General features: G+C 36.0%; 3 protein-coding genes and 1 pseudogene across 3 annotated transcripts; 3 read left to right on the top strand and 1 right to left on the bottom strand.

Moving 5' to 3' along the window:
* Positions 1 to 4,017: 4,017 nt before the first annotated feature.
* On the top strand, positions 4,018 to 5,005 carry LOC117911151 (small heat shock protein, chloroplastic-like). The gene is made up of 2 exons (XM_034825366.1): positions 4,018 to 4,320; positions 4,441 to 5,005. Exons 1-2 carry the CDS (start codon positions 4,095 to 4,097, stop codon positions 4,896 to 4,898), a joined length of 684 nt encoding a protein of 227 aa, XP_034681257.1. The 5' UTR covers positions 4,018 to 4,094; the 3' UTR covers positions 4,899 to 5,005.
* Positions 5,006 to 22,108: 17,103 nt separating this feature from the next.
* LOC117920786 (mucin-7-like) lies at positions 22,109 to 22,678 on the bottom strand. The gene is made up of 2 exons (XM_034838422.1): positions 22,395 to 22,678; positions 22,109 to 22,268 (listed from the first exon to the last, which is right to left on the bottom strand). The coding sequence occupies exons 1-2, from the start codon at positions 22,676 to 22,678 to the stop codon at positions 22,109 to 22,111; spliced, it is 444 nt and encodes a 147-aa protein (XP_034694313.1).
* Positions 22,679 to 50,467: 27,789 nt separating this feature from the next.
* LOC117920779 lies at positions 50,468 to 61,801 on the top strand (annotated as a pseudogene).
* Positions 61,802 to 69,116: 7,315 nt separating this feature from the next.
* Positions 69,117 to 70,412, top strand: LOC117920771 (stemmadenine O-acetyltransferase-like). Its single transcript, XM_034838397.1, has one exon. It carries the CDS (start codon positions 69,117 to 69,119, stop codon positions 70,410 to 70,412), a length of 1,296 nt encoding a protein of 431 aa, XP_034694288.1.
* Positions 70,413 to 72,089: the final 1,677 nt, after the last annotated feature.

Raw genomic sequence — 72,089 nt, 5'->3', positions numbered from 1 at the left:
AGACTTTTGTTTATTTTTACTAGATTGAATAAAAAAATACTATAAACAATTATATAAGAAGTACAAATAGATATTTTAAAAATATTTTTTTAAAAAAAATATAAATTTTATAAGTATATATTTATTATTAAGTTACATAATATTATTTTACAACAATAATATGATAATATGTTTAAGTTTAAAATATATTTAATATTAAAATTAGGATACATTTTAATTTAAATGTATTTAATTATATCAAATAAATAATAAAATATGTATATATTTTTTAATATTTATATATATTTTTATATTTTATTAAATATATAGATTATTGTGGACCCCGCATTTCGGCTCATGCGCTTCCACTCGATGGTGAGCTCGATTTTTATTTCAAAAAATGATTTTTATTGATTAAGAAAATGACTTGGAGTCGCCACTTATTTTTGTTTTGTTTTTAAAGGGTAAACAAAATAAGAAATAAAAACCCTAAGTGTGATTCCTTATTTTGGAAAAGGTGATATGTGAAAAACCGGATCGGGTTTGGGGGTCAGGTTACTTATCGGGAAGGTACGACAAAGACCGTAACACCCCTCTAAGTCCCTAAAGTTGGGTCTCTACTAATAAAATGAAGCAATCATGACAACTGATGAGGGAATCAATGAATACTCAAAGTGATCATGCACATGTGAGAATCTAAACATGCACATAGAAAGACCAGAAAGGGAGTGGATGCGTACCTGGCCGATAAGCCACAATGTGCTATCAAGAGATAGGGTTAGTGCCTAACAAAATTTTAAACGAATAGAAAATGAATAGTGGAATTTTTAAGATTGAAAATTAGGACGTTGAATTTTTGAAGAGTTGGAACTTAAATAAATAAATAGATAGGGGATAAGGATTCTGATTACTGAAAATAACGTTTAGGCGAACAATGGAATTTCTGAAAGTTAAATTAGGACATGGGCCTTTCGAAATATTGGACTTTAAATAGATATGGGATAATGATTCTAATTGATGAGAATAAAATTTAAACGAATTGTAGGATCTTTAGGATTGAAAAATTAAATTAAGACATGAGATTTTTGAAGAATTAGACTAGATGATAATAATTCTAATTGATGAACATAGGATTTAAACGAATATTTGAAGAATTAAATTAAGACATGAGATTTTTTTTTTTTTTTTGAAGGATTAGGCTTTGAATAACTAAATAAACATGGGATAATAGTTCGATTTATGAAAATAAGATTTAAACAAATATTTGAAGAATTAAATTAAAACATGGGATTTTTGAAGGATTAGACTAGATAGATAGATGAATATAGGATAATAATTTTAATTGATGAACATAAGATTTAAACAAATATTTGAAGAATTAAATTAAAACATGGGATTTTTGAAGGGTTAGACTAGATAGATAGATGAATATAGGATGATAATTCTAATTGATGAAAATAGAATTTAGACAAATTGTAGTATTTTTGGGATTGAAAGATTAAATTACGACATAGGATTTTTGAAAAATTAATTACGGACCTTTGTTTTGAAAAATAGAATGTAAAGTTTAGAATGTAGCAAATTTATCGAGACCAACATAAGTTAATTTATACGAAAATTTTCATATATGGTGATTAGACATAACTAAAGGAGGGAAGATAAGATATGGGTTATTTTAAATTTTGAAAAGGATATTCAACCTTAATACTTTGTCTTTTAATTGCTTTTAAGTTGAGTAAACTAAATTGATAGAAATAGAATAAGATAACAAATAAAAGAGAATGATTGAATTAATTAATTATAGAAATTATAGATTTTTAAGAGAATTATTTAGGATTTGTGCAACCTAATGGGCTAAATTGATGTGGGCATGGGCCAATGAGGGTGGCTAGCATAGGGGGCATGGGGCCCTTCATCAACATGCTTGGGTTGGGCTCCAACTCAAGCCCAAACCTGTCACCAAGAGCTTGGGTTTGGGCTCCAACTTAAGCCCAAGTTCAAGGCCAATATGGGCAAGCCCAAGGCATCATCTCCTTCAAAGCTTGCCCTTATGCCTGGATATCATCCTCAGAGGGAGCTCCCACCGCCGACGGCAGTCCTGTAGCATCCAAGAGATGCCGCCGCCATGGCGGCTGGTGCGAATACCCGCATGGTTGGAGTGGGTAATGGTGGCTGGTGAGGAGCAGGGGCCTGGTCGACGCAGTGCACGCAAAAAAAAAAAAAAAAAAGGGATGGGGCGACTTGCATGCATGGGACACACGTGTGTGTAGACGGGCGACTTTGGGGGTTCCTGTGGAGGCGAGCTGAACGCGGGCATGGTGGGCAGCCAGGTATACCAGGTTCCGCGCATGTGGGTGAGGGATGAGTATGGCGACTAGAGAGAGAAAAGGTGATGGGGAAGATGGGTGAGGGTGACGGCCATGCATGGAATGTGGGATGGTGATGAAATGGAGCTAGTATGTTGGTGCGTGACATTGTGGGTATTGGGGGTGGATGACGAGCATGGTAATGGCCATGAGGAGGTGGTTAAAACAGAGCTTCATTGTTCTCCAAACAAACCAAAAAAATATGAAGAGATAGCAGCATCCAAACCATAGTTATGAATCATGAAACGGAACATATGATCGGATGATATTTACTCGAAACTATTAAGAGAAAAATAAGGAGATCATATACATCAAATGAGTTCAAAGAGCCATGGTAAATATCATACCTCTCCCTTCTCCTTCTTTGGGCTTCTCCTTTCTCTCTGGATCCCCCTCCACCTCTCTCAGACGTCTCGCTCTCCTCTTGCCCTCAGCTGCATCCCCCTCTTTCTTGTGTCCTCCTCCTCCAAAAACTCTCAGCCACCTTCCTATTCCCCCACATCAGATAGCATGGGAGACCCCAACCACTCTCCTGGGCAGCCATGCCTCTGGCTGGTTGTCCACGTCTCAAGCCATGCATGGGAAGGTCTCCCCACTCTCTTCTTCTACAGATGTCATGCAAAAAGAGAAGGAGAAGAAAAAAAACTTCCTCGAGCCCCCCTCACTTCCAAAAGGGTCTACAATTATATAAAAAAGAGGGAAATTTATGTTTTTATATTTTTGGTATTAAATTAATTCAAATGCAAAAATAAAATAATTAAAATTAATTTATTTAATAAAATAATCTTTAGTGTTTATATATACACATTTTCATCCTAGGCCACCACAATAGGTAACCTAATTTTTTAATCCAAACTCAAATTTTCAAATAAGGAGTCATAAATTTTTTCTAAAAACTAAAATTAGTGGAGGTAAGTATTTTTCAAAATCAATATTTTTCACAAATTCTTGGGGACACACATAAAAAACGTGGGTCCACACCAGTATTTTATTTTTAACCGTTCTACATGTTTGCATAATTATTTCCTAAAAGAACCCTTAGAAAACAAATAAAAACAAATAAAAGATATTTTTTTAAAACATATTGTTTTTTATTTTTTAAAAATTAAAAAATAGAAAATAGTTTCCATTTTGCCAAGAGTGTTTTTTTTTTTTTTTGAAAAATAGGAAACTATTCTAAAAAATAGCTCTTAAATAGGTCCAATATATTTTTTTTTTTGGCTTTGGATTTGGATTTCTATTTTCTAAAAAAAATCCCATACAAGATATTATTAATTTAATAAAATTTTAAAAAATATGTAGTCTTAAAAAATTCCAATATCATTTTTTTTTATCAATTTTATAAAATCATAAAATATTTGGTCTCTTGGAAAACATTTTTAGGTCAATGGTATGATTTTAAGTAATAATATTATCCAAAGGACAAAAGAAGACAAAAATGATTTTAAAAAAATGGAAAATAATGGGGAATCCCCGATTCAGTCGTGGGCATCCTGCGTATTGTGGAAATTTCGCTTAGAGTCAGGAAAACGACGCCGTTTCAAAGTTCTCAAATGCCCATTAGAAACCTTATCCATGGAATGGTCTTCCAGAGTTCTCCAGAAACCCTGTCTGGTGACTTCTACACATTGTCTCCAGAAATGTCTACTCTCTCCTTTAAATTCCTCACAAACCCTCCATTCCATCAATCGAAAGCCTTCTTTTCAATCAAAACCCTAGAAATCCCACTTCGATTTTTGCACCAAAAACATGTCTCAGTCTCTTTCGAACCTCTGCAACATCTGTCTGCCTTTCCCATGTGAGAGAACCACAGCCGCTGTTACTTTTTCAAGGTTTCCCCAAGCAAATAGGGTTTGCTATAAGTGCAGTGGCATCAAGGCCATGGCAACTGAGGGAAGAGACAATCTTGACCACTTGCGGAGGGCAGGCAAACATAATCCCCAAAAGAAGAGAGCCCCTCAAGTTGCACCCATTGGTAAACTTTCTTGTTTTATTTATTTATTTATAAGCAATTCGTCTCATAACTTGTATTTTCTAATTGATCATATATGGTAATGGGTATTCATATTGTACTGATTGTGTATGGATGTTGCAGGGTTGTGGGATAGGTTTCCAACAGCAAGGACTGTACAGCAGATGATGGAGACGATGGAGAGGATGATGGAGGACCCTCTTGCCTACAGTGGTGGGTGGCCCAGTGAGAGTGGTGGTTACAGTAGGGGAAGGACTCCATGGGAGATTAAAGAAGATGAGGGAGAGTACAAGATAAGGTTTGACATGCCAGGTATGACCAAGGATGATGTGAAGTTGTGGGTTGAGGAGAAAATGCTGGTCATCAAGGCTGAGAAGATGAGTGGGACTGAAGGAAATGGGGATGAAGATGATGAGGGAGCATGGTCTGCAAAGAGCTATGGCAGATACAATAGCAGGGTTGCATTGCCTGAGAATGTCCAATTTGAGAAGATTAAAGCAGAGGTCAAAGATGGAGTTTTGTATATAACCATTCCAAAGGCCAGTGACAACCCCAAGATTTTGGATATCAATGTGGAATAAGGCCTTATGATACATAAAATGTATCTACCTTTATAATTTTAAAATGAAAGAATGGTCCCAAAATCTCTTATTTTTGAAAGATTTGGTTAGACAATGTTTATCAGAAATACCTTCAAATTAATTTTGAATAATTCGTATAGATGAGCAAACAGAAGTCTATGAACCACATTTAAATAGCTGGTCTATACCATGGCAAGACTTAATGCTTTGTCTGGGATTTCTGAAATTGGTCTTTTACCATGGCCCTTTCCCTGTAAAATCAGGAAAAAAGAAGAAGAGGAAAATGGGCGTTTATGCTCAAAGTTGCTTCCCTATGCTCCTTTTTGGCAAATATACTTGTTCCCATTTGGGCCTTAAAACATATATGGCTGACCCAGGTGGGCATATGCAACTTGCAGTGGCATGGACATGATTCATGATTGTTTTATGGATGAACCAGAGGAAGATAGCTCTCTTTGGGTTAATTTACTTTGAAGGATAGTTTTTAACTTTTTATCCGAATGTTCTCCATCTAATTTAAATTCTATAGATTTGATAATCTTCTGTTGGAGTTTACATGGATGTATTTTTGCTAGGCAAAATGACAACATGGAGTATGAGGCAGAGTGTTTGAGATGTTGACTAGATATTGAATTATTTTGGTGGATAGATGACTAGGATGATTATGTTGGATGACTAAGAGTGTGTTTAGCAGTGATTTTAGGAAATGTTTCTAGAATTTTTAAGACTTGAAAATTTTTATTTTGTAAGTATTAGAAAAATTAGAAACAATTTCTAAAATCACTATTAAACACACTCTAAGATGATTATGCCAATTATTGAATGGGATTTTGATATTAACAAGAGTTTGCTTATGTGCATGCTCAATTCCTTTTATTGTAGGCTATCATAAATCCATCCATGCTCCATTCGTGATCAATGAGAGTTGCCTAAATGATGAAATCTATAAGCTTATTTGTGTATTGACAATTTCGAGTCAAAATTCTCATTATGTTCTCCTACCTCAATTTCTTTAAATCTTTCCTGGGACTCTTATCATTTCCAAAGTTTTTGTAATTGAAGATTGCTAAAGAAGATAAGTGATTTTGAGGTGATGGATGATATCATATATAAATCAACCAGGTTTTAAACTTTTAGTCTCTGTTGAAAATTAGAGTTGAAGCTTAAAGGTTTTTAGTTTTAAGGTTAAAACATTTGGATCAATTATTGATTAATTAAAGTAAAGTGCAACGGTTTCTATTGTACCAAGAATTTCATAATCTCATTTGATTGATTAGGATTCAATCATATTTGCGATATTTTTTTTTTTTGTTTAGATCTCAGCTGTGTGATGGGTTTTAAAACCCTAGTATTTAAGCCTTTTTCTAGGGGAGGGAAACATGGTTGTAAGAGCAAGGTGGCCTTTTTTAAGCTTCAAGTTATTTACCTATTTTCAAAGTGTTTAGTTTGAAGAATTTTTTATGGTTTGTTGAGTTGTAAATCATCTTTTGAGTTACAAAATTTCTTCTCAAAATGGGTTGATTCAATGTGGGTTTCATCTCTACTCTCATATTCATCCAAGATATATGTCACTGATGAATAGAGATAACTACACTAAGAGTATGAACAATAATCATTTCTATAATATGAGCAAAAGTCACTTTTTAACCTGTATAATATTATTGAGAGAACTCCATAGTAGATATATGCCATCGACAAATAGAGGCAATTGCAATAAGGGTATGACCATGAGTCATTTTTGTAACAGAAGCAAAAGCCTCCTTTTAATTCATACCATATTGTTGAGAGCACTTCTTAACAATCAATCAAGTTTTCTATTACTCAATCAAACCATCAGACTTAGTTTTGATTTTATATAACCAATGAGAACCAATTGTACTCTTACATGGTGATAAATGCACCAGATCTTAAGTTTCAGTCTTATGTAAAGTAGAAAGTTCCTCAATCATAGCCTGCTATCAAAGATGATTAAGAACAACTTTTCTATAAGATAGACTCTTATAAAGATTGTGAATAAAAGTTAAAATGAATGTAAAAGAATTCAAATAAGAGGAATAAACAAAATCTGGTAATTAAGTAGACTTACAAAGCCATTGAGAAGTATGTGTGGGAGAAGGATCCACAATCTCAAAAGGTGTTGAAGTAGCCATAGAAGGAGAGGATGGAGCACGACGATCAAGAATCAAAGTATCAATATCTGTAGGAAAACTATTTGTATCATCCAAGAAAGGATCAATGTGAACAAATTCAAACTTAAAGACATTATGAAACTAAATAGGAATAGAAAATAAAGGTATATGCTTAAGGAATAAAACATGAAGAGATACATATAATTTATTGCTAACCAAGTCAAAGCAATGATATCTCTTTTGATCTTTGTCATACCATAGAAAAATATAAATAGTAGAATGAGAGTATAACTTACTATGCTCTACACAAGAATGAAGGGCAAAACAAGTACAACCAAAGACTCTTAAGGAAGAGTAATTATGAGCATAACCATATAACTTTTAAAACAGTGATAGATCAAAAGTGCATGGCGATGAGATTTTATTAATTAAGTGAATTATAGCAAGAATTGCTTCCCCTTAAAATTCACCAGGAACATGCAAACAATAAAAAAAGCGAGCACTTTTAACAATGTCTCTATGTTTCCTCGTAACTACACCATTCTACTTTGAAGTGCCAACACAAAAAGCATGTTAAATAGTTCCACGTGAAGCAAGTAATTCATAGAATGCATTGGAAGTATGCTCCTTAGCCAAATCTAGGTTTGAAAGACATTATAAATATGTAAAAAATAAATATGATGTTTCATAAGATAAGCCCAATAATAACAAGTATAGTCACCAATGAAAGAAACATAATATCGAGACCCTCTTTTTATAGAAATTAGAGAAGGTCCTTACATATTAGAATGAACTAAATCAATCATTACTTATTGATTGGATAAGTATAACACTAATCTCAGTCTTCATAGTTTTACATACTAATGTTTTCGTAAACAAATGTTCAAATAAGTAAACAACTTGAATAAGTAATAAATAAATAAGTAAAGAATTTTTTTTATATTAAATAAATAATTGCTTGAAAGGGATAAAATAGTCCCCATATATTTGTGAATTTATCTATTCTCATCTTTTTGTTTGAAGAGTAGTTCATTTTTTTTATATAAATGTCTTTAATTATTTATGGTATTTACAATATGTTTTAAAAGAAATGATTATTTTTACAAGAAAACAATAAGGACATTTTTATCAAAATGAGGCCAAAAAAAGGATGAAGGGTTAGATTTTCAAAATTGAATTTTCAAACCTTTTTAATCAAATAACCATTTATTAAAATGGTTTGACTAAAAGCTAGGTGATAGGAACCGGTTCTTGAAAATATTTTATTTATTGAATTAAAATTATCTTTCAAACAAATGTGTTATTTTCTTAGATGAAAGTAAATAATATGACAAATACAATTATTTCTCTCTTACTCCTTTTTCTTGTCAAAATTATTGAAAAATTTATGTCAAAATTATCTTATAATAAAGAATATTGCAATTTTCTTAATAAAATAAGAATAATAAATTGATTAGCTAAAATAATGACTATCTATATTAAAATGAATTTCTATGTCAAAAAATAAGTTGATCACCAAAATTATCTTATTTATTTCGTTGTAAGCCAAAATGAATCCACCAAGTTAGTAAAATGCTTCATTGGATGTACAAAATCATATCGTCTTCGATTTATTTTAAAATAAATTTTATAAATAAATAAATAACTAAATGAATAAAAATAAAAATAACAAGATCTTCTTTTTAACTATGATTATCATTAAGTATTCCAATATGAATATCTGTCCTCCGATTTTTCACTTATATATACACGATCAATCTCCTTTTGTTTATTTTTTCAACAAAATTATATTCTCTCTTTATATATAACCAATGTTTTCAAAACTCGATTGGTCATTAATTCAAAAAAGTTACTGATTCACAGTTAAATGGTTGAATTGGTGATTGATATGTGAATCGGTAATATCATAAATATATAATTTATATTTTATTAAAATTAAAATTAATTTTAAAAAATAAAAATAAAAATAATAATTTTTTTAATAATATTTATTTTTAAAATTTGATATTCCAAATTAAATTATAATGATAAATATAAATATTTTAATATATTAAATAAAATATGTAAATATTTTAATATAAAGATATATCTAAGACAAAAAAAAAAAAATAATATTTAAGCTTATCTATGTATTTTATTATTTTAAAATTTAAAAAATATTATATTAATTAATTATAGTATGTTCATACTTATTATTAATAATAATTATAAAAATACACTTGAATGTAAATAACTAAATAGTTGTATTTCTTTAAATATCTTATATTATAAAATTTTGGAAAAAGCATTAACATATAAACGTTACAATGCTATATAATAAAAGCTTTGCCTACCACAATGGCTTCTTACTCCTTTTGTGAATGACAAGTGATTGTTCAAGCCCCCACCATGGAGTCTGTTTATTTTCAAAATCCCCCAAGTCCCACATCAGAATGTTAAAAAACCATTGCGTTATATATACAATACATATCCAAGTACTAATGTAAGCCAATTGGGGGGACGGTCTGACCATCGGTTGGACCAGCCGATTCGCGGTTTTTACCACCATGGAGTCTGCTTATTTTCAAAATCCCCCAAGTCCCACATCGGAATCTTAAAAAACCATTGCGTTATATACAATACATATCCAGTACTATTATATGTTTAAGTACTAAGGTAAGTTAGTTGGTGGAGCAGTCTGACCGTCAGTTGGACCGGCCGGTCTCATTTTTAATACATTGTGTATAACATCAAGAAGATGATAAATGAACAAATACACAAATAAACAAATATATCAATATATAAATGAGTACATAATTACATAAGTAACAAGATTACCACTTCAACAGTAATCAAATTTATTAATAAACTTCAGAAATACAGACCGTAACTCTCTCAACCTCTTTTTGCCAAAAACTCGATACATTATTTATTTATCTTTCGTTACACTTTGCCCATGTTATCATTTTTTTTCTCTGTAGAAGTCACATATAAACCATAAATTTATAAAGTCTTATTGGTTAATCCTAAATCAACGGTTTCGTAATCCTGGTAAAAAATGTAATGTACCAAAACATAAACTCTACAAATATTGACTTTCCTAAAAATAAAAAATAAATAATTTGAGTCAAATATCAACATACACAATTAATGAGAATAATATAAATTAATACTGTCAAGTTTAAACTCTCTTTGAACTTGACACGAGAAATCGTCTTTGTTTTTTTCATAACTTCATTCCTTTTGCAATTAATCTTATCCTTGTTCCAATGAGTACTCTTAGCTTAAAATAAAGTCTTGATCATCTTGGTGGGTTCAATTCCTACTGGATGCACGCCAATGGGACCCTCCAATAAGTCTATTGGAATTGGCTTTGTATCAATGGAATCTCATCATCCATACATAACAAATTGGTGTGGTATATTCATATCATAACATATGAACAGTAAGAACTAGCATTCTTATTGAGACTAGAACTCATAGGGAAGAAAATAGATTTATGGATGGAATCAAATATGCAGTATTTACAGACAAAAGTATTCGGTTATTGGGGAAAAATCAATATACTTCTAATGTCGAATCAGGATCAACTAGGACAGAAATAAAGCATTGGGTCGAACTCTTCTTTGGTGTCAAGGTAATAGCTATGAATAGTCATCGACTCCCGGGAAAGGGTAGAAGAATGGGACAACAGATTTGTTAACATTAACAAAAGATTATTCATGACATGACTCTACCTTTATAGCTCAATCTAAAATTACCTTTCTAAGCAAGATGTATAAAATTTTCACATTTTTTTTCCTTTCATACCTATCAAAAGTACCTTTATTAATATTGATAGTACTTTTATATATATATAGAAAAAACATAACTTAGAAGTGTCCAAAGCCCCTTAAGAAATTAAACTCCTCCTCAACTTAAGAACATGCTTAACATTAGTCAATGTCCTCACAACATCATCAAACATCTTCACTTTCACTATACCAATCCTAATGACTTTGGAGCTTGAATCATTGTCATTTGACTGGTACTAGCATCACGTTCTTTAAAGGTATCAAACTAGTTACTGCTTTTATCAGGCACATATGAAAAGAATATCTAAAGTCTAAAATCTAAAGGTCAACCAAATTTTCATCAATTATATATATAAAAAAAAGAACATCAACTTTCTTATCAAAATCTTCATTAACAATATTATTAAAATTTGAAGTCTCTTCAGATTTAAGTTGTTTCATTGCTTTTAGGTACTTTGTCAATTGTTTATAGTACATTATGATATATATATATGTCCCTTTTTGTGGTAGTAGTAACACTCTGTATCTCTCCAGAAGTGTGATTGCAAATGATCTTCTCCTCTATCATAATATCTCCCTTGCAATTTACTCTTACTACAATATGATTCAAAATTCATTACAAGAGCTTGTCCATTATAAGATGAAGTACTTTACTGCTTAATATTTTTAGTAAGGATGCCTTTACGATCTAGTAAGGTCATTCATATAAAAACAATTTTTATAAGGAATTTTGAATTATAAGAGCTAAAGTTGCTTTTTGAAATTTTTTTTTAAGATTTTAAAATTCATTAAAATAATTTGTGAAAATCTTTAAAAATTAAGTATTAGCTTATTCAATAAGGAGCATTCAAATTTTCAGAATTTTTATAAAATGAAAGTTTCCTTATTATACTCGAATTTTCAATTTGGAGAATAAATATTTAAAAAATTTCATAGAAGATAATTTATCATTAAAAGTAGCACATATCTCTTGCCATTGTTATATATTCATTTTAGTTTGAAAAGAATATTTGGTGAGGTAGGTCAACTAAACAAGTTGTCCTTAAAACTATTATGAACACCAAGGTCTATATGATCTTAGAGGCATTCTTAGCCCTAGATCACTTAAGGTGCATGCTACTAGTCCTAAAACTCTCTAAATTTAATTGCAATGGAAAAACATGGCAATAAAAGCCATAAATAATGTAGATTTAGAGAGAATAGAGATCATACATGTGATTTGGATGTTCCCATATCAATTACAATTTGATGAAGTCATATAGAGTAAATTGTAAACCTCGCCAACTAAGTAGCCTTCCCCCTAATCACTCTTTCTTTCTCCAGGATTTAGGCATAAGAGAGGGGGTGATATTCTCTCTAGAAGGGAATGTTAGGTTTTTTTTCTTTGAAATCTCGAAGTAAAGAGTAAAAACTAAATTCTGAAACCCTTAATGGTTTACATAGGCTTTTTTGTGGGCTTAAGTGACTTGAACTCAACTTAGTTATGGATCACGTAATCTAGCCCACTTGGGTCCTAATTAATTAATTAATTAACCCTATTGGGCTCTAACTAATTAATTAACCTAGTCCAAAAAAAGCATTCATATGATCTAGTATAGCCTTTCATTTTTACCAAAATGCATTTAAACACATATATGAATTAGAAACCCAAAATACCCTCAAAATTGTGCCACCATACATTAAGAGCTTGAACAAGATCCATTGAGACTCAGAAAAATATTATCTCTCTATCTTAGTGGTCCTTGCTTGAACTTGTATTCCTTGATAGCATGGTTTATTAAAATTAACTAAGTTCTCTATTCACATGTATACATAAAGGCATTATGGTAAAAATGCAAGGTTGCACAAGAGCTTATGAACAGTCTCCTTAGACTAGGCTAATTGATTATTTGAAGTTCAATAAGGCTTAATCCCCTTATTGAGCTAGATTAAGTGACTTAAGTTAGTATAGACTCAAGTCACTTAAGCCAATTTTAAACCTATATTAAACCCCTTAGGGATTAAGGCTTTAGTTTAGTCTTCCTATTTACTCTAGAGAGAAGAGAGCTCTAGCTATCAACCTTACATAAGATTCCTCCCTTCTTGTACTAAGATTTAGGAAAGAAGATCTATGACGACCATCTTGCCTTTAACACTTCTTTTCACTATCAAAGTCTAATTTGTAAACATCCAAAACTTAATTATAATCTCAATTCTCTCTAGATTTATATTATTTATGGCTTTTGTTGTCCTGATTTTCCATTGTGATTAGATCGTGAGAGCCCTAGGACTTGTAGCATGCACCCTTAAGCGATCTAGTGTCGAGAATGGAGTGATCCAAAGATTCTTGATAATTAGTACTCCTTTTGAAATGGATTTTTAGCTTTGGATAAAAGTTTGAAGCAAATTGGTTTAACAACTAATCAATTAATAAATTTATACAGAGAAATAATGAACAATATCTAGAAAAACCAAACAATGTACATATATATGGACTGGATAGAGCAAGATTGCCCGTTTTCATGCATTTGATCACTTCTTAGAATTCTGATTTTCATTCAAATGAACTCATATTCATTCCTAGATTACTACTAAATTTAGACAAATATGATTTAATGAAAAACAATGGATCAATTATGTATAAAGTATCCATTATATTCTTATAGAATCAGGTGTGAAATCACAACTAGCCTTATATTCATTATATTTTTTTTATATAGTATTTGATATATTTATAGGTGGCAAGACCAAATCACAACTTGTTGGCTCATCTAAACAAATCCTAGGAAAATTTGAAGTACTTACAAACAATTCTAACTACTATTTATTACAATCCTCGCCACAATTTAGTGCTGGTAACTCCAATTCAATACTAGTTAATATAGAGATTGGTCTTTACTTCAACATATAATATCGAAATAACCAATTCGATAAAGCTTGATAACATGCGATACTACGATTATTATATCTTTATCTATCAAATTGAATTTCGTATATCAAATGAGTTTGCTATCCCTTCCAATAAGTTTTTAAATATATCAAATTGGGATTTGATAGCAATCGATATAAGAGATCTTCATCACCAGCTATCAAATTGATATTCGATAGGGATATTGTAGCTCTCTAAATCACCAATGAGTTCTTCTTCTTATCGATGTCAACATGCATCATGTATTAAATAGGATTTTGATATCTTAAAATCTATATCTAATATTATGGAGGATAAAAGAAAATATATATAATTATTGGATCCTTAAATACCCCATATTTCATGCTCCGTGTATTTGTACCTTAAAGTGCAAGCCATGCTCCACCAAGGACCTTTAACCCTTCCTAGCATCTCTACCATTCAATATAAGTTTCACATGCACATTTGCATTTTATAACTTTTAATTTTATAAGAGAATACTAACATCTAAAATAATTTGTATATAGTATATTTGACCAAAAGGAATATTTACAAAATAGGAATCTGAGATACCTTATAATAATTTCCACCTTAAATCAAATTCCATGGAGTTAATATTTCATTTCTTTGTCATACATGTCCTTATTGTTCACCTCACATACCCACATGCAATCACAGGTACACATGACTCTTCTAATATGTCACAAATAGTCAACTATACTCGACCTCAAAACTTGTCTTAACTTGTTTCTTATTTCATGCCACAACTTCTTCATGCGCTATACAATCCCCTATGCGCCATATTCACCCCATACACCACGGTCCTCTTATGTGCCATAAGTTCAAACACTTCATAGGAACCTTTCAAAATCCAATAAAAGTATGGAATAAACCACACTCCAAATGACAAAGTTCATGCTCCACTAATCGCATTACATTGAGAGAATGACTAACTCCACTTCCAGTCAAAATTTCTTTGCAATTCTCGTGTACTCCATTCTCCTTGAATCTTTTGCAAATCTTGACCTAGTCTCTATGATCAATTGTGTATTGGAAAAAAAAAAGTCTCATACCACTTGTTATGATAGTAAAAGCTTAAATGCTCTTAGTTAGTGCAAAACTAAAAAATAAAATAATTAAAATCAACTCACACACAATGGTTTATTGAATTTTAACATGATTAGACTAACATTGCCTACATTTACAAATGGAAGAGAATTATTATATTAGACCAGGCAGTTGGGATTGTTTTCACCGATTTATTAAATGAGTTATGTTGGTCAGCATAAATTGTAAGAGCTCGTTTCCATAACCTAAGATCAACTTCAAGCTCCATTTTCCAATGTTTTTCTTTTTAAGCTCTTTTTACAGGTTGATAAATAAATGGGAAGCTACTGCTTATTGCCTTTTGGCGTCGGAGTGACGTGATATTATTGTGATTAATTGAGATTCATGGTTTTACATGTATTACTTTATGTGTATTTGATAATTAATCATGAAATTCTGTGTATGAACTTTGAATAAAAATCTAGAAAATGGAAAATTGGATTACATTTGGGCTAAAATTCAAAGAACCATTAAGCCCCGTGCTTCTAGGATTCAAATTGTGGAAGCTTGTAGGCTTCCTTTCTAGGCTTCCAACTGTATGTAATCAAAGATCTTTTCAAATATATCAATTTTGAACTCAAGACGTACACATGCTAAATATCATCTAGATATTTTGTGTTGGCATAGATTTTGAATCATTGCATGATCCATAAGGAAAACAACACATTAATTGGGTTGGTATAGATTTTGAATCATTACATGCATGAATCATTAATTGTTGTATAGCATATGCTTCACATAGTCCACATGTGTATTAATTAAACAGTACTTCGATAAAATTTATATGATGTTACCCGGATTATGCAAGATCATCTAGATTGCCTAAATAATCTTTTAGGACACAACTTTTTAGGCTTCTTTTCAGATTGCCTAAATAACAAAGATATCCAGTTATATATATATATATATATATATATATATATATATATAATTGTAAAGGAAAAAATTTATACTTCAATTAAAGTTGGTGTTGGCGTGTTTCATATTACTTTGAATGGAGTCAAAGATATTTTTCGCAAGGCATAAAGTCAAAAGAACTTATGCATTTGTTGGAGAATCAAAAGTAGCTTCATCTAGCTTTACGAAATAGGCTACTGTAGAATTTTCCTTTAGCCTATTGGAATTCTATACATCTACGCACCCATCACAGTTGGAGTGTCTTTTTCATTTTAACTACCTAACATGACATACCATCTACGCTTAGATCTGCAATCAGACCAGATGTGGTTGTGAAGGGTCCAATATCTACTCAAGTATCTGTATTTAAGAGTGGTAATCACTTCAAATTGATGGATGGTAGTTTTTCATTAATTATTTCACTCGTTCATGTACAGAGTATATATAGAGGGTAATCACCATTCTAAGAATGGGAAAGAATGATACAAGGAAGGAATGATATAAGTAAAGAACAAGTAATATCCTAATATCTCAACATTCCTAATATCTAAACATTCGTAATATCTCAACACTCTCCCTCAAGTTGGTGCATAGATGTCACACATGCCCAACTTGTCTAAAAACTTTGAGAACACTCGACTTGAGACTGCAACTTTGGTGAGGATATCGACCAATTGATCTTCTGATCGAATCTTAGGAAATTCCACAATCTTATCATCTAACTTCTCCTTAATGAAGAATCTGTCCACCTCAACATGCTTTGTACGATCATGTTGTACTAGATTATGAGCAATATCACATGTGATTTATTGTCACAAAACAATTGGATTGGTTGCCTAGATAGGTAACCTAAATCCTGTAAAAGGAGTCTTATCCATAATGCCTCACAAAGTCCTAGAGCCATACTCCTAAATTCCGCTTTTGCACTTGAACGAGCGATGACATTCTGCTTCTTACTTTTCCATGTCACAAGATTACTACCTACAAAGGTAAAGTAACCAGATGTAGATCGCCTATCATCCACTGCACCGGTCCAATCAGCATCAGTATATACTTCTATACTCTGATGATCAAATTTTTTAGTGAACAAAATTCCCTTCCCAAGAGCATTCTTCAAATACCTCAAAATATGCATGACTACATTCATATGTTGCTCTCTAGGATTATGCATGTATTGACTTACTATACTCAATGCATAAGCAAGATCTAGTCTTGTATGAGCTAAGTACATTAATCTCCCCACAAGTCTCTGGTATCTTCCTTTATCGGTTGATACGTGATTAGGCTCAACGCACAATTTCAGACCTTCTTCTATTGGTGTATCAATAGGTTGACATCCCGACATTCTAGTCTCTTGTAAAATATCTAAGGCATACTTTCTTTGAGACAAAAAAATTCCTTCACTTGATCGAGAAACTTCAATCCCAAGAAAGTATTTCAGAGGACCTAGATCTTTCATTTTGAATTCTCTAGATAGATAATTTTGTAGAGCTTTTCTTTCTTCAGAATCATTTCGTGTAACTACCATGTCATCCACATATACAATGAGTGTCGTAATCTTACCATGTTGCTTTTTCAGGAACAAAGTGTGATATGAATTACTTTGACGATAGCCAAAAGCTCTCATTGAATTTGTGAATCTTCCAAACCATGCTCTCGGGGATTGCTTCAACCCATACAATAACTTCTTCAATTTACACACCTTCTGACATTGCTTTTCTGACACTACGCATCCTGGTGGAAGATCCATATATACTTCTTCAGATAACTCGCCATGCAGAAAGGTATTTTTCACATCGAACTATTATAATGGCCAATCCAGTTTTGCAGCTAAAGACGGTAATACTCGAACTGTGTTGATCTTAGCTATAGGTGCAAATGTCTCTATGTAGTCAATTCCATAAGTTTGAGTGTATCCTTTTGCTACCAATGTTGCTTTAAATCGTTCAATACTACCATTTGCCTTGTACTTCACAGTATAGATCCAACGACACCCAATTGGCTTCTTTCCTGGTGGACATTCTACGAGTTCCCATGTTTCATTCTTCTGCAATGATTTCATTCCTTCATTCATGGTTGTTTTTCACCTTGGATCAGCTAAGGTTTCCTACACACTGTTAGGAATAGCTACAATAGATAATTGATTTACAAATTACTTATTTGATTCAGATAAACGCTGGTTAGACACATAGTTGCTCATGGGATATTTGACTTTGGTAGACAATTCAGGTTCATATGTGGGTTTAGGAATACCTCTATTATTCCTACGTACAAGGATGGACCCTCCATTATTGGAGAATTACTTTGGGAATATTATCCGGTTTGCGATAACAACACTAAGCATGGATGGTATGAAAGAAGGGAAGTGCCATGCCCTTGTGAACCAAATGAGAGAAGCAATAGTAAAAATTGATGGAGATTACATAAAAAAAACCTTTGAAAGGGCGTAGAGCACTTGAATTTCTTGAAAGAGCAAACTGAAAGATTCACCAAAAGAGAGATAAAGTCATTTTGGTTTACCAGCTTGTGTAGGTTCCCTCTATATGAAGCTGATTTTGGATGGGGGAAGCCTGTATGGGTTGGATAAGGCAGCCTACCTTTCAAGAATCTAGTTGTTTTCATGGACAGTGGAAGTAATGGTAGAATAGAAGCATGGATTAACCTAGTGGAGGAAAACATGGGTAAATTCCAAGAAGACAAGGAGTTTCTCTCATTTGTTTCTCCAACTTAATTCAAAAGGCTTTTCTGTGGTTCATTCACGTACGGTTAGTTGTTGATGCAAGTGTAGTGGAAGTTGTCTATGATCCATTAATTATGAAAGAAATTAACAGTTACTATTGTATTGTTATAGTAAATGATTTTGGTTAAATTATACATATAACATTATACAATATGTTTACCTATTTAATAAATGAATTATATTATATTATATTATATATGAACTTAAACTATTAATCATTTTAATCTATTAAACTCGTTAACGTGATTATGAATCATTTAACTTATTTATGAATTTATATTTTAAAATAGTTTTTAGTTAATTAATTTTTCAATGTAATTTTTTTTAACATTGTAATTAATTTAATATTATTTTAATTTTACACTTATTTAATGTTTTACTTATAAAATATTTTTAATCTCTATCATATATAAAATTTTACTTAATCATTTTATTATTTAACCCGAATTTTCATTATGTTGTGTAACTCATTTAACTCATTTAATAATCGAGTACTAACTCCTATTTAATATTTAAATTGAGTTAAGTCTTTTATATATATATATATATATATATATATATATATATAATATCTCAATCAAATATATTTATAACTCAATTGATTTATTTATTTAAAAGAAAATTTAAAATAAATCAAATATGAGTTAAATCGTTCAAAGATATAATTAAATTAATAAAGAGATTATTAGATGGATCAATTTAGAGCAAATTCATATAATTAAAATTAATCTAAAAATTACATATTTATTAAACGAGTTATGTTGGTCAGTACAAATTTGACCCAAACCTATTTATACTCAAAGAAAACCCAAAAAAAAAAAAAAAATGTTGGACTCGTGTCATATTGGCAAATCGTATCAAACTTAATAACCCCTAAATAATGGTTGAGAAGCAGAGAAGGGACTCTCATCATAGGACTCTCATAATTCTCATAATTTAGGAGAATTATGCTTTAGTAGGTACCAAGTTTATACAAACTTGTTATAAAGTCCTTATAATGTATAGGGACAAAAATGCCCTTTTTTTGCTTAAGCATGTGTAGGGATGGCAACGGGGCGAGTTCGGGATGGGTTGCCCCCATCCCAACCCCGCCCCATTTATTCAAAATAAATCTCATCCTCGTCCCATTTAAAAAATTAAATGAGGCGGGACGGATATGATAAATTCTCATACCCGCCCTGGCCTGCCCCATTTAACTCTTTTTTTGAATTTTAATTTTTTTAAAACTACTTTTAAAATTTTTAATTACATTAAAATAAATATATTTTATAAATAATTAAATTATTATATTTTTTATAACTTATTTTATTAAAAATATTTTATTATTATCTATATATTAAAAATAGTAAAATAAAAATTAAATTAACTTAATTTTAAAATTTAAATTAAATTAATTTTATATATAACCGAGCCAGGGTAGGGTGGGACAGGTGATTCGTGCCTAGCTGGTGTATGCTTTGTTGCTTGGTGTTCAATCAACTGGTGTGCTTTGATTTCAGTCCTCAGACGGGAGTAATCAACAAAATTTATAAACCTATTTCATCATATTTTAGGGTAGCATTAGCTAGCATAACATAGTGGCTCTAGGATCGTCCACAGAGATGGGTTTTCAAATTACAACTATATTAGTTCAAAAATTGAATTGGTGATTTTTCTTTTCAAGGTTAGCTTTAAAAGAAAACATATGTGTGAAAATGTTGATTTTAAGTGAAACAAAAAATAAAGTAATTGAAATTGCTTACAAAGAAAAGTGTTTCTTGAAGTTTTAAATCACTAGGCTCAAGTTCCTTATACAAAAAGGGAGATTCCGGTCACTTGAATCTTTTCCTCGCATTGAGGATTTAACATATAGTTATTTCCCGAACCGGTGTGGTACAGATGCTTCCCCTTAATGGTTTCAAGCATTAAATCCCTATCACTGAATAATCTTTCAATGGTTCATACCTCTCACCTGGTATTGGCCATTCAAAGGATCCTTAACCTTGGATTACCCATCAAAAGCTCGCAAGAGATAACTAATGGATGTCTCCTGGGAGTCCAAAAGCTTACCAAGTGTTGGCTATTCTAAATAATCCTTCCTTTAAACCACCTCCCAGAGGTTCGCAAGAGATAAACTAGTGTAACTCAATGGACGGAGTCCGCTTGCCTTACCAAGTGTTAGCCTAGGTGATTTTAAGGGATTTTAAGTTAACTAAAAAGATAAAAACCATTAATGGGTCACACTTTCTCTTCATTAAAAACTGAAACAACGAAACTTCCACTTTTGTATCCGGAACTTTACCTAGCATCCTTCACTCCAAGGAACAAAAAGCCTAGCCACTCATCCTCTGGGAAAACATCCTTAGAGTTTGATTTGCTAGAAATAAAAATAAAAGAGAAAACAAAGTGAGAAGGTAAGGCAGAGCAGAGCTTTGTGTATTACTTCTGAAAAACTATACAAAAGTTTGTCTCTGAGAAAAACTCCCAAGATATCTTAAAAGAAAATTACAATAGATCTTATATAGAGAGGCTATTCACCCCTCTTGCTAACTTCCCAACCAAGAAAACTTGTCATTGGTGGGTTACAAGGAGAAAATAGGGATTTACACACAAATATCTAAAGATAAATATCAAACGGAGTCGGTGCGCAAATATCTCAGATTACAGGTGGATTTCTCAAGTTCAAATGCAACTTGCGAAATTTTAGCAAGTTGGAATTGTCCATTTCGCAAGTTGGAATTGTGGTTTCACAAGTTGTGAAATTGTCCTGCAACTAATCAGCTCTCTGTCCTGCAGTGATTCCTTTCCTCTTCTTATTTCACAAGTTGGATTCCACAACTTGCGAAATTGCTCGATGATTAATTTCTTATGTGATTTTCTTCTTTGCATCCTCGTTTGGCTTTGACAAAGGGTTATGAAGCTCCAAAACTTAGTTTCTTCATGAATTTGAGCTTCAACTGGCTTTGCCATGAACTATACAAAGATCTCCCTCATTCTTGGATTGCTTTAGTGATAAAAAAGCTATGAAAAACACCAAAACTTAACACAATTTGATAAGAAACGATTGCAAGGGTCCTTAACATGCCAATTGAGTTAAAAGGTAATAACTACTACTCAAAAGTGTTTAAAATAGTTGATTACAAGCTATAAAATAGCACTTTTTGAGTAGTAATCAACGGGGCAATACCCAAAGCATAATACAAACTCTAAGTCAAGTAAAAATACAAAAATTCAATTTCTCCCATTTCATTTTGAGAATTTTTCTTGATAACCATGAAGAGTATTCAATTTTTTTAAAAAAAAAATTAAACAAAAAGTAACTAAATTACCATTTAAAACTTAGCATTATAAACAATACTTCCTTCCTCAACCCCCCCCCCCCCCCCAAACCATGCTGAACATTGCCCTTAATGTTTGAAGAGCAATTGAAAATAAATGGAGGAAGTGGTACCTCCTGAGTGGAATAGAGTCTGAATTGTATAGGAGAAACCACATGATTAAAAAAAAAAAACATAATGAGGAGAGGAAATAAATAAAAATATGCTAAGTATACTAAAAAATGATGGATATGTATTACTTTAAGAAAGTACAATATGAAATATGCACATGTAATACATCCAATCCTAGTATATAAAACTTAAAAAACATGGGATTAACAGTTCTACTGTAATAAGTAAATACAAAAAATAGATAGATGATCAGGTAGTGGTGGAAGGATCATGTGAAGACGATGGCTCTACTGTGGTCTCTTGAGTGCTCTGGATAGGAGTCTCGTCCTCTACTGTAGTAGTCTCTTCATGAGGCATAGTTTGCTCTGCTAGAGTAGCCTCCTCAGATGGAGCTATAAGCTTTGATGGGCTAGGCATATCATGCTCAAGTGGTGGCAGAATACCCAAATGCTATTGTATCTGCCTAATGATGGCAGTATGCTGGGTTCGCATGGCAATAAGCTAATCCTGATGTGCACGTATGGCTGCCATCTACTGGAAGAGAACACCTTGAGTGGTGCTCAATGTTTGTAATGTATGACATGGGCCTCTAAACTCTAAACTGGATATGCTGATAGATGACTCAGATGGAGGAGGTGCTGATGTAGCTGGTACAATTGGTGGGGCTTCAGAAGTGGTAGGAGGAGTAGAGGATGTAGCCTCAGGCATGGGCACTATAGAAGGTGCTACAAGGGCAAGTGGTACGATCTCTATAGGCATCTCAGCCTGCTGTGCCTGTGGTGGTTGCTCATCCTGTAGTGGCTCTGGAGGTGCTGGCATATCTGAGGCTCCTTGAGGTGCAACATAAGCCGTCAAATGATTCTATTTGTCAAGAGTGAATGGCTCTCGGCAAATGCGGTGGCGCTCAAGCTGAGGCTCAGAAGAATAGCCCAAATGCTCTAATTTCTAACAGAGCAGCCTGGGAAAAAGTAATGGAATGACATCTGCTCTCTAAAGCTTCCTCCTGCGGACCTTCTTTTCAAAGTAGAGAAGAGAGGTCATAATCAAATGATGAGGGCCAAAGTAGTAACCCTCATATATCCAGAATAAAGCCTCCAATATAGCTCATCTCCTCTGCACCATATGCTGAAGTGGAAATATATTGGAGCGCAACACCACATCTACAAGGAGCATCCCAGGTAGAAGCTTCTTCCTAAGAAGAAATGAGCGTGTAGAGGTCCCCCTGGACAATATACGGACCATGTCCCTCTGAGAAAAATAAGACTACTCTCTGAAATATGTTGGACTCACATGCTCATATGGAAGATGTAAGGCCTCTACAATGTGTCTAGCTCCAATGATACCTTGGTGTCCATCAATAGTGAAGTGGATGACAGTAGGATCTCGGACGCGACGAGTGATCATAGACTGATAGAAGTCTAATGCTACTCTAGGATATAAGAAGTCCCTAGGAGTCATCAGGTGTTCCAAATGGTATCTCTGCAGTAGGTGGAATGAATCTCTAAGCTCCGGCTGTTGTCTGAAAGTCTCTATATCAAAACATAGCTCGGAGTGGAATGGTCTGGCTCTATAATCCAAATTTCCTTCAATAGGTGGCTGTGTAACCATAAGTCATCTGATAATTGTTTCTAGAGCCATCCTAGAAGGAATCTGGGACTCTATAGCAGGCGGCTGAGGCTGTGGAGGTGCAGATGACTCTCCTAGGCCTGAAACTTTGGCTTTCTTTATAGAAGGGCGTTTAACCGATCTCTTAGAGCGCGGAGTGCTTTCCTCAGGTGTAGTGGGTGGTCTCCTCGTCTCATACCTGCGCTAAGGAGGGTTAGATGGAACTCCACCCCCAGAAGATGGAATGGCAGGGGCCTGTGGTGCCTTAGATGTGGAATCCCATGCAAATGAAGCTCTTGGCCTTGGATTGCTAGCTGATGGAGACGCGGCTTGGGCTCCTCTTGTCTTGGCCATGGCTGAAATGGAGATGAATTGCTTGGCTTGTGTTCCTTTGGGTGCGTGTTAGGTGCTCGGAGGTGCTTCCTCTTCAGATGCACGACCTCAGGGCTTCCAATGGAGGAAATGCTCTGGACTTTTGAGTTTCTCAACTTGATAGGGCTTTTCGCAACTTGGAGTGGTTGTGCGAAATGAAAATGGAAGACATCAGAGGTTTAAATAGGAATTTAAACAATGGTTGGCATTTTCGCAAGTTGCCTGGAATTCGCAAGTTGCCCAATTTCACAACTTGATTCACAAGTTGATTCGCAGGCTGCAAAAATGGATTTTGAACTTGCGAAATGGCACACGTGTTCCTGGAGGTGCTTTCGCAAGTTGAATAGTGGACTTGCGAATTTGTGCTTTTAGGATTTCTCAAGTTGGTCCCCATTTTCCCAAGTTGGAATTTCAACTTGCGAAATTTTTGAAAGTTGAAATATTGCTATGTTTTTTCAGGCTTTTTCTCATTCTTTAGTTCTTTGAGGCTTTCTTCCAATTTTTTTGAAGTTCCTCCTAATTTTGATCATCTAAAAAGTCTAAGTTAGATCAAAATAAAATAAATTAAAGCTAAAATTAAAATTAAAATTAATAATAAAGCTTTTAAATCAACAAAATTGAAACAAAAAACATGGACTTTGGTTAGTCTTCAGAAAGACTAAGTCCATCTACCCCTTTTTGGTTAAGATTGTTGTGGCTCAAGGAGACTGACTTCCTCTTTGTTTTGATTGAAAGGCTCCATGAATGGCTTGAGACGGTGGCCATTGACTTTGAAAGTGTTTGTGCTGTTGGAATTGAGTAGTTCCACTACTCCATTGGAATGCACTTGGTAAATAATGAAAGGGCCTATCCACCTTGATTTTAGCTTTCCTGGAAAGATGTGGAGCCTAAAGTCATAGAGTAAGACTCTTTGTCACTTTTGAAATTCTTTGTTAGAGATTAACTGATCATGCCACCTCTTCATCCTATGTTTTGCAACTTTGGAATTGATGTAGGCATCATTTCTCAATTTCTCCATCTCATTAAGGTCTAAGCACCTCTTCATCCCCGCTCTGTTCAAGTCCATGTTTACCTTCTTAATTGCCCACCAAGCCTTGTATTTAACTTCACAGGGAGATGGCATGCTTTTCCATAGACTAGGCAATAAGGAGACATGTCAAGAATAGTCTTGTAAGTTGTTCTGTATGCTCATAGTGAATCATGGAGCTTAACAGACCAATCTCTTCTGCTCGTGTTCACCACCTTCATCAATATATTCTTGATTTCCCTGTTTGCTAACTCAACTTGACCAGAAGTCTAAGGGTGGTAAGGTGTAGCTACCTTGTGCTTCACCCCATACTTCACTAAGAGAGTTTCAAAAGGCTTGTTGCAAAAATGAGTACCTCCATCACTGATTATGGCCTTGGGCACCCCAAATCTTGTGAAGATGTTCTCTTTGAGAAACTTGAGAACAACTTTGTGGTCATTGTGTTTACACGGGATTGCCTCAACCCATTTAGAAACATAGTCTACCCCCACCAAAATGTAAGAGTTACCAAAAGACATAGGGAAAGGTCCCATGAAGTCAATGCCCCAAACATCGAAAAGATCAACTATTAAAATGGGGTTCATAGGCATTTGGTTCCTACGTGTTAACTTCCCAAGCCTTTGGCATCTATCACAGCTCCTGCACATGGTGTGAGCATCCTTGAAAAGTGATGGCCAACTGAAACCTGATTGCAACACCTTCATGGCTGTTTTTTGAGAGGTAAAGTGGCCTCCACATGCGCTTTCGTGGCAATGACTGAAGATCCCATGTTGCTCTTGTTCAGGGACACACTTCCTTATTATTTGATCTGCACAATACTTGAAAAGAAAAGGTTCTTCCCAATAGTAAGCATGAATTTTTACAAAGAAGTGCTTCCTATCCTATGCTTTCCACTCACTTAGAACTTCATCAGTAACTAGATAGTTAGCAATATGAGCATACCAAGGAGCATCTTCTAACAACATGAGTGACTCCTCTGGAAAATCATCATTAATAGGTAAACCATGGGAATTATGCGCTATAGCCAGCCTTGAAAGGTGGTCAGCTACAACATTCTCCACTCCTTTCTTGTCTTTGATTTGGAGATTGAACTTTTGTAGTAAGAGAATCCATCTAATCAACCTTGCTTTTGCATCTTGCTTTGTCAATAAGTACTTCAAAGCCGAGTGGTCAGTGAAAACCACAATGAAAGACCCTACTAAATAAGCACGAAATTTGTCTAAGGAAAAAACTACAGCCAACAATTCTTTCTCTATGGTTGTGTAGTTTCTTTGCACTTCGTTCAATGTTTTTCTTGCATAGTAGATCACATAAGGCTTTCCATCCTCTCTTTGACTAAGAACAACTCCTATAGCAAAGTCACTGGCATCACACATCACTTCAAAAGGTAGTTGCCAATTAGGAGCTCTCATTATTGGAGCAGTTGTCAAAAACTACTTCAGTTGCTTAAAAATATTTTGACATCTCTCATCCCATACAAATTTAGCATCCATGACTAATAGTTCACAAAGAGGCTTTGAAAGTTTAGAGAAATCTTTAATAAACCTCCTGTAGAACTCAGTATGGCCAAGAAATTGCCTTACTCCTTTTACAGTTGTTGGGGATGGCAATTTGACAATAAGTTCCACATTTGCTTTATCAACTTCAATGTCTTTCTTGGAGATGATGTGGCCAAGGACAATTCCTTGATGTACCATAAAATGACATTTCTCCCAATGAAGCACTAAGTCATTTTCAATGCATCGGTTCAAAACAGCTTCCAAGTTGACTAAGCATTCCTCAAATATGCTTCCATATATGGTGATATCATCCATAAAAACTTTCATAATACGCTCCACCATATCATTGAAAATGCTTAACATACATCATTGGAATGTTGTAGGTGCATTGCATAAACCAAAAGGCATTCTTCTGTAGGCATATGTTCCGAATAGACATATGAAAGTGGTCTTCTCCTGGTCTTCAATATCAATTTCTATTTGAAAATACCCGGAGTAGCCGTCCAAGAAACAATAGAAATGATGGCCTGAGACTCTCTCCAGCACTTGATCAGTAAATGGCAATGGAAAATGATCCTTCCTTGTCACAACATTCAATTTTCTATAATCAATACACCACTGTGATCCCTTATCATTTTGCACCACTGTGATCCCTGAATTCTTTGGCACTACTTGAGTAGGACTCACCCATGGGCTATCTGATATGGGGTAGATAATACCGGCCTGAAGTAGCTTAAGAACCTCAACTCGCACCACCTCTTGCATATGAGGATTCAGTCTTCTTTGAGGTTGACGAACTGGCTTAGCTTCTTCTTCCATGTATATATGATGTGTACAGACTAAAGTGTTGATACCTTTCAAGTTAGATATTTGCCAACCTATTGCTTTCTTACATCTCCTAAGAACTTCAAGTAAACACTCCTCCTGAGGAGTGGTAAGAGATGAAGATATAACAACAGGACACTTCTTATTCTCTTCTAGGTATGCATACTTCAACTCCGTGGGTAGTGGCTTCAGAATAAGTTTTGGGGCCTCCTCTTTAACAACTTCTTATGTCTCCTTCTCATTGAACAAAGGTAGAATTTCTTCTATCCTCCTCCAAGGTGGTAGAGTAGCAAGCATATCTGAGGGTTTAGGTAACCCTTCATCAAGATTCCCAAGACTTTCATTCAACTCTTCTTGTATTTTCTGATTACAATGCTCCTCCACTAAAGTGTCAATGATGCACACCTCTTATGGACCTTCTTCTTCTTCCAGATTGATTGGCTTCTTGCACATATAGAAGATATTGAGCTCCAATGTCATGTTGCCAAACGTGAGTTGCATAAGTTCATTCCTACAATTAATGATTGCATTTGATGTAGCTAGGAATGGTCTTCCAAGTATGACAGGAACATAATTAGTTCCTTTGACAATTGGGTCTGTATCAAGAACAACAAAATCCACTGGATAGTAGAAATTTTCAACTTGAACTAAGACATCTTCAATCATCCCTCTTGGAATCTTCACTGATCTATCTGCTAGAGATAGAGTGATTGATGTTGGCTTCAATTCACCAAGTCCCAATTGCTTGTAGACAGAGTATGGTAGCAAATTCACACTTGCCCCCAAGTCCAACAAAGCTTTCTCTACTAACTCCCCTCCAATCATCACTGAGATGGTAGGACAGCCCAGATCTTTGTACTTCACTGGAGACTTGCACTGTATGATGGCACTTACTTGCTCAGTCAAGAAGGCTTTCTTATTCACATTCAACCCTCTTTTGATAGTGCACAAGTCTTTCAAGAATTTTGCATAAGTCGGCACTTGTTTGATCATGTCTAGCAACGGGATGTTGACCTTCACTTGCCTCAACACTTTAAGAATTTCTAATGCATTGTTGATTCCCTTTTTCCCATGCAAAGCTTGAGGAAAATGTGGAGGCATGTGTTTCTTTATCACATCTTCATTGATAACTATCTTCTCCGGATCTTCATTCACTGTTGAATCATGGTTCTCTTTCCTTCCACTGCTCGTTTTATTCTTTCCTTTGATTTCCTCCATCTTCTCTGTCTCTTTTTCACTCTCTGTTTCATCATGTGGCTTGGGTGTTGGAAGCTCAACCTCTTTACCACTCCTAAGAGTGATCATGGCTTTGACGTCCCTCACCTGTGAAGATTCTCCCTCGTGAGCCTCTACTTCATGGATACCCTTGGGGTTTTGGTGAGGTTGAGAAGGAAACCTTCCCTTCTCTTACACTGTGTTAAGGTGGGTGAGCCTTGAGATTGAGTATTGGAGATTATCTATCTTCTGAGATAGATCATTTTGCAATCCATCTATCATTTTATTCAACGTATTCTCTACATTGTAGATTCTTTGACTGAGTTGAGCATTGATGGATTTCTGGTCTCCAACAAAATATCCCACTACCTTGCTTAGATTCACTATTTCTTGCTCAAGATTTGAAGCTTGTTGAGATGCTTGGCCTGGTTGCATGTACTGAAGTGCTCTTGGTTTCCAGGAGAAATTTGGATGGTTCCTCCAATTTGAATTGTAGTTATTTTCATATGAAGCATTATTATTGGGCTTGAATTGTCCAATAACATTTGCTTGATCTCCAAACATTTCTCTAATAGCTGGAATTATAGGACATTCCTCCACCAAGTGCTCATAAGATTGACAAATGAAACAGGGCATAACTTGCACTAGTGTTTCAGAAATGGCTTGCACTTCACGTATCTTTGTCAGTTCTAGCTCCTCTAATCTTCTTGTCATAGCTGCAACTTTTGCTTTCATGTCTATATCTTCGTTCAAGGTATACATCCCAGCCTTAGCATTAAGAGCATTTGGTTGAGACTTCATTCTTCCCACTTCTCCCATGTTCGATTCATCCCATCCTCTTGAAACTTCAGCAACATAATTCAAGAAATCCATGGCTTCCTCCGAATTCTTACTCATGAAATCTCCTCCACACATAGTCTCTAAGAGTTGCTTCATTGAGGAAGACATACCGTCATAAAAGTACCTCACCAATAGCCATGTATCAAAGCCATGGTGAGGACAAGCATTGATAGCTTCCATGTATCTCTCCTAGCACTCATAGAATTTCTCATTCTCCTTAGCTGAGAAATTTGAAATTTGACTTTTCAAGCCATTGGTCCTATGAGTAGGGAAAAATTTCTTGAGAAATTTAGCTTGCAAATTAATCCAAGTTCGGATACTCCTTGGCCTTAAAGAATTAAGACAAATCTTGGCCTTATCCTTCAGAATGAAAGGAAATAGCTTTAGCCTCATCAAGTCGATTGAAGCTCCTCCCTTTTGGAATGTATTACAAACATCTTCAAATTCTTTGATATGTGCGTAGGAATTCTCACTTTCCATCCCATGGAAAGTAGGTAGAAGTGGCACAACATGCGGTCTGATTACTAGCTGCTCTATAGGAGGCATTATGCATGATGGTGCACTCATACGAGGTGGGTGCATGCGGTCCTTCATTGATCTAAATGCATTGGGATTGTCTTGCTGACCATGGTGACTATGCTGATCTTCAGGTGTAGCTTCCATGATGTTCAAGCACAATTCCAACTCTGTTTTGTGAGGTGTTTCAATTTTTACAAGTCTTCCTCCACTATCTCGTATCCAATATGGCATACACAACTAGTAACAATTGTAACAAAAAAAAAAAAGAAAACAAAAGAAATCAATACTATAAAAAAAAAAAAAAAACTAAGATTAACTAAGAACTAAATTAAAAGATAGGCTAAAATATGAACAAGTAAAAGAAACAATTAAAAGGAGTTAGTAAAAGAAAAGAAAAGTCACCAAACTTGTGATGAAGATCACAAGTGTTTTGGAAAAGGTTATATCACTGTAAAGTTGGCACCATCCCTGGCAATGACGCCATTTGATTCGTGCCCAGCTGGTGTACGCCTTATTGATTGGTGTTCAATCAACTGGTGTGCTTTGATTTCAGTCCTCAAACGGGAGTAATCAACAAAATTTATAAACCTATTTCACCATATACTAGGGTAGCATTAGCTAGCATAGCATAGTGGCTCTAGGATCGTCCACAGGGATGGGTTTTCAAATTACAACTGATATTAGTTCAAAAACTGAATTGGTGCTTTTTCTTTTCAAGGTTAGCTTTAAAAGAAAACATAAGTATGTGTGAAACAGTTGGTTTTAAGTGAAACCAAAAATAAAGTAGCTGAAGTTACTTACAAAGAAAAGTGTTTCTTGGAGTTTTAGATTACTAAGCTCAAGTTCCTTATACAAAAAGGGAGATTCTGATCACTTGAATCTTTTCCTCGCATTGAGGATTTAACATATAGTTATTTCCCAAACCGGTGCGGTACAAATGCTTCCCCTTAATGGTTTCAAGCACTAAATCCCTGTCACTAAATCATCTTGCAATGGTTCATACCTCTCACTTGGTATTGGCCATTCAAGGGATCCTTAACCTTGGATTACCCATCGAAAGCTCGCAAGAGATAACTAATGGATGTCTCCTGGGAGTCCAAAAGCTTACCAAGTGTTGGCTATTCTAAATAATCCTACCTTTAAACCACCTCCCAGAGGCTCGCAAGAGATAAACTAGTGTAACTCAATGGACGGAGTCCACTTGCCTTACCAAGTGTTAACCCAGGTGATTTTAAGGGATTTTAAGTTAACTAAAAGATAAAAACCATTAACGGGTCACACTTTCTCTTCATTAAAAACTGAAACAACAAAACTTCCACTTTTGTATCCGAAACTTTACCTAGCATCCTTCACTCCAAGGAACAAAAAGCCTAACCACTCATCCTCTAGGAAAACATCCTCAGAGTTTGATTTGCTAGAAATAAAAATAAAAGAGAAAACAAAGTGAGAAGGTAAGGCAGAGCAGAGCTCTATGTATTACTTTTGAAAAACTATACAAAAGTTTGTCTCTGAGAAAAACTCCCGAGATATCTTAAAAGAAAATTACAATAGATCTTATATAGAGAGGCTATTCACCCCTCCTACTAACTTCCCAACCAAGAAAACTTGTCATTGGTGGGTTACAAGGAGAAAATAGGGATTTACATACAAATATCTGAAGATAAATATCAAATGGAGTCGGTGCGCAAATATCTCAGATTATAGGTGGATTTTGCAAGTTCAAATGCAACTTGCGAAATTTTCGTAAGTTGGAATTGTCCAATTTGCAAGTTGAAATTATGGTTTCGCAAGTTGTGAAATTGTCCTGCAACTAATTAGCTCTTTGTCCTGCAGCGATTCCTTTCATCTTCCTACTTTCCAAGTTGCGAAAATTTCGCAAGTTGGATTCCACAACTTGCGAAATTGCTAGATGGTTGATTTATTCTGTGATTTTCTTCCTTGCATCCTCGTTTGGCTTTGGCAAAGGGTTATGAAGCTCCAAAACTTAGTTTCTTCATGAATTTGAGCTTCAATTGTCTTTGCCATGAACTATACAAAGATCTCCCTCATTCTTGGATTGCTTTGGTGATCAAAAAGCTATGAAAAACACCAAAACTTAACACAATTTGATTAGAAACAATTGCAAGGGTACTTAACATGCCAATTGAGTTAAAAGGTAATAACTACTACTCAAAGGTGTTTAAAAGAGTTGATTACAAGCTATAAAATAGCACTTTTTGAGTAGTAATCAACGGGGCAATACCCAAACCCGCCTCGAGTTTTAAAAAAAATTCCCAAATCCGTTTATTAAAATTGAACCCTGTCTCATTAGGGGTGGGGTGGGTACCCAGAAAAACCCGCCCCATTGCCATCCCTAAGCATGTGCTGGATATGGAAATGGTGAAATACATGGCAAAGGATATATGTGGTGGATGACATGTCAAATGTGATATTAAATGATGATTAAACAATGAAACGAATAAGTCACCCCCTATATTTCCAAGTATTCTATTAATATTTTTTTTTTTAAGTAAAAGTTTTGTATGTTATGAACTTATAGAGTGACATGAAAGCATTTATATAGAGATGTTTGTTAGCATTTTTTTTTTTTTTTGGGTCAAGGCTGCCTGTATGATCTTATAGAATGCCGTGAAAACATGTGTATAGGAATATTGTTTATTAGCATTCCACTAGATGTTTTATTTATTTATTTTAACTCTAGGCCTTTTTCTATAAACTTATATTTGGTTATGAAAAAGTACTAAGGACAAAAGACAGTGTTAAAAAATTAATTTTTTTATTTAATTTATTGTGAAAAATATGAAATAAAATCAAATATAATTAATAGTTCAAAATTTATAAATTTATAAATTATTTAATAGAAAAAAATAAATAAATAAAATGAGTTTGAAAAAGTCATACAAAAATAAACTGTAAACTTTAAAGTGTATATGATGGGAACTTGCTAATAAACTATAAACATATTTTTAAATCATGAAATTGATATATTTATCCTTATAAATTATAATTGAGGCAAAAAAATGTTGAGTAATAATGGACGTCGTGGAATAGTAAAGGAGATCGTAGAAATAATTAGAACAAATGGATATCAAAAGGTAAAATGAAAATGTGGACTGAACAATAAATTAATTATTTTTATTTATTATTTAAAGTTATTTTTTACTTTAAATCATACCATTAAGTTATTTTTATTAAATATATTTAATTCATTTAATGACTTAAATTAAGTTATTAAGTTGGTTTATCAAACATGTAATTAGTTTATCTTGAATGAGTCAAACCCAAATGTAACCAATATTAGATCAAGTGGAGTTGGGTAATAAACTAATTAATTCAAATAAGTTTTTATTTAATTAAAACTAATCAATTGAATATGATTTGTGGAAGGGTAAGAAATAACCCCAATGGCAGCTTGCTAACTGATGATCAAAAGAAAAAAAACTACTAATTATAATATATTGAAGCCAAATTTAATGCATCAAAGCTACAATTTGATCGAATCTAATAAATTGTAAGAGCTCGTTTCCATAACCTAAGATCAACTTCAAGCTCATTTTTCCAATGTTTTTCTTTTTAAGCTTTTTTTAGAGGTTGATAAATAAATGGGAAGCTGCTGCTGCCTATTGCCTTTTGACGTCGGAGTGACGTGATATTATCGTGATTGATTGAGATTCATGGTTTCACATGTATTACTTGATGTGTATTTGATAATTATTCATGAAATTTTGTTAATGAACTTTGAATAAAAATCTAGAAAATGGAAAATTGGATTACATTTAGGCTAAAATTCAAAGAACCATTTAGCCTCGTGCTTCTAGGATTCAAATTGTGGAAACTTGCAGGCTTCCTTTCTAGGCTTACAATTGTATGTAATCAGAGATCTTTTCAAATATATCAATTTTGAAGTCAAGACGTACACATGCTAAATCTCATCTAGATATTTCGTGTTGGCATAGATTTTGAATCATTACATGATCCATGTCAATTCCAAGATTAATTAATTGGGTTGGCATAGATTTTAAATCATTACGTGATCCATAAGGGAAGCAACACAATAATTGGGTTGGGATAGATTTTGAATCATCACATGAATCATTAAATGTTGTATAACATATGCTTCACACAATCCACATGTGTATTAATTAAATAGTACTTCGATAAAATTTATGTGGTACGACATTCTTATGTTACCCAGATCATGCAAGATTATCTAGATGATTTCATTGGAATTCTCTAAAAATCACATAATCTTTTGGGACAGCTTTTTAGGTTTCTTTCCAGATTGCCTTAATAACAAAGATTTCCATTTTTTTTTCTTTTTGTATTTAATTGTAAAGGAAAAAATTTATACTTCAATTAAAGTTGGAATTGGCGTGTTTCATATTACTTTGAATGGAATCAAAGATATTTTTCACAAGGCATAAAGTCAAAAGAACTTATGCATTTGTTAGAGAATCAAAAGTACCTTCCTCTAGCTTTACGAAATAGGCTACTCGTATTGTGTTTTAAAAATGGGTCATGCTTTGGTACCCATATATCCTTTTTGGTACCATACCTCAAATCTTCCACCAATGACATTTTGCCACATGTTAGGTTTGTGAATAAAAAGAAAAAAAAAAAGTTGTTATGTGGGTTACCATCCGGTCAACTCCCATGCCAAAAAATAAAATAAAATAATCCAATACAACACAAAAGTTTTAATTCTTTACAACATCCAATAATATAAAATGATGAATTCTTTTATAAAATTTGAAAAATATTGAATAATTTTAAAAAATACAAATTTTCTACAAAAAGAAATTAGAATTTATTTTATTTTGTAATATAAAGTGATAAATCGATGAGGTGAAGGAAAAAAATTTAAAATAAACTAAATATTGTAAAAAAAAAAAAAAAATCGATAACAAAATGTATAAATTGAGAGTTAATTAATTAATTTAATTTTAAATTTAACTTATTTGTGGAAAAATTGGATGAATATTGAAAATGCAAAAAATAATATAATTGGTTTAAGAAGTAAAAAAATAAAATAATTGAATAATTTCAATGAATTGTAAGTCTAATTAGACTTCTATAAAAAAATGAAATAAATTTAAATAAGCATACATTGCTCAAACATTAAGATAGTTATGTACTCAATTGAAAATTTCAGTAATAAAATAATTATTATAATTTACATTTAAATACATAAAATATTCATTCATAATATTGAAAATGCAAAAAATAAATATAATTAGTAGCAATATAGAATTTCACACTCGCTAAATTTTTTATCATTTTGATTTTTCAAAAACTTTTAAAAGTTCAAACAAGTAGACAATAGAGAATCCTCAAATTGTTATCCTCCATGCTAATTATTTAGTATTTTTGGATTATGATTATTTTTTTCATCCATTAAACAACCCATAAGTGTAATTAACCTATTTAAACAATATTCAAACCATATGAAGTTCCCAAAAGTTTTTAAAAATTCAAAAAAGTAGAGAATTGGAAGGGTACGAAGAATGTGAGGACTCCTCACATTCTTCGTACCCTTACTAAATTTTTACTATTTTAGGATTTGGATTTTTCCGAAAATCATTTGACCACCTTCTTAAGTGTAATGAACCTATTTAAATAATATCCAAGCCATATGAAGTCCTCAAAATTTTGAAAAAGTTCAAAAAAGTGCAAAATGGGAACCTCACATTCTTCGCACCCTTACTAATTTTTTTAGTATTTTTGGATTTTGATTTTTTCGGAAATCATTTGACCGCCTCTTAAGTGTAATGAACCTATTTAAACAATATCCAAGTCATATGAAGTCCCCAAAATTTTTAAAAAGTTCAAAGAAGTGGAGAATAGTAAGGGTACGAAGAATATGAGGATTCCTCACATTCTTCATACCCTTGCTAATTTTTTAGTATTTTGGATTTTGATTCTTCTGAAAATCATTTGACCACCTCATAAGTGTAATGAACCTATTTAAACAATATCCAAGCTAAATGAAACCCCAAAATTTTTAAAAAGTTCAAAGAAGTGGAGAATGGGAAGGGTACGAAGAATGTGAGGATTCCTCACATTCTTTGTACTCTTATTAATTTTTTTTAGTATTTTGGGATTTTGATTTTTCCGGAAATCATTTGACCACCTCCTAAGTGTAATGAACCTATTTAAACAATATCCAAGCCATATGAAGTCCCCAAAATTTTTAAAAAAATTCAAAGAAGTAGAGAATGGGAAGGGTACGAAGAATGTTAGGATTCCTCACATTCTTCATACTCTTGCTACTTTTTTTGGTATTTTTGGATTTTGATTTTTACAGAAACCATTTGACCACCTTCTAAGTGTAATGAACCTATTTAAACAACATCCAAGCCAAATGAAGCTCCCAAATTTTTTAAAAAGTTCAAAGAAGTGGGGAATGGGAAGGGTAATAAATTAAGTTATTAAGTTAATTTATCTTGAATTAAGTTACTAACTTAATAACTTAAATTGAGTTATTAAGTTGGTTTATCAAACACGCAATTAGTTTATCTTGATTGAGTCAAACGTAACCAATATTAAATCAAGTGGAGTTGGGTAATAAATTAATTAATTCAAATAAGTTTTTATTTAATTAAAACTAATCAATTGAATATGGTTTGTGGAAGGGTAAGAAGTAACCCCAATGGAAACTTGCTAACTGATGATAAAATAAAATAAAAAACTATTAATTATAATATATTAAAGCCAGATTTAATGCATCAAATCTGCAATTTGATCGAATCTAATAAATTGTAAGAGCTCGTTTCCATAACCTAAGATCAAGATCAAGCTCCTTTTTCCAATGTTTTTATTTTTAAGCTCTTTTTACAGGTTGATAAATAAATGGGAAGCTGCTGCCTATTGTCTTTGTAGGAACCTCCCCTAGACAGACACATGGCAGTCTGCCTTAACCTTTCAAGGCACCCTGGCGTGGGACACGTGGCATCCCTTCGCCTCTGTCTAGACGTGTTCCATCAGCTAGGAACATCCAGTCCGGATCCAACAGTCAATGGCCGGTTGCCTCATGCTCTTCGAAAACTACATGACGCGTTCCAAACAGTGTCCCTGATTGTACTCTACAGGCAATCACCCTTCTTCCCATCATAGGCATGCTTGATGGGACATCCCCATGTTTTTTCAGGCGACCTACCATGCTATGCACTACGCCACCCGCAAAATCAAGCGACAAGTAAGACGCCAGGTCATCCCACCAGCAATCTCTATCAGTCACCTAAAGGATAATGATTGCTCTGCCACTCTTTGAGCAATCATGTCATCATGATTGTAAAAGTCAAAAGACTTCACCAGCCTAGATGTGACAAGGCTCTAGGCATTATAAAAGCTTCCCACAACACAATGGAAAAAGGGGGGAGGGAAGAAAGAGCCACTGAAGGAACTCCCAAGAGGAGAAATTCTCTATTATTGTCAATCTAACTAGAGCTTCGGAGGGTGTGTCCGGACAACCTATCAGGACATCTTTTGCAGGGGAGTGGAAGAAACCACCACTCTTAGTTGATTGAGCGTTGACGTCAGGGAAATATTGCATTCCTAACGGGTTGTGACATCAACATTGGCACCGTCTGTGGGAACACGGTTTACGAAGATGTCCACACCCTCAAGAAGTCGTTCATCAACCATGGGTGATGAAGGTTATTTTTATTGGCGTGAAAGTATGGAAAGACGATAGCAAGAAAGCGAGCAGTAAGTACAAGCCCTGCTCTAAGAAACAAGGAGACTCAAAGAAGAAAATGACGTGTTTAGAATCCAGATTTCATCTTTAGGGCCTCCTCGTGACCAACGATCGAGGGGCCAAGGGACAAACTCCAGACATGACCAAGAGGCCACATATCCTGGAAACGCGGAACCCTCCCCTAATGTGCATGGTGTATGGCCTAATGAAGGACCCTTACCTACGTATTGCGCACCGTAAGACGAAAGCTCGGACTCCACTCGTGTCTCATCAAAGAGGCAATGTGATAAGAGACCCCAGTTATTTGATGCGATGCGTGCGAGGTTAGGACCACAGGCACCTGGTAAAGATGGGCCGCATACAGCCACGACCTAGGAGGCATATCCTGGTCCCTTAGCCGCATCCATCACACAAGGTTATCCCCTACACCAACCACTACGACGAGTTGGAGGAGATTCGGCAAATGAGCTCTCCTCGAGCTCCATCAATAGGCGATTGGACGACATGCTCTCCACGCCTTTTAGCTCTCGCATTATCAATTATGAGCCCCCAAGAAGGTTCCTTGTGCCAAAATTTTCCGCGTATGATGGATCCAATGATCCATTTGATCACATCATGCACTACCGGCAACTTATAACTCTTGATATAGGGAACGACGCGTTGTTATGCAAGGTCTTCCCCGCCAGCCTCCAAGGCCAAGCTCTTTCATGGTTTCATTGACTCCCCATGAATTATGTTGATAATTTATGGGATCTATCGGAGGCCTTTGTGGGGTAATACCTGTGCTTGGCATGAAATAAACAGAATATTAGCACCCTGCAAAACATAAAAATACAAGAAAATGAATCCCTGGGGGAGTTCGTGAAACGATTTGGACAAGCTATACTACAAGTGGAATCAGCATGGACGCTGTCCTCCAAATTTTTAAGTAGAGCATATGTCCGAGTACGTCATTCTTCGAATCCATTGCCAAAAACCCCTCAGAACTATGGATGATCTGTTTCGATGTGCGAAAAAATATTCTATCCTAGAAAATGATGTCCGCGCGACCACACAATAGATTTTAGTTACTAGCCAGTCGACTAGGAACAACGCAACAAGGAACCTCAAGTCTTCAAGTCAACAAAGGCCTCCTAGCAGAGGACAAGGCGAGCAACGCCAGCTAAACCAATCCCCGCTCACCCCCCTTACTGTTTCATATGAAAAACTTCTCCCCATGATCCACGAGCTGTTCAACTTTAGGTGGCCAGAACCACTAAAGACGGACCTAACCAAGAGAGATCATAACAGAAAGTGTGCTTATCACAAAGAGCATGGACATACCACGGAGCAGTGCAGGAGTCTCCATTACCTGGTGGAAAAACTCATAAAAGCAGGACATCTAAAATAGTACGTTCACTTAAGAGCTAGAAATAAAGAAACTTCCCATAACCCCTGTTGTTCCTAGAGCCATAATCAACTACATCCATGGTGGACCCTTGGACGAAGAATACAACTCCAAGCGAAAGAGACAAAGGCTGCTGCGAGCCGCCTCAGTTCGAGAACATGCTAGATCCATCCAGCCTAGGCTAGCTAGCGAAAGCATTCACCCAATAGATGGAGTAATCATCTTTCCTCCAGTGGACCCTGTCCAAGTGTTGTAGCCACACCGACACGCCCATATCCTAACACTAGGAATTGGTGACTTCAATGTGAGATGAATTCTAGTTGACCCAGGCAGCTCGACAGACCTCTTGCAAGTATCAATAATAAAACAAATAGGATTCATCCCCTCTAGCTTGGAGAACTCAGGACGGATATTGTCAGGATTCAATAGGGCTTCAACAACGTCCATTGGGGATATTGCGCTGCCAATCCAAGCAGGACCAATCACTCTTAATGAGCAGTTCTCAGTGGTAGAAGATTTGCCCCCCTTCAACGCCGTCTTGGGGTGTGCCTGATTACACAACATGAAAGCTATCCCTTCCACATACCATCAAATGGTAAGTTTTATCACCGAAAATGGACAGATTAGTCTCTATGGTAGCCAATTGGCTGCCCGTCAGTGCTACCAAATACCACAAGAGGCCGGATCCAGCAACGATCATGAATCTCCTCCGAAGCAAGCAAACGCGCCCGATCAATAGCAATTACAGTACCCGACGGATAAAGATCCCCTGGTAGCAGATCCCATGAAAACCATTCAGATTTTGGAGGAAGAAAATCGTTTTACTTACGCCAGTTCCTTCTTGGAACCAAACGAGGCGCAGCGCCTCGAAGACACACTCCAACAAAACAAAGATGTTTTCTCATGGACACACTTCGACATACCTGAAATCCACCCATCGGTTGCATCCCATCAACTCAACGTCCTGCCCTCATCAAGACCTATCCGAAAAAAGATCCGACGATTTCATCCGGATATAGAAAATTATTCAAAATGAGGTAGAAAAATTGTTGGCAGCCAAGTTTATTAGGGAAGTTGAGTATCCAAAGTCGTTGGCAAACTTAGTGGTAGTCCCCAAGAAGGAAGAAAAATGGTGAGTATGCGTTGATTACACTAACCTCAATGACGCATGCCCTAAAGATAATTTTCCACTGTCGCGGATAGACTAAATAGTGGACTCCACCGTCAGACATGGGATGCTCTCTTTCCTAGATGCCTTCTCCGGATACCATCAAATCCTTATGGCTCCGGCAAATGAAGAAAAGACTACCTTTATAATGCCGCACGGACTTTATTGCTATAAGGTCATGCCATTCGGGCTTAAAAACGCTGGAGCCACTTACCAAAGGTTGATGACTAAAATCTTCAAGCCTTTGATCGGTCACACGATAGAGGTATACATAGAAGAGTAAGTCCGACACTTGTAGAAAGTCTTCCACTTGCTAAGAAGATACGACATGAAGCTCAACCCGTCTAAATGCGCATTTGGTGTAAGCGCAAACAAAATCCTAGGGTTTATGGTCACCCAGAGGGGAATAGAAGTTAGCCAAGACCAAATTAAGGCGGTCATGGAGACACCCGCTCCTAGCAACAAAAAAGAGCTGCAACGCCTCACCGACAAGCTCGTTGCACTAAGACGCTTCATAGCCCAATTCACAGACAAGCTGCGACTCTTCTTCCTGTTGCTAAGGGAAGCCGATGCAACAGGATGGACAGACAACTGCTAGAACGCATTCAAGAAAATCAAGCATTACCTTACACAACCACCCATTCTGAGCAGCCCTCAGCCCGGCGAGCGGTTATACATGTACTTAGCAGTATCTAACTGGGCGGTCAGCGTTGTACTGTTTCGTTGCCTATCCCACAAAAAGCAGAGACTTGTTTACTACATCAACAGAGCGATGGCCGATGCAGAGACTAGGTACTCAAAGATGGAGCAGACGGTCTTAGATTTGCAAAGCGCCGCTCAAAAACTCCGCCCATATTTCCAAGCTCATCCAGTAGTCGTGCTCACCGACAAGCCCCTCCGAAGTATCTTGCATAAACCAAACCTATCAGGAAGAATGCTCAAATGAGCCATAGAATTGAGCGAGTATGAGATTGAATACCAGCCTGGGCTGTCCATGAAAGGACAAGTCATGGTTGACTTCATAGTTGAAGTTCCCTAGCAACCTGCCCAAAACATGGAATCATGCAAGGTGGGATGGTGGACCTTGCAGGTCGATGGGGTCTCTTGGTTGTTAGAATCCGAAGTGGGCCTCCTTTTAAAATCTCCGACTGGTGAACAATTGGAGCAGGCCATCTGGCTCAGATTCCCTGCATCAAACAATGAAGCCGAATACGTAGCCATTCTATTTGGATTAAACCTCGCATTCACACTTTCCGCCTCTAAACTCAGGATCTATAGTGATTCTCAGCTCATTGTGGGACATATACAAAAAGAATACGAAGCCAAAGACGAACGCATGTCTCAATACCTGATGAAAGTGAGAGACTTCTTGAAACAGCTGGACGAATGGGCTATCGAGAAGATCCCCCGGTTAGATAACATACAGGCCGATGCCTTGGCAGGAATAGTTGCTTCACTTCCCATAAGAGAAGCCATATTGCTACCCATACATGTCCAAACCACTCCCTCCATCGTAGAATCACCTATCTACAGCGCTATCGAAGAAAGCCAAGGGTGGACAGCACCATAAAGCAATATCTTCGGACAGGTACCCTGCCTGAGGATTCCAAGCATGCACATAGGATTCGGGTGCAAGCTGCCCACTACACCTTGATTGGAGATTACCTTTACAAGCGATCTTTTGGAGGCCCGTACCTCAGATGCTTAGACCATTCGGAAGCTCAATATGTGTTAGCAGAATTGCATGAAGGCATTTGCGGCAACCACTGAGGAGGCCGATCCTTAGCACATCGCACCCACTCGTAAGGGTATTATTGGCCCACTATGAAGCAAGATGCAGAAGCTTATGTCAAGAGGTGTGACAAGTACCAAAGATATGCGCCCATCCCACACATGCCATCCGAAACACTTAACCCGATAACAAGCCCCTAACCATTCTCACAATGGGGAATGGACATAGTGGGACCCTTGCCTATCGCGACAACACAAAAGAAATTCCTACTCATTGCCACTGACTTTTTCAGCAAATGGGTATAGGCGGAAGCTTATGCCAGCATCAAAGACAAAGATGTCACAAAGTTTGTTTGGAAAAACATCATATGCCGATTTGGAATTCCCCAAACGATTATAGCTGACAATGGGTTGCAGTTTGACAGTACTACCTTCAGGATTTTCTGTTTATAGCTCAAAATCAAGAACTTATATTCCATGCCTTAGTACCCCCAAAGTAATGGGCAAGCAGAGGTAGCTGACAAAACTCTACTATCCGCATTATGGAAAACACTAGAGCAAGCCAAGGGAAAATTAGTGGAGGAGTTGCCTGACGTCTTATGGGCTTACCGAACGACACCTAGATGACCAATAGGAAACACTCATTTCGCTATCGCATACAGGATGGACGCAGTCATCCCTACGGAAATAGGCATGCCCACAGCCAGGACCGCCGTGCAGGGTCATAGGGATGAATGGCAAGAACTTGTAAAGCACCTAGACTGGGCAGACAAAGAAAGGGAAAGCGCGCCCATCCGGATGGCTGCCTATCAGCAAAAGGCGACAACTCACTACAACTGTAAGGCACGACCCCGCACCTTCAAGGTCGGAACATTCGTCCTCAGAAAGGTCTTCGAAAATATAGTCGAAAGAGGGGTCGACAAGTTCCAAGCGAATTGGGAAGGCCCCTACATTGTCTCAAAGGCAAGTGAGAGTGGAGCCTATCACTTGCAGAAACTAGACAGAACCCCTTTACTCCGTTCGTGGAATGTGGCTAACTTAAAGCAATACTATCAGTAAAGGCAAAAAAGGAATGAAGATCAAGAGAAAAATAAAGGAGTGTTGTATTCATGATTATAGATATAATAAAAATTGTCTTTACAAATCATCACCCAGACCATTCGCAGCAAAAAGAAAGCTATACGGAGAAATTACATAAAGAAGGCGTTGTCTCATCGAGGGGGCCCCCCGGGTATCTCATCCTCGTTATCAAAAGGAAGGGAGGGAATATTGTGCATGATGCCATTTTTCTTCATACAACAACGGTAATCAAAGAAGTACCTTTCATCCACCTGTTTCTGATACTCCGCCTCTAACTCCTTCTTCTAAGCGACGAACCCAACCTCTAGCTCCTTCTTCTTAGTGACGAACCTCGCTTGTAACTCCTCAATCTCTTTCTTTTGAGCCGCAAGTCCAGCTCGGAGCTCCTCTACCTCTGTCTTTAACTGGGAGTTCTCCTGCTCGGCCCTTTTAAGCTTGGCCTTCGCAGCTTCGCTCTCTTTCTTTAGCTTATCTGCTTCAGCCCGAAACGTTTCCCTCTCTCACTCAGCTTGTTTTAGAGCCTTGGCTCCCTCCACAACAACTTTTCGGGCAACAGTGAGATCAGTCTCTACTCGCTCCAACCTTGTGCGCAAATCCTCGCCACCACCCAAGCGGTGGGTGATTCGTTCCCAATTGGTGTCTCAGCTGATTCATGTCCTCTCAATGGTCCCTGACAGTGGTGCCATTTGATTCGTGTCCAGCTAGTGTCTTGATTTCAGTCCTCATACGGGAGCAATCAACAAAATTTATAACCTATTACACCATGTACTAGGATAGCCTTAGCTAGCATAGCATAGTGGCTCTAGGGTCGTTCACTAGGATGGGTTTTCACTTCACAATTGATATTAATTCAAAGATGAATTGGTGTCTTTTCATTTCAAGGTTAGCTTTAAAAGAAAACATAAAGATGTTTAAACGAAAAAGATTTGGTTTTAAACTAACCAAAAATAGTAACTGATTTTACTTACAAAGAAAAGTGTTTCTTGAAGTTTAGATCACTAGAATCAGGTTCCTCATACAAAAAGGAGAGTTTCGGTCACTTGTTTCTTTTCCTCGCATTAGAGAATTAACATATAGTTAATTCTCTAACTGGTGTGGTACAGATGCTTCCCTTTAATGGGTTCAAACACTAAATCCCTCTCACTGATGCACCTTGCAATGACTCATGCCTCTCACCCAGCATTTGCCATTCAAGGGTATCTTTAACCTTGGATTACCCGTCAAAAAATCGCAAGAGATAACTAATGGATGTCTCCTTGGAGTCTAAAAGCTTACCAAGTGTTGGCTATTCTAGAAAATCCTACCTTCAAACCACCTCCCAAAGGCTCGCAAGAGATAAACAAGTGCATCTCAATGGATGGAGATCACGTGCCTTACCAAGTGTTGGCCCAGGTGAGTTAAAGGTGTTTTAAGTTAACTAAAAAGATAAAAACCATTCACGGGTCACACTTTCTCTTCATTAAAAACCAAAACAACAAAACTTTTAATTTCTGCATGAAGAAACTTACCCGGCTTTCTTTACTCCAAGAGACGAAGAGCCTAGCCACTCATCCTCTGAGGAAAAATCCTCAGAGTTTGATTGGCTAGAAAGAAAACTAACGAGAAAACAAAAATATGAAGAAGAAACAGAGCAAGTCCTCTGTTCGTCGATTTCACATATATTATATGATCGATGATATATTCGATGTTCTGTGTAAAGGAAATTACAAACTATATATAAGAGGTTATTCACCCCTTGTTCTTGCTTAAATACTAAGGAATCTTATGATAGGTGGGTTACAAGGAGACTTTGGGGATTTACACAACAAATATCTAAAGCAAAATATCCCAAAATATCTCAAAAATGTCGGTCAGAAATATCTCAAGATGTCGGTCGAAAATATCAGGAAGCTTCAGAAGAACACCGCTATCAGAAGATCCGGATATGTATATCCAGAGAAGTTGAAACGTCTTCCTCTCCCATCTGGATGTGAGATATCCAGATGTAAAATGTCGGCGCATGGCTCACATCCGGATGTAAAATGTCAGCGCAAGGAACTCCGGATATGAAATATCCGGAGAAGGTGGAAAGTCGGCCGGATAGAATTCTTCCCCGGGTGGAATGAGCTATGCTGCGTAAAGGGGACCGTCCGCGTGTGCAAGGTGTAGGGACCCCTCTCCCGGATGACACGGAGCGCGCAAGGCTATCCGGATCAACTCCATCTGGATTCCCCAAGAGGACATGTGGCGCGCTCCCCCTATCCGGACTCCCTCAGGGAGAGGCACACGACACTCGTGAACATCACACCCGGACGATAGTATATCCTATCCGGATATGTTGTTCGGATCATTGTTTCGCCGCCATCCTGTCCGAACGCCCTGTTTGGACATCTTTTACTCCTTGTATTCCAGATTTGCTTATGGCAAAGGACTTCAAAGCTTCGGTTCTTCATGTTTCTAAGCTTTCCATTGCTTTGCCATGGATTCCAAAGAACTCTCCTCAATCTCTGATTGCTTTGGTGATCAAAAAGCTATCAAAACACCAAAACTTAACACAATTTGATTAGAATTGATTGCAAGGGTCCTTAATATGTTAATTGGGTTAAAAGGTGATAACTACTACTCAAAAGTGTTTAAAAGAGTTAATTACAGGCTATCAAATAGTACTTTTTGAGTAGTAATCAGTGGGAGACGAAAACCCGCATAGCCTCGGCAACCTTCAGCCACTCGAAAACCAACGTGCGCTGCTGCACCATGTTGCGGATGCCAGCCACCAACTAGAAGAAACAATCGAAATAAGGTTAGCACCAGCTGCAAAGGTATACATCAATTTGGAGAGGGGGCAAAATAGGAGAAATAACCACTTTTGTAGTCTTCGACACCGTGCAGTCCTGTAATTGCTGGATGCTAGAAACTACAGACTTAAGCATACCAAAAGGAAGCCTGGCTGAAACAAAGGAAGGAGGGTTGCAGCCTAGGTTCACTGATATCCGCTTGGTAAAGGGGAAGAAGTCTAACATCTTGGTAGAGGGCGGTTCGACATCGGTAAAGCACGACACGCGCTTCAGCATCTCCATCATTTCCTCCTAGCTTGGAAGGGAAGCGGATGCAAGAGTATTTTTTTGGTCCAAGACCTCCTTAGTAGGAGCAGTACCATTAGAGGCCCCTCCTGGGGCCGGGCCAGCCTCTTTCTCAACAGCAGGCGAGCTGCTAGGCCCTGCAACATCTAGTGGAGGCATTGGCATTGGAGGAACCTCTCTCTCGGGTTCCTCCCGAACACCCTCCGAGCAAGCCCTTTTGGCTGGGGGGGGACCATGTCGATCGCTTCATGAAGGCGTTTGTGGTGCCTCTTCTTGAAACCAACTCTCAAGTCAGTCGACATGTCCTCCTCTTCTTCTTTCAGCTCTCTTATAACTCCGAGAGCTATAGACTCCGGCTCGGGCTCAGAAGGGCAAGTCCCCAGATCACTGATATTGAGCCTCAAGGAACTAGAGTCATCCTCAGAAGCTTGAGTAGAGCTATTTGCTAAATTAGACGAGAAGAGGGTAGAGGTAGACGGAGATTCAGGAGTCGGAGTCGATGCCTTGATCGCTTTTACAATAGTCTTCTTCTTCTCAGCTGAAGGACGAGTCGTAGACGATGAGGCATGACCCTTCTCATCAGGCGCTCTCCTTAATTTTCCCTCTTGACTTTTTTTCTCCTGCTACTCAAGACGCTCCTGGTGAGCCTTCGTGTCAGCCTCACGCGCCTCTTCATAAAAGGAAAGGTCCCTCAAGACAAAATGCTCCCCGGGCACCACCTCCTTAGGCAACCACCTATGGATGATGTTAAGGACGTACGGTTGGGGCTCCCGGATAACCGCAAGCAGATTCCGAGCAGAAAGGAGCGTCTGGTGGTTTATTTCGCTGGCAGTGATTTCGAATAGTTTGTTCAAGCGGATGAACAAAGCCTTCTCTACCCACTCGACCAATCGACACCTCTTACCTAAGCCTACACTAGCCAAGACAAAGAATGTTAGCAACCTAGTGGCACTAATTCAACAACTTATATTAACAGGGAATGGGCACTCAAAGCCATCCCTACCTGGAATCTTCAACGAACAGTTAAGACAAAAATCCCTTTCTGGATGTTCCATCAAGCCAGCCCACGATCCTTTGACCAGTACATGCCCCTTGGCTCCTCCTTTATTCTAGTCAAGGAGGCTCATCACTAACTGAAGGGACGAGATGAGAGCGAACATGCTGAAGATGTCATTTTTGCCCTTTTTGATGGTATAGATGAAAAGGACCTCCAGTAGGGAAAGATCCAAATGGAAGAGCATATTCAGGATGCTGCACCCTATTAGCACCCGAACGATGTTGGGATGAATGTAGATCGGAGTGATTTAGGTGTAATGAAGAAACTGATTGAAAAATGACCGAAGGGAAAAACATAGCCTCGTGTTGAACTATTCTTTGCTAAAATAAATGGCATTGTGTTTGGCCTTCTCTGTGGGCATTGGATCCCCCTCCTTTAGCTGAATAGAGACGCCATTTGGAAGACAGAAACTATCGCGGAACTCCTGCTCATTGAGAAGCTCAATAGGCTTCTCCTGTAGGGGCGTCCAGAACTCACGGCTATTCGTCCACCCTTCCCACCTTGCCCAGTCGTGCTGGGCAAGACAGTGTCCTTTTTTGCAGGCATATTGGAGCGTTGGGTCGAGTTGAACCTGCATGGCACAATGCCAATAGTTAGAAAGCAGCCACCCAACCCTACTGCCCCGAAGACAACGCCCCAAGGAACCTCACTGGGTAATATGCTCGATTCAGTGGCCTCCCAAATCAAGAATCCCGATTCCACTGATCGATTCTTAACCCTAGCCAGGGACTAACCCGCTGCAACTTTCAAACACACCAAAGGACGAAAAACGCCTAGCAGACTCAACAAAGCCTCAAAACGCGAAAAATAACCAAGATTAACCCTAACGAGGGCCACCAGGGTGCGACACCAATAGAGTACATTGGCCCAGAACAATCCCATACCCTCCTCTACAAATTCCGACAAAGTCATTTCCTAACCCACCGAAACTCTCAAATGTCACCACAAACCCCCAATCGCAAACAAACACTCCAATCAAGGAAAAACGGAGAATAGGAGACGCAGAAGAGAAATGGGGAATGTACCTGTCGAGTGCTTACAGGAAGAAAATGAACCGAACCACGGCCGCCTGAGTTAACCGGTTGAGAAATCCCGAAGAAAGCGCTGCTGTGTGAAGCCCAAGATCACTACCTAAGTATGGTCGGAATAAAGCAAAGGGGAAGCGTAGAGTGAAAATGAGAGAAAAGTACTATCAAAGAGAAATTAGCTTCCTATTTATGGGATAAAATCCCTAGGAACCCTAAACGACAAGGCGCCCAACCGCACTCCATTCGAAGCGACACACTGCCTAGTAGCAATTTCAAGAACGACGTCTTGTCATAAATGTCTTGCCCATGCGCCACGTGTCACGCAATCCTTGAAAAATTTTGAAGAAATCATTTTAACCCGCCTTTTATGTCCGGACAAAACAAACAGGTTAAAATGGGGCATTGTAGGAACCTCCCCTGGACAGACACGTGGCAGCCTACCTTAACCTTTCAAGGCACCCTGGTGTGGAACATGTGGCATCCCTTCGCCTCTGACCGAATGTGTTCCATCAGCTAGGAACATCCAGTTCGGATCCAACAGTCAATGGTCGGTTACCTCATGCTCTTCCAAGACTACATGACGAGTTCCAAACAGTGTCCCTCACTGTACTCCGCGGGCAATCACTCTTCTTCCCATTAAAGACATGCTCGATGGGACATCCCCATGTCTTTTCAATCGACCTGCCATGCTCTGCACTACGTCGCCCGCAGAATCAAGCAACAAGTGAGACGCCAGGTCGCCCCACCAACAATCTCTATTAGCCGCTTAAAGGATAATGATTGCCCTGCCACCCTCTGAGCAATCATGTCATCATGACTGTAAAAGTCAAAAGACTTTCCCAGCCTAGATGTGACAAGGCTCTAAGCATAATAAAAGATTCCCACAACAAAATGGAAAAAGGGGGAAAGTAAGAAAGAGCCACTGAAGAAACTCCCAAGATGAGAAATTCTCTATTATTGTCAATCTAATTAGAACTTCGAATGGTGTGTCTGGACAACCTGTCCGGACATTTTTTGCAAGGGAGTGGAAAGAAGCATCACTATTAGTTGATTGAGCGTCGACGTTAGGGAAATACTGCATCCCTAACGGGTCGCGACATCAACAACCTTTTGACATCGAAGTGACGTGATATTATTGTGATTAATTGAGATTCATGGTTTTACATGTATTACCTGATGTGTATTTGATAATTATTCATGAAATTTTGTGAATGAACTTTGACTAAAAATCTAGAAAATGGAAAATTGGATTACATTTGGGGTAAAATTTCAAACAACCATTCAGTCCCATGCTTCCAAGATTCAAATTGTGGAAGCTTGCGGGCTTCCTTTCTAGGCTTCCAACTGTATGTAATCAGAGATCTTTTCAAATATATCAATTCTGAAGTCAAGACGTACACATGCTAAATCTCATTTAGATATTTTGTGTTGGCATAGATTTTGAATCATTACATGATCCATAAGAGAAGTAACACATTAATTGGGTTGGTATAGATTTTGAATCACTACATGTATGAATCATTAATTGTTGTATAGCATATGCTTCACATAGTCCACATGTGTATCAATTAAATAGTACTTCGATAAAATTTATGTGGTACGACATTCTTATGTTACCCGAATTATGCAAGATCATCTAGATTGCCTAAATAATCTTTTGGAACACGGCTTTTTAGGCTTCTTTCCATATTGCCTAAATAACAAAGATTTCCAATTTTTTTTTGTATTTAATTGTAATGGAAAAAATTTAAACTTCAATTAAAGTTGGCATTGTCGTGTTTCATATTACTTTGAATGGAATCAAAGATATTTTTCACAAGGCATAAAGTCAAAAGAACTTATGCATTTGTTGGAGAATCAAAAGTAGTAGCTTCCTCTAGCTTTACGAAATAGGCTACTGTAGAATTTTCCTTTAGCCTATTGGAATTCTATACATCTACGCACCCATTACAATTGGAGTGTCTTTTTCATTTTAACTACCTAACATGACATACCATCTACGCTTAGATCTGGAATCAGACCATATGTGGTTGTGAAGGGTCCAATATCCACTAAAGTATCTATATTTAAGAGTGGTAATCATCAACCATGTATCACAATATTCAGAACGACTATAATTATTCACAAATCTGGGTTGGGCGTACCGATCAGTTTGGTGTCTAATATTGGTAATGGGAGAGATCGAGGCTGAAATGATCTCAACAGATACCATAAAACCATCTTCCCTGACCCCTGCCCACCTTCGCCATTTCCAACTCTCCTTTCTTGATCAAACATTCACTCCAACTCTTATGCCCATCATTCTTTTCTATCCATTGGATGGCGGTGTCAAAGTAGATACAGTTGAAAGATTCATCTGGCTAAAGAAAACCTTATCCAAGACCTTAACCCAATTCGACCCACTAGCCAGACTAGTTAAGGTCAATCTCTTCATCGACTGTAGTGACCAGGGTGTTCCCTACTTCGAAGCCCAAGTCAAGTGCCAACTTTCGGAGTTCACATGCCACCCGGATCCCATGCAACTAACCAAATTCCTTATGCACTGGACAATATAGTTGATTTGGTCCTGACAATTCAAGTCAATATCTTCGAGTGCGGTGGGATAGCAATTGGTGTTTGCATTTCCCACAAGGTCGTTGATGCTTTGTCAATGGTTATGTTTGTCAACGGTTGGGCGGCTGTGGCTCGCCGGGATGCTGATGTGCTCTGTCCACAATTTGGACTAGCCAACATCTTCCCCCCCATAAATTTATCTAGGTTCAATCCAAGCACTGGTATCACAAAGGAAAAGATTGTGACAAAGAGATTTGTATTCAGTACCTCTAGTGTAGCTACTTTGAGAGAGAAATACGCTAACATAACACAACCGAAGATCTCCCATGGCGTCCTACACGTATTGAGGCCTTATCGGCTTTCATATGGAGCCGCTTTGTGGCTATCACTCATATGATGGCAAACCCAAAAAGAGTCTACACGATCCTACATGCGGTGAACCTACGTACAAGGATGGACCCTCCATTGCCAGAGAATTACTTTGGGAATATTATCCGGTTTGTGATAACAACAACAAGTATGGACGGTATGAAAGAAAGGCAGTGCCATGCCCTTGTGAACCAAATGAGAGAAGCAATAGTAAAAATTGATGGAGATTACATAAAAAACCTTCGAAAGGGCGTAGAGCATTTGAATTTATTGAAAGAGCAAGCTGAAAGTGTGGACCCGCATTTTTCACGTGCGCCCCCACTCGATCGGCGAGACTCGCTTTTTATTTGTGAAAAATTAATTTTTGGAAAAAGTTGGAGTCGCCACTTATTTTATTTTATTTTAAAGGGAAAATAAAACAAGAAATAAAACCTTAAAAAATGACTCCATAGTTTTTGGAAAAGCATGTCTTTGAAAAACCCGAGTCTAGGTCCGAGGATCAGGTTACTTATTGGGAAGGTACCTCTAGGAGGTAGCACCCCTCTAAGCCCTAAAGAGGTCTCTACTGACTAAGTTGAGGGAAATATAGCAATTAACCGATTAATTATGGATACCTAAGTAGGCTAGGTGATTTCGAAAAATAGCATGCTTAGTAGGAAAACCAATCACAATCATGAAGAAGATTTAGGGTACGTACCTGGACTGCTTCTTAAGTGCTATCACAAGACATCAAAGTTAGTATAGAAGTATAACACACAACATGTATTTAATCATAGCGAATCTAGCATATATCTAAGCACCTAAGGATTATCAAACATATGCATATTTCACAGTGACATGATTGTTTACAAAATTTAGAAAGTAGGTGATAAGGGACGTACCTGGATAACATAGATAACTTACAATGCGCTTCCATAAGACATGAAGGGTTAGATAATAAATAATAAAATATAGAAATCCTAGCATGCTCGTTCTCTAATTAGCATAGCAAAAATTATCAAAGTATATGAAAACACTAATTATCACACTCATCTTGTATACAATTCCTAAAAAAGATAGACATAATTTCAACAAGTGACAAAAGTGGCAACAAAAATAATTTTTGAAAAGATTTTCTTATGTAGGGGTTTCACCAATTCCCCAATTGATATACACGAATTTAGCTTAGAATTATCTCATTTATTTGGGACCACAAGCTTTGATTCGTGTTTGATTTCAAACCAAAATTTTCGTTAAAAACCGAGAAAGATGCAAACCGATCAAAAAATGGTTGCATGTTATTTTAAGAAAATGGGGTTTTTGATTCTAAGGACTCTAAATGAATTTTTAAAATAGGTTTTTATAAGGAACATTTTGAGAAAAGTATTTTATTTTAAAATAAGAGAAATTAATTTGAGAACAATAAAACGTATGAGAAACATTGTACCAAGCAAAACAAACAGAAACAAAATCATAAAGTAAAATTTTTGGCAACCAAGCAAACTGAAATGGTGTGAATGGAGGCCAATCTTCACAATTTTCCGATGGCCTCCATGAATCAAATATAAACGAACAAATGTCAAAGAAGATAACTAAACGGCCTTAGATCAAATAAAGTCAACTAGATATCAATCAAGAACTAACAAAGATTAGTCAAGCGTATAAATTGAGGATATATGATCTCATAAACTTCAAGGTATTTTCTGAGAGCAGTATCGCATTCGTTGGTGACGGGTTCCACGCTGAAATTGCAAGCTTTCTTGATATCAAAGAACACACGATCCGATATCACCGCATGAAAGTCTGTAATGCTTGCTTTCCTTTCATAAATAGACATGGTGGTCTTGCCATCAGAGATGCAGCCTTGAAGATTCCCCCGGAGTGACCTGCTGTTGGTTCATGTCTTGAATCGAATCTGTGATGCGTGCTGGTCCTCTTGATGGTAAGGAATACGGCTGTGTGCTTCCCGTCTCTCCCCAGTGGCAGGCCTCCACTTTGAGAGAATTTCTGGCCGCTCTTTCTTCGAGAATCCCCCACCCTCATTCTGACCTGTGACTCTTTTTTCTATTATTGTTTCCCTTCCAAATACGTGGTCAACCCCCTTTTTAGAAAAATAAAAATCTTCTTTCCATCCTCCATTCAGCCTGATCTGCCTTCCCTTTTTTTAACAATCAAAAATCTTTCTTCCATGTCGCATAAAATATCCCCACATATATGCAGCCGTGTACATCAAGGATCTTCACCAATGTGTGCATTCAAATCTCATGCCAAAATAAAATAAGAATTCATATCAATAAGGGTCATGAAATTGAAAATTAAAACTAATTAAAATTATGCAATTAAAAACATTATGTCTATCATAGGTATACAAAAATAGTTAGGACATCAGTTTATGGAATTAATCATCAATCTCATGTAATATTCTATAAAATAAATAAATAAAAGCAAATAACTAACTAAATAATAATAAATAAGTAAATATATAAATAAAATAAATAGATAAATAAATAAATAAGAAATCGAGTACACGCAAGCATTAAAAGTGCAAATCATGCAAATTATGTAAGTCATGTAAGAATTACCGAAAAGGTGACATAGGTGGGTCAGGATGCCTAAGTGGACCTAAAGTGAGTGTGTAGGCTAGAGGGTGCCTAGGTGGGTCTAAGCGGGTCAAGGTGAATCTAAGTGGGCCTAGGATGGTGCTTAATGGGCCAAGTGCATCTAAAAACTATCCTAAAAATGAATGAAAAGCCTAATTCTAAATTAAGGCTGCCAAAGGTCACAATAAGGGGTCAGATAATCCCTCAACCAAAATCTCCGATGTGACTCAAAAAAGGTAAGTAGTTGATTCATGCCTAATTGGTGTCTCAGCTGATTCGTGTCCAGCTGGTGCTCCTTGATTGAGGGATTAATCAACAAAATTTATAACCTATTACACCATATACTAGGGTAGCAAAGACAAAGCTACTATAGCATAGTGGCTCTAGGATCGTTCACTGGGATGGGTTTTCACTTCACAAATGATATCAATTCAAAGCTGAATTGGTGTCTTTTCATTTCAAGGTTAGCTTCAAAAGAAAACATAAAGACGGTAGAAAAAAGAAAGGTTTTAAGCTAACCAAAAACAATAGCTGATTTTACTTATAAAGAAAAGTGTTTCTTGGAGTTTCAGATCACTAGGCTCAGCTTCTTCATACAAAAAGGGAGTTCCGGTCACTTGTTTCTTTTCCTCGCATTAGAGAATTAACATATAGTTCCTTCTCCAACCGGTGTTGTACAGATGCTTCCCTTTAATGGGTTCAAACACTAAATCCCTCTCACTGATGCAACTTGCAATGGCTCATACCTCTCACCTAGCACTTGCCATTCAAGGTGATCTTTAACCTTGGATTACCCGTCACAAGCTCGCAAGAGATAACTAATGGATGTCTCCTTGGAGTCCAAAAGCTTACCAAGTGTTGGCAATTCTAGAAAATCCTACCTTCAAGTCACCTACCAGAGGCTCGCAAGGGGTAAACTAGTGCATCTCCATGGTTGGAGATCACTTGCCTTACCAAGTGTTGGCCCAGGTGACTCCAAGGTGTTTTAAGTTAACTAAAAACGTAGAAACCATTCATGGGACACACTTACTCTTCATTCCAAACTAAAACAACAAAACTTCCAATTTATGCATGTGGAAACTTACCCGGCTTTCTTCACTCCAAGAGACAAAGAGCCTAGCCTCTCATCCTCTGAGGAAAAATCCTCAGAGTTTGGTTGGCTAGAAAGAAAAATAAAGAGAAAACAAGAATATAAAGAAGAAACAGAGCAAGTGCCCTGTTCGTTAATTTCACATATATTTTGGTATATTACATATATTTCTCCTTATATGTTTCAACGGATGCAAAGGAGTATATATAGAGAAGCTTTTCCATCCTTCCTAGCTAAGAAATCTTATGATTGGTGGATTACAAGGAGAAGAATGGAAATTTATACAAAAATATCTAAAAGAAAAGATCTCGTGTGGAGTCGGCAAAACAGGGGAGATTTCGCACAGGTGTGCGAAATTCGCATAGGGGTATGCGAAATTCGCATACCATTCAGAAGGTATGCGAAATTTTCGCATACCTGGAGCAGTTCTCTTCCAAAAGTCATAACTTCCTCGTTTCAGCTCCAAATCATGCACGGTTTGAAGCGTTGGATTCTTGACTTCTTGAGCTTCGAAACGGTATATAGCATGTAGAAAATGGACTTCGGGAAGTGCTCCAAAAGTGCGAAGAAAGACTGCAGCTGCTGTCCTCTGTTTTCCTCTTTGCTTTGCTTTTCTCCTCTTTGCTTCTCTCATTGCATTCCGGATTTGCTTATGGCAAAGGACTTCAAAGCTTTGGTTCTTCATGTTTCTGAGCTCTTCATTGCTTTGCCAAGGATTCCATATAACTCTCCTCAATCTCCTAATGCTTTGGTGATCAAAATACTAACAAAAACACCAAAACTTACACATTTTGATTAGAATTGATTGCAAGGAGCCTTAACATGCTAATTGGGTTAAAAGGCACTAACTACTACTCAAAAGTGTTTAAAAGGATTAATTATAAGCTATCAAATAGCACTTTTTGAGTAGTAATCACTCCCCCCAACCGACATATTGCTAGTCCCTTAGCAATGAAGGAGAGAAAAATAAAAATAAAATTACCATAATTTACAACATCATGCTGATCACTTCAAAAAATGTTTAAGTGGCATGACTAATCAAACTCTCACATGGAACATTAAAGAAATAAAACTCAAACTTCAACAAGAGTTATCAAATAATTTGCCTAGTCACAATTCTTAAAGAGAAGGCATTATGCAAATTTAAGCTTTAAAAGAGTTTCCACTCCCAAAGGGTCAAACCTTACTCTTCCACAAAAATCTAAGTGTTATTTATTAGTTTCCGAATATAGTATGTTGAACTAATCTCTCCCCTCAACCTAGTTCTTTTCAAAGCTTAGCAAACTAATCAACCTCCAATAGGCTAAGAACGCACCTCTTTTCTTTCACAATTTTTTTCATTGTAGGAGTACAAGGCTTAAAGGTATTCTTTTTTAAATTGTCCATATAACGGGGGTCCATCGATGACTCCCAACCAATCAAGGTTTAGGGCATCAAGCTTTAAGGATTTTTCAACCACTAACTCCTCGGATTTCACCCCGGACTTTTGAGAATGAATTTTTAATACCCAAGCACCTACAGTATGTTAAACTCCACCTATCCACCCTTGTAACGAGCATTGAGGTCGGTGACTCCCAACCAATTAAGGCTTAGGGCACCAGGTTTCAAAGGTTTTCACCATATACCCTTCAGACCTTGCTCGGGTTTCAAGGCAAGCAAACATTTTTCTTTCGTTCTTTTTTTTTTCCAAAGACTCATTGGCCTTTTATAAGGTGTCCCAACACTATTAAATGAGGTCAAAGGTACCAAGTCTAAAATTTTCCTAAGCCAAGAGGGAAATAGTTTTTCATCTTATACTCGGAACCTAGTGTGCACAGTGTGTGAATAGCTTAAAGTGGAAGAACTAAGGTTGAATTCAATAGATGTTTCAACAATTCATCAACTTTAGTAAGCATAATACAAACTCTAAGTCAAGTAAAAAGACAAAAATTCAATTTCTCCCTTTTCATTTTGAAAATTTTTCCTTAATAACCATGGAGAGTAGAATAAAAAACTTAAAAATTTTAAAAATTAAGCAAAAAGCAACTAAATTACCAAAATAACTTAGCATTATTAACAATACTTACTTCCTCAACTCTCCCCCAACCAAGCTGAACATTGTCCTCAATGTGACAAAAGCGATTAAAAAATAGGGAGGAAGTGGTACCTCCTGAGTGACATGGAGTCTGAGTCGTATAGGAGAAACCACATGTTTCAAAGAAAACATAAGAGTTAGTGAGTAGAGGAAATAGAAAAATGCCAAGTTTAAACAAAAATGATGTCTATGTATGATGTATCATCAGTAATACATCCAATCCTAGAATACAAGACATCAAAACATGGAATTATGTATACTAATATAATAAGTAAAGACAAAAAAATAAAAAGATGATCAAGTAATGGAAGGGTCCTGTGGAGCTGATGCATCTGTGGTGGCCTCTTGAGTGGGTTGGATCAGAACTTCAACCTCTGTTTTGGTAGTTTCCTTAGGTGGCATAGTCTCCTCAACTGGAGCTCTCAGTTGGTAGCTATGGGATTTGATGGTTTAAGGAGGTAAGAAATGGAATGAGAGGCTTTATGTGTGTGATCTCAAGGTGTGCGCGAGGCTTTCCTCTAGTCTTGGCCATGGCTGAAATGGAGAAGAGTGGCTGTTTATGAGTTCCAGAGGGTACTCAGCTGGTGCGTGGGGCTCTGTTGGCATTTTAGCAACTTCCCTTAGCTTTGCAAGGTGTTTTTGCAAACTTCCCTCTATTTTGCAAGTCAATTTCGGAATTTGAAGGTCATTTCTAAGCTTGGAGGTGATTTCGCAGCCATTTCGAAGCTTGGAGATCATTTCATAGCCATTTCGAAGCTCAAAAGTGATTTCGCAGCCAAAAAGTGCCCTGCAAAATGGAGCTTTGGCTGCGAAATTGGAAGTTTTTACGTTCGCAGCCATTTTGCAGCTTTTAAAAATACCCTGCGAAATTGGGCTTTGGCTGCGAAATTTGGAGTTTTTATGCTTCCCAGTCGTTTCGCAGCTGCGAAATAAGGGTCAATTTGCTGCAAAAATGGCACTCGTGTGCCAAAAGTTGGTTTTGCAGCTTTGAAATCCTCTGCGAAATTGAGTTTTTCTTGCGGAAATGGGATCTTTCATGCTTTGGTGGTTCGCAGCCGCTTTCGCAGCTGCGAAATTGGGGTCACTGTACCGCAGAATGGCACTCGTGTGCCAAAAGTTGGTTTCGCAGCTCACTTCGCAGCTGCGAAATTGGGGTCACTGTACCGCGGAATGGCACTCGTGTGCCAAACATTGGTTTCGCAGCTGCGAAACACCCCACGGAATGGAGAAATTGCTGAGAAATCGCTGCGGAATTGGGGCTTTTTACGCCTTAGTGGTTCGCAGAGCACTTCGCAGCTGCGAAATTGGGGTTCCTGTGCTGCGAAGTGGCACTCGTGTGCCAAAAGGTGGTTTCGCAGCTGCGAAACACCTTTCCAAATGGAGCTTTCCCTGCGAAATGGAGGATTTCATGCTTTGGAGCTTCGCAGCCGCTTTCGCAGCTGCGAAATGGGGGCTCCTGTGCTGCGAGTGGCACTCGTATGCCAAACATCGGTTTCGCAGCTGCGAAACCGTTCGCAGAGGAGTCAATTGAGTTGCGAAACGGTTTTGCAGCAAAAGGCCGATTTCGCAGAGGCTGCGAAATCTCGCAGACCCCTGTTTTTCCCCTGTTTTTGCTCTGTTTTTGCTCTGTTTTCGCTCCGATTTCTTCCCGATTTCTTCCTTTGCAATTCCTCTTGATTTTGATCATCCAAAAACCTATATTGCATCAAAACAAACTAGAATTAAAGCATTAAAATCAAAATTAAAGCATTGAAATCAAAATTAAAACATTGAAATCAAAATTAAAACAAGTAATAAATAAAACAAAAAGCTATGGACTAGCTAGTCTTGAAAAAGACTAAGTCCATCAAAAAATTTGATCCTGATTCAGCTTGCCCGGATCCCATATGAAGTTTGCATCTCTCACTAGAGATTTGCTATGTATGATGGCAATGGAAACAATTCCCTTTCTCTTTCCTTTAATTTCCTCCCTCTTCTTTTTCTCTGTTTCATTCTCTGTTTCATGCTCTAGCTTGAATGTGGCCATATCAACCTCTTTACCACTCAAAGTGATAACCATTTTAACTTCCTTCACCATTGAAAATTCTCCCTTTTGAGCCTCCATTTCATGGATACTCATGGAATTTTGATAAGGTTGAGAAGGAAAGTTTTCTTTCTCTTGCACTTTGTTGAGGTTGGCAAACCTTGAGATTGAATCTTGGAGATTATTTATCTTCTGAGATAGATCATTTTGCACTTCATCCATCTTTTTCTCTACACAGTCATTTCTTTGACTGAGCTGAGCATTGATGGATTTGTTAGCTTCAACAAAGTCTTCCATGACCTTGTTAAGATTCATCATAGCTTGTTCAAGGTTTGAGGCTTGCTGTGGTGCTTGAGCAGGTTGCTGATACTGAGGTGGCTGTGATTTCCAAGAGAAATTTAGATGGTCCCTCCAATTGGAATTGTAGGTGTTGCAATCACCAAACATTTCCCTCTCCGTTGGAATGATAGGACACTCTTCCACCAAATGCTCATAAGATAGACAAATGGCACAAGGCATAGCTTGCAATGGTGTCTGAGAGATGGCTTGCACTTCTTGCATGTTCTTCATTTCTAGCACATCCAATCTCCTTTCCATAGCTGCAATCTCTGCCTTCATGTCTATGCCATCATTTAAAATATACATCTCACCCTTAGCTTTAGGTTGAGACATCATTCTTCCCATATCTCTAGCATTTGGTTCACCCCATTCTCTTGAAAATTCAGCCACATAACTCATGAAGTTCATGGCTTCCTCTGCTATCTCGTATTCAATATGGCATGCACAACTAGCAAATTGTGAATTAAAAACAGAGAACACAAAAGAAAACAAAAGAAAAACAATTCAAAGAAAAAACTAAGGTAAACTAAAAACTAAATAAAAAGTATACTAAAATATGAACAAAGAGAGAAACAAAAACAAATAAAAAGAGTTAGTAAAAGGAAAAGAAAAGTCACCAAACTTGTGATGAAGATCACAAGTGTTCTCAAAAGATCATATCACTGCAAAGTGGCACCATCCCCGGCAACGGCGCCATTTGATTCATGCCTAATTGGTGTCTCAGCTGATTCGTGTCCAGCTGGTGCTCCTTGATTGAGGGATTAATCAACAAAATTTATAACCTATTACACCATATACTAGGGTAGCAAAGACAAAGCTACTATAGCATAGTGGCTCTAGGATCGTTCACTGGGATGGGTTTTCACTTCACAAATGATATCAATTCAAAGCTGAATTGGTGTCTTTTCATTTCAAGGTTAGCTTCAAAAGAAAACATAAAGACGGTAGAAAAAAGAAAGGTTTTAAGCTAACCAAAAACAATAGCTGATTTTACTTATAAAGAAAAGTGTTTCTTGGAGTTTCAGATCACTAGGCTCAGCTTCTTCATACAAAAAGGGAGTTCCGGTCACTTGTTTCTTTTCCTCGCATTAGAGAATTAACATATAGTTCCTTCTCCAACCGGTGTTGTACAGATGCTTCCCATTAATGGGTTCAAACACTAAATCCCTCTCACTGATGCAACTTGCAATGGCTCATACCTCTCACCTAGCACTTGCCATTCAAGGTGATCTTTAACCTTGGATTACCCGTCACAAGCTCGCAAGAGATAACTAATGGATGTCTCCTTGGAGTCCAAAAGCTTACCAAGTGTTGGCAATTCTAGAAAATCCTACCTTCAAGTCACCTACCAGAGGCTCGCAAGGGGTAAACTAGTGCATCTCCATGGTTGGAGATCACTTGCCTTACCAAGTGTTGGCCCAGGTGACTCCAAGGTGTTTTAAGTTAACTAAAAACGTAGAAACCATTCATGGGACACACTTACTCTTCATTCCAAACTAAAACAACAAAACTTCCAATTTATGCATGTGGAAACTTACCCGGCTTTCTTCACTCCAAGAGACAAAGAGCCTAGCCTCTCATCCTCTGAGGAAAAATCCTCAGAGTTTGGTTGGCTAGAAAGAAAAATAAAGAGAAAACAAGAATATAAAGAAGAAACAGAGCAAGTGCCCTGTTCGTTAATTTCACATATATTTTGGTATATTACATATATTTCTCCTTATATGTTTCAACGGATGCAAAGGAGTATATATAGAGAAGCTTTTCCATCCTTCCTAGCTAAGAAATCTTATGATTGGTGGATTACAAGGAGAAGAATGGAAATTTATACAAAAATATCTAAAAGAAAAGATCTCATGTGGAGTCGGCAAAACAGGGGAGATTTCGCACAGGTGTGCGAAATTCGCATAGGGGTATGCAAAATTCGCATACCATTCAGAAGGTATGCGAAATTTTCGCATACCTGGAGCAGTTCTCTTCCAAAAGTCATAACTTCCTCGTTTCAGCTCCAAATCATGCACGGTTTGAAGCGTTGGATTCTTGACTTCTTGAGCTTCGAAACGGTATATAGCATGTAGAAAATGGACTTCGGGAAGTGCTCCAAAAGTGCGAAGAAAGACTGCAGCTGCTGTCCTCTGTTTTCCTCTTTGCTTTGCTTTTCTCCTCTTTGCTTCTCTCATTGCATTCCGGATTTGCTTATGGCAAAGGACTTCAAAGCTTTGGTTCTTCATGTTTCTGAGCTCTTCATTGCTTTGCCAAGGATTCCATATAACTCTCCTCAATCTCCTAATGCTTTGGTGATCAAAATACTAACAAAAACACCAAAACTTACACATTTTGATTAGAATTGATTGCAAGGAGCCTTAACATGCTAATTGGGTTAAAAGGCACTAACTACTACTCAAAAGTGTTTAAAAGGATTAATTATAAGCTATCAAATAGCACTTTTTGAGTAGTAATCAGTAGTATGAGTAGTACTGGGCCACCAAGGAACTACTGTGAAGCACTGAAAACGAACTTAAAGACATGTGTTAAAGGGACAAAATTGAGGGTCTACAGAAAGATTCACCGAAGGAGAGATAGAGTCATTTCGCTTTACCAGCTTGTGTAGGTTCCCTCTATATGAAGCTGATTTTGTATGGAGGAAGCCTATATGGGTTGGATCAGCCGACCTACCTTTCAAGAATCTAGTTTTTTTCATGGACAATGGAAGTAATGGTGGAATAGAAGCATAGATTAACCTAGTGGAGGAAGACAAGGGTAAATTCCAAGAAGACAAGGAGTTTCTCTCATTTGTTTCTCCAACTTAATTCAGAAGGCTTTTCTGTGGTTCATTCACGTACGGTTAGTTGTTGATGCAAGTGTAGTGGAAGTTGTCTATGACCCATTAATTTTGAAAAAAATTAGCAGTTACTATTGTATTGTTATAGTAAATGATTTTGGTTAAATTATACATATAACATTATACAATATGTTTACCTATGTAATAAATGAATTAAATTAAATTATATTATATATGAACTTAAACTATTAATCATTCTAATCTATTAAACTCGTTAACGCGATTATGAATCATTTAACTACTTATTTATAAATTTTATATTTTAAAATATTTTTTAGTTAATTAATTTTTCAATATAATTTTTTTTAACATTGTAATTAATTTAATATTATTTTAATTTTACACTTATTTAATGTTTTACTTATAAAATATTTTTAATCTCTATCATATATAAAATTTTACTTAATCATTTTATTATTTAACCCGGATTTTCATTATGTTGTGTAACTTATTTAATCCATTTAATAATCGAGTACTAACTCCTATTTAATATTTAAATTGAGTTAAGCCTTTTATATATATAATTAATTAATATCTTAATCAAATATATTTATAACTCAATTGATTTATTTATTTAAAATAAATCAAATATGAGTTAAATTGTTAAAAGATATAATTAAATTAATAATGAGATTATTAGATGGATCAATTCAGAGCAAATTCATATAATTAAAATTAATCTAAAAATTACATATTTATTAAACGAGTTATGTTGGTTAGTACAAATTTGACCCAAACCTATTTATACTCAATGAAAACCCCCAAAAAAATATGTTGGACTCATGTCATATTAGCAAATCATATCAAACTTAATCACCCCTAAATGATGGTTGAGAAGCAGAGAAGGGACTCTCATCATAGGACTCTCATAATTTAGGAGAATTATGCTTTAGTGGGTACCAAGTTTATACAAACTTGTTATAAAGTCCCTATGATGTATATGGACAAAAATGCCCTTTTGTTGCTTAAGCATGTGTTGGGATGGCAACAGGGCGGGTTCAGGACGGGTTGCCCCTATCCCAACCCCACCCCATTTATTCAAAATCATTCTCATCCCTGTCGCATTTAAAAAATTAAACGGGACGGGGCATAAATGATAAATTCTCATACCCGCCCCGTTTAACTCTTTTTTTGAATTTTTTTTTTAAATTAATTTTAAATTTTTAATTACATTAAAATAAATATATTTTATAAATAATTAAATTATTATATTTTTTATAACTTATTTTATTAAAAATATTTTATTATTATCTATATATTAAAAATAGTAAAATAAAAATTAAATTAACTTAATTTTTAAATTTAAATTAAATTAATTTTATATATAATCAGGCCAGGGTGGGGCGGAACGGGGCAATACTCGAACCCATCCCAAGTTTTAAAAAAAAATTCTCAAACCCATTTATTAAAATTGAACCCCATCTCATTAGGGGCGGGGTGGGTACCTGAAAAAACCCGTCCTATTGCCATTCCTAAGCATGTTCTGGATATGGAAATGGTAAAATGCAGGGCAAAGGATATATGTGATGGATGACATGTCAAATGTGATATTAAATGATGATTAAAAAATGAAACAAATAAGTCACCCCCTATATTTCCAAGTATTCTATTAATGGTTTTTTTTTTTTTTTAATTAAAAGTTTTGTATGTTATGAACTTATAGAGTGACATGAAAGCATCTATATAGAGATGTTTGTTAGCATTTTTTTTTTTTTGGTCAAGGTTGCCTGTCATGATCTTATAGAATGCCGTGAAAACATGTATATGGGAATATTGTTTATTAGCATTCCACTAGATGTTTTATTCATTTATTTTAACTCTAGGCCTTTTTCTAGAAACTTATATTTGGTTATGAAAAAGTACCAAGGACAAAAGACAGTGTTAAAAATTTAATTTTGTTCATTTAATTTATTGTGCAAAATATGAAATAAAATCAAATATAATTAACAGTTCAAATTTTATAAATTTATAAATTATTTAATATAAAAAATAAATAAATAAAATGAGTTTGAAAAAACCATACAAAAATAAACTATAAACTTTAAAGTGTATACGATGGGAACCTGCACCAGCTGCTACATGAATATATATATATTAAAAGGATTGTTACTGTCAGAAAAACATTGGATACTTCCCTCAAAGACTCAAAGACGATGGGTGGCAATTCATCATTTTAGCGGCAGCAACAGCATATTTATGAAGTGACACAATAGAAAAACCCGTGTTGTGAGTGCATCTAATTTTGTTGCGTCCAATACAAGCCTCTTTGTGACACAATTTTCATTGACCTTACTTTTCAGGCCTAATTAATGACGTATTAGATGGGAAGAAAGAAGTGACAAACTGAGCGGATATCTCAACGACTGATTGATTCGCCGTGGCAGCCGTTCATATAGTAAAACTTAATACTTATTATTTAATAATTTAAATTTTATTATTTAATTCTTATTTTAAGTATTAAAATTATTTGATAAAATTAATTTTAAATATATTTTTAAATCATTAAATTGAGATATTTATCCTTATAAATTATAATTATGATAAAAAATATTGAATAATAATGGATGTCGTAGAATAATAAAAGAGATGTAGAAATAATTAAAACAAATAAAAATCAAAAGGTAAAATGAAAATGTGGACTTAATAATAAATTAATTATTTTTATTTATTATTTAAAGTTATTTTTTACTTTAAATCATATCATTAAGTTATTTTTATTAAATATATTTAATTCATTTAATGAATTAAATTAAGTTATTAAGTCGGTTTATCAAACATGCAATTAGTTTATCTTGAATGAGTCAAACCCAAATGTAATCAATATTAAATCAAGTGGAGTTCGGTAATTAATTAATAAATTCAAATAAGTTTTTATTTAATTAAAACTAATCAATTGAATATGGTTTGTGGAAGGGTAAGAAATAACCCCAATGGTAGCTTGCTAACTGATGATTAAAAAAAAAAAAAAAAACTACTAATTATAATATATTGAAGCCAAATTTAATGCATCAAAGCTGCAATTTGATTGAATCTAATAAATTGTAAGAGCTCGTTTCCATAACCTAAGATCAACTTCAAGCTCCTTTTTCCAATGTTTTTCTTTTTAAGCTCTTTTTACAAGTTGATAAATAAATGGGAAGCTGCTGCTGCCTATTACCTTTTGACATCGGAGAAACGTGATATTATTGTGATTGATTGAGACTTATGGTTTCACATGTATTACTTGATGTGTATTTGATAATTATTCATGAAATTCTGTGAATGAACTTTGAATAAAAATCTAGAAAATGGAAAATTGGATTACATTTGGGCTAAAATTCAAAGAACCATTCAGCCCTGTGCTTCCAGGATTCAAATTGTGGAAACTTGCAGGCTTCCTTTCTAGGCTACCAACTGTATGTAATTAGAGATCTTTTCAAATATATCAACTTTGAAGTCAAGACGTACACATGCTAAATCTCATATAGATATTTCGTGTTGGCATAGATTTTGAATCATTACATGATCCACGTCAATTCCAAGATTAATTAATTGGGTTGGCATAGATTTTAAATCATTACATGATCCGTAAGGGAAGTAAGACAATAATTGGGTTGATATAGATTTTGAATCATTGCATGAATCATTAATTGTTGTATAACATATGCTTCACACAGTCCACATGTGTATTAATTAAATAGTACTTCGATAAAATTTATGTGGTACGACATTCTTATGTTACCTAGATCATGCAAGATCATCTAGATGATTTATACTTCAATTAAAGTTGGCGTTGGCATGTTTCATATTACTTTGAATGGAATCAAAGATATTTTTCACAAGGCATAAAGTCAAAAGAACTTATGCATTTGTTGGAGAATCAAAAGTAGCTTCCTCTAGCTTTACGAAATAGGCTACTCGTGTTGTGTTTTGGGTCATGCTTTGGTACCCATATATTCTTTTCGGTACCATACCTCCGATCTTCCACCAATGACATTTTGCCACATGTTAGGTTTGTGAATAAAAAGAAAAAAAAAACTTGCTATGTGGGTTACCAGCGGTCAACTCCCATGCCAAAAAATAAAATAAAATAATTCAATACAACACAAAAGTTTTAATTCTTTACAACATCTAATTATATAATATGATGAATTCTTTTATAAATTTTGAAAAATATTGAATAATTTTAAAAAATACAAATTTTCTACAAAAAGAAATTAGAATTTATTTTATTTTGTAATATAAAGTGATAAAGCGATGAGGTGAAGGAAAAAAAAAATTAAAATTAACCAAATATTGTAAATAAATAAATCGATAACAAAATGTATAAATTGAGAGTTAATTAATTTATTTAATTTTAAATTTAACTTATTTGTGGAAAAAATAGATGAATATTGAAAATGCAAAAAAATAATGTAATTGGTTTAAGAAGTAAAAAAAATAAAATAATTGAATAATTTCAATGAATTGCAAGTCTAACTAGACTTCTATAAAAAATGAAAATAAAATTGAAATAAATTTAAATAAGTATACATTGCTCAAACATTAAGATAGCTATGTACTCAATTGAAAATTGTAATAATAAAATAATTATTATAATTTACATTTAAATACATAAAATATTGGTTCAAAATATTGAAAATACAAAAAATAAATATAATTAGTAACAATATGGAATTTCACACTCCTTGCTAAATTTTTTATCATTTTTATTTTTCAAAAACTTTTAAAAGTTTAAACAAGTAGACAATAGAGAATCCTCAAATTATTATCCCCCATGCTAATTATTTAGTATTTTTGGGTTATGATCATTTTTTTCATCCATTATACAACCAATAAGTGTAATTAACCTATTTAAACAATATTCAAGTCATATGAAGTCCTCAAATTTTTTTAAAATTTTGAAAAAGTAGAGAATTTGAAGGGTATGAAGAATGTGAGGACTCCTCATATTCTTCGTACCCTTACTAATATTTTAGTGTTTTAGGATTGGATTTTTCCAGAAATCATATGACCACCTCCTAAGTGTAATGAACCTATTTAAATAATGTCCAAGCCATATGAAGTTTACAAAATTTTTAAAAAGTTCAAAAAAGTGCAAAATAGGAACCTCACGTTCTTTGTACCCTTACTAATTTTTTAGTATTTTTGGATTTTGATTTTTGTGGAAATCATTTGACCACCTTCTAAGTGTGATGAACCTATTTAAACAATATCCAAGTCATATGAAGTCCCCAAAATTTTTAAAAAATTCAAAGAAGTGGAGAATGGTAATCCTCATAATATTCATACCCTTGCTAATTTTTAGTATTTTTGGATTTTGATTTTTTCGGAAATCATTTGACCACCTCCTAAATGTAATGAACCTATTTAAACAATATCCAAGCTAAATGAAACCCCCAAAATTTTTAAAAAGTTCAAAAAAGTGGAGAATGGGAGGGATACGAAGAATGTGAGGATTCCTTACATTCTTCGTACTCTTACTAATTTTTTAGTATTTGTGGATTTTGATTTGTCCGGAAATCATTTGACCACCTCCTAAGTGTAATGAAACAATTTAAATAATATTCAAGCCAAGCCTCCAAAAATTTTAAAAAGTTCAAGAAAGTAGAGAATGGGAAGGGTACGAAAAATGTGAGGATTCCTCACATTCTTCGTACCCTTACTAATTTTTTTAATATTTATGAATTTTGATTTTTTCAGAAGTCATTTGACTACCTCCTAAGTGTAATGAACCTATTTAAACAGTATCTAAATCAAATGAAACCCCCAAAATTTTTAAAAAGTTCAAAGAAGTAGAGAATGGGAAGGGTAATAAATTAAGTTATTAAGTTAATTTATCTTAAATTAAGTTATTAAGTTGGTTTATCAAATATGCAATTAGTTTATCTTGAATGAGTCAAACGTAACCAATATTAAATCAAGTGGAGTTGGGTAATAAATTAATTAATTCAAATAAGTTTTTATTTAATTAATCAATTGAATATGGTTTGTGGAAGGGTAAGAAATAACCCCAATGGCAGCTTGCTAACTGATGATAAAAAAAAAAACTACTAATTATAATATATTAAGGCCAAATTTAATGCATCAAAGCCACAATTTGATCGAAACTAATAAATTGTAAGAGCTCATTTCCATAACCTAAGATCAACTTCAAGTTCCTTTTTCCAATGTTTTTCTTTTTAAGCTTTTTTTACAGGTTGATAAATAAATGGGAAGTTGCTGCCTATTGCCTTTTGATGTTGGAGTGACGTGATATTATTGTGATTAATTGAGATTCATTGTTTCACACGTATTACTTGATGTGTATTTGATAATTATTCATGAAATTCTGTGAATGAACTTTGAATAAAAATCTTGAAATTGGAAAATTGGATTACATTTGGGCTAAAATTCAAAGAACCATTCAGTCCCGTGCTTCCAGGATTCAAATTGTGGAAGCTTGTAGGCTTCCTTTCTAGGCTTCCAACTCTATCTAATCAGAAATCTTTTCAAATATATCAATTTTCAACTCAAGACGTACACATGCTAAATCTCATCTAGATAATTTCATGTTGGCATAGATTTTGAATCATTACATGATCCATAAGGGAAACAACACATTAATTGGGTTGGTATAGATTTTGAATCACTACATGCATGAATCATTAATTGTTGTATAACATATGCTTCACACAGTCCACATGTGTATTAATTAAATAGTACTTCGATAAAATTTATGTGGTACGACATTCTTATGTTACCCGAATTATGCAAGATCATCTAGATTGCCTAAATAATCTTTTGGGACACAACTTTTTAGGCTTCTTTTCATATTGCCTAAATAACAAAGATTTCCAGTTTTTTTTTTCTTTTTGTATTTAATTGTAATGGAAAAAATTTATACTTCAATTAAAGTTGGCGTTGGCATGTTTCATATTACTTTGAATGGAATCAAAGATATTTTTCCCGAGGCATAAAGTCAAAAGAACTTATGCATTTGTTGGAGAATCAAAAGTAGCTTCCTCTAGGTTTACGAATAGGCTACTCGTATTGTGTTTTAAGAATACAATTAGCCTATTGGAATTCTATACATCTACACACCCATCACAGTTGAAGTGTCTTTTTCATTTTAACTACCTAACATGACATACCATCTGCGCTTAGATCTGCAATTGGACCATATGTGGTTGTGAAGGGTCCAATATCCACTCAAGTATCTGTATTTAAGAGTGGTAATCATCAACCATGTATCACAATATTCAGAACGACTATTCACAAATCAGGGTTGGGCGTACCGATCAGTTTGGTGTTTAATATTGGCAATGGGAGAGATCGAGGTTGAAGTGATCTCCACAGATACCATAAAACCATCTTCTCCGACCCCTGCCCACCTTCGCCATTTCCAACTCTCCTTTCTTGATCAAGTACTCAGTCCAATCTTTATACCCATCGTCCTTTTCTATCCAATGGATGGCGATGTCAAAGTTGATACAATTGAAAGATCCATCTGGCTAAAGAAAACCTTATCCATGACCTTAGTTCAATTCTACCCACTAGCCGGACGAGTCAAGGACAATCTTTTCATCGACTGCACTGACCAGGGTGTTCCCTACTTTGAAGCCCAAGTTAAGTGCCAACTTTCGGAGTTCATATGCAACCCGGACCCCATGCAACTAAGCAAATTCGTTCCTCATGCACTGGACGATATAGTCGACATCGTCCTGGCAATCCAAGTCAATATCTTCAAGTGCGGTGGGATAGCAATTGGTGTTTGCATTTCCCACAAGGTCGCGGATGCTTCGTCAGTGGTTACATTTGTCAACGGTTGGGCGGCTGTGGCTCGCCGGGATACTCATATGGTCTGTCCACAATTTGGACTGGCCAACCTCTTCCCTCCCATAAATTTATCCGGGTTCAATCCAAGCACTGGTATGACAAAGGAGAAGATTCTGACAAAGAGATTTGTATTTAGTGCCTCTAGTGTAGCTGCACTTAAAGAGAAGTACGCTGATCAAAGCACAACCGAAGATCTCCCAAGGCGTCCTACACGTATCGAAGCCTTATCGGCTCTCATATGGAGCCGCTTTGTGGCTGTCACTCATGGGATGGTAGACCCAAAAAAAATCTACACGATCCTGCATGCGGTGAACCTACGTACAAGGATGGACCCTCCATTGCCGGAGAATTACTTTGGGAATATTATCTGGTTTGCGATAACAAGACCATGCATCGACGGTATGAAAGAAGGGAAGCGCCATGCCCTTGTGAACCAAATGAGAGAAGCAATAGAAAAAATCGATGGAGATTACATAAAAAAACTTCCAGAGGGCATAAAGCACTTGAATTTCTTGAAAGAGCGAGCTGAAAGAGTCACCAAAGGAGAGATAGAGTCATTTCGCTTTACCAGCTTTTGTAGGTTCCCTGTATATGAAGCTGATTTTGGATGGGGGAAGCCTATATGGGTTGGATCAGGTAGCCTACCTTTCAAGAATCTAGTTATTTTCATCGACAGTAGTGGAACTAATGGTGGAATAGAAGCATGGATTAACTTGGTGGAGGAAGACATGGATAAATTCCAAGGAGACGAGGAGTTACTCTCATTTGTTTCTCCAACTTAATTCAGACGGAATTTAAGGCTTTTCTCTGATATATTCAAGGTTCAGTTCTTTATGCAATTGTGGTGGAAGTTGTCCATCAGTTGTTGATGCAAGTGTGGTAGAAGTTGTCGATTAATTAATTATGAAACAAATTAGCAGTTATTATTGTATTGTTATAATCATTGATTTATGTTTGATTTTAGCATTGGACTCCTTACTTTGCAACTTCAAAACGATATATAGTTTGCCAAAAAAGAATCTCGGGAAGTGCTTAATTTAGATTTTATCTTAAAATCAGAGCATATATATGTTGGTACCAGGTTGCAAGTTTCAAATTACTATGCGAATTTGTTGAATTTTGCTTCATCCCTTCTTTCCCATGATTATGCACCTTCTTTCTTACTTCATCATGGTCATTCCTCATTTGTCAAGCTCATGACATCATCATCTTGTCTTTCCTCATGTTTCACGAGTTTTGACTCTCTCATTTAAGCATATTTTATAAGGGAACTCTAGATCATTCCATTTCCTAAGCCCAAATCAGGTTAGAAGCATTCAAAAACTATCTTAGGGCTTTCTAAATCCTATGTACAATGGAAAAATTACATTTTTAATACAATAATAGGATATAGAATGTGCATAGTGTGATTGAATGTTCTTAAATTGATTCTTTTCGATGAAGAGTAAATTCATAGTTGTAAGAAGTCTCATTAACCCAAGTTTCTGCCCAATAACTTGAACCACTTCTTTGGCACACTTTCGGTGGGTAGGAAGAGAGGATAGAGGCGATGACTCTTTTGCTCCCTCTCTATGGAGGTGGAAGATAACTCTATGGAAAAGCTATAAAAACCCTAATCCCTAAGAGGGTTTTTATGGGGTTCCTAATTGGGCATAAGTGACTTGAGCCCACTAAGGGCTTGGGTCACTTAATATAGCTTAAAATGAATCTTAATTGATTAATTAATCAAATGGGGCCTACTAATTAATCAATTAGCCCAATTTAGAGACCCTGTTCACTTACCCATATGTGACCTTGCAAATTATCAAAACACTTTTATGCACAAAAGTGGACCTAGAAATAATCCGACTCTCATAACCCGTGCCATAATGGTATATGAGCTTAAAGTGAGGACGATTAGGACCCATAAGAATACTGGTCTCCTCATAATCCAATTTTAAAGTTGATTCAACATCTTATTATAGAGAATCAACTAAACTTCAGTATCCTATGTAAATAACAACTAGACACTATGTGCTCGGGTTTGTGACTTTCTATTCATTGCATTCAGTCTCCCCATGAAATGATGTCTACATAAAGTGAAATCTATCAATCTTTCAAGTTTATCTCTACTATTCTTGAGTTACAAATCCTCTTATTGTGTGTGCAACTGACATGTCTTATCTCTCAAAAAGTCTATGCTAAGTTCCACTTAAGGAACTATTATGGTCATAGTTTATATGAATACACCTCCTTAGGATCGCCTAAGGGGATACTCTATCTCAATCTCATGAGATATTATGATGTCTCTATTGAAAATACCTATTACTACCAACATCCATCAATAGTGACCCAATCCATAAGGAATATATGATCAACTTACAATCTCACTTATAGGTCAAAGCTACTGCTAACTTTAACACAAGTTCAATATTCTCTCAAGGTTGAGAGATAACACAAGGAAGCAGGTTGGTGAAGGC

This window comes from Vitis riparia, chromosome 1 (genome assembly GCF_004353265.1).
Source record: "Vitis riparia cultivar Riparia Gloire de Montpellier isolate 1030 chromosome 1, EGFV_Vit.rip_1.0, whole genome shotgun sequence".
Taxonomy (NCBI): domain Eukaryota; kingdom Viridiplantae; phylum Streptophyta; class Magnoliopsida; order Vitales; family Vitaceae; genus Vitis; species Vitis riparia.
This window is presented reverse-complemented; position numbering and strand designations above follow the sequence as displayed.

What these genes read in the sequence shown, in the direction of transcription:
- LOC117911151 (XM_034825366.1), top strand. Translation starts at nt 4,095, where the DNA reads ATGTCTCAGTCTCTTTCGAACCTCTGCAACATCTGTCTGCCTTTCCCA. An exon ending in CCCTCAAGTTGCACCCATTG is followed by an intron (nt 4,321 to 4,440) that starts GTAAACTTTCTT and finishes TGGATGTTGCAG; the next exon opens with GGTTGTGGGATAGGTTTCCA.
- LOC117920786 (XM_034838422.1), bottom strand. Translation starts at nt 22,678, where the DNA reads ATGCCAGCACCTCCAGAGCCACTACAGGATGAGCAACCACCACAGGCA. An exon ending in ACTCAAGGTGTTCTCTTCCA is followed by an intron (nt 22,269 to 22,394) that starts GTAGATGGCAGC and finishes TGATATGCCTAG; the next exon opens with CCCATCAAAGCTTATAGCTC.
- LOC117920771 (XM_034838397.1), top strand. Translation starts at nt 69,117, where the DNA reads ATGGGAGAGATCGAGGTTGAAGTGATCTCCACAGATACCATAAAACCA.